Source organism: Conger conger, chromosome 10 (genome assembly GCF_963514075.1).
Source record: "Conger conger chromosome 10, fConCon1.1, whole genome shotgun sequence".
NCBI classification, from domain to species: Eukaryota; Metazoa; Chordata; class Actinopteri; order Anguilliformes; family Congridae; genus Conger; species Conger conger.
In genome coordinates, this window is record NC_083769.1 from 1240924 (window position 1) to 1313012 (window position 72089).

At 42.2% G+C, this 72089-nt stretch overlaps 3 protein-coding genes across 3 annotated transcripts in view; all 3 read left to right on the forward strand.

Moving 5' to 3' along the window:
- Positions 1 to 3094: 3094 nt before the first annotated feature.
- LOC133138441 (sodium- and chloride-dependent GABA transporter 2-like) lies at positions 3095 to 29838 on the forward strand. Its single transcript, XM_061257214.1, has 15 exons — positions 3095 to 3161; positions 4547 to 4786; positions 6795 to 6929; positions 7260 to 7400; positions 10227 to 10308; positions 14187 to 14319; positions 14417 to 14551; positions 17318 to 17421; positions 18335 to 18459; positions 19690 to 19802; positions 20676 to 20813; positions 22213 to 22315; positions 24610 to 24710; positions 27989 to 28159; positions 29406 to 29838. Exons 2-15 carry the CDS (start codon positions 4648 to 4650, stop codon positions 29601 to 29603), a joined length of 1818 nt encoding a protein of 605 aa, XP_061113198.1. The 5' UTR covers positions 3095 to 3161; positions 4547 to 4647; the 3' UTR covers positions 29604 to 29838.
- A 4591-nt stretch (positions 29839 to 34429) lies between these two features.
- ppil1 (peptidylprolyl isomerase (cyclophilin)-like 1) lies at positions 34430 to 48095 on the forward strand. Its single transcript, XM_061257215.1, has 4 exons — positions 34430 to 34943; positions 45794 to 45948; positions 46740 to 46808; positions 47766 to 48095. The coding sequence occupies exons 1-4, from the start codon at positions 34882 to 34884 to the stop codon at positions 47984 to 47986; spliced, it is 507 nt and encodes a 168-aa protein (XP_061113199.1). The 5' UTR covers positions 34430 to 34881; the 3' UTR covers positions 47987 to 48095.
- A 16341-nt stretch (positions 48096 to 64436) lies between these two features.
- sars1 (seryl-tRNA synthetase 1) overlaps positions 64437 to 72089 on the forward strand; it is a 13361-nt gene continuing 5708 nt past the window's right edge. The window contains exons 1-7 of the mRNA XM_061257730.1: positions 64437 to 64724; positions 67173 to 67243; positions 67694 to 67774; positions 68710 to 68868; positions 69613 to 69756; positions 71030 to 71185; positions 71823 to 72044. Of these exons, the coding sequence (XP_061113714.1) occupies positions 64589 to 64724; positions 67173 to 67243; positions 67694 to 67774; positions 68710 to 68868; positions 69613 to 69756; positions 71030 to 71185; positions 71823 to 72044 (969 nt within the window). The 5' untranslated portion in view covers positions 64437 to 64588. The remainder of the gene's footprint in view (positions 64725 to 67172; positions 67244 to 67693; positions 67775 to 68709; positions 68869 to 69612; positions 69757 to 71029; positions 71186 to 71822; positions 72045 to 72089) is intronic.

Sequence of the window (72089 nt, forward strand, 5' to 3'; positions counted from 1 at the left end):
TGACTGCTGTATTGGCGCGCTACACATGTGATGGGGTAGTGCTGTAATGCTAAACATATGCATGCAAAAAAACAGGCATTTTGTTTGTCAAGAAATGCTTATGGTTAAAAAATATATATTCAATTTATTTTAATTTTAGATTTTTTTTGCCCACCCCAAGTGGGGTCGCGACCCATAATTTAAGAACCACTCACTTAGTGCTTTTAGTTTGCGATTTTGTTTCTTCGCCGATTTTGACTGCCTGTTTGTTTTTTATCTTCTGCCTGTGACCACAACAATTCTCTACATTACCTGTTGTTACCGTTTGCCTGCATACCAAACCTTTACCTGGACTATTGATTACAAACTACTTTTTCTGTATCATTCCTCTTTGCTGGTTCTCGACCCCTGCCTGTCTGATCTATGATAAAGTTTTGGCCTGCTTGTAAAGTAGTGGTTAAGGTAAATGACTGGGACAGGCAAGGTTGGTGGTTCAAATCCCAGTGTAGCCACGATAAGATCCGCACAGCCATTGGGCCCTTGAGCAAGGCCCTTAACCCTGCATTACTCCATGGGAGGATTGTCTCCTGCGTAGTCTCATCAAGCGTCTACCAAATGCCATTAATGTAAAATGTAATAATGCCATGTTGGACTTTATTAAAAGGTTTAAAAACATTTAATCACCAACATATTTTGTCCGATCTTCAACAGACTGTACAGATCATCTTCAGACCAACCCTCAAAGAACTTCTCTGTTGCATTTTTGATTTTCAAAAACATTCATCCATTACAGCCAAACAACCGAAACAGGACGTGAGCTCATATTTCAGTTCCACCCAATCTTTGGTCAATTCACATAAATCAGTGCTTACAGCCACACTTTTAACATGATCCGGTCAAGTTGCCATTGCGACCCTGCCATGCTGGACTGCTTTATTTCATTTTGCACACCAGGTGCCTGCTTTTTTTTGCACACCAGGTGCCTCACTGTTTTCCAGAGCACATCCAGCTGCAAATGGTAAATTGCTTGCATTTACATATCACCTTTATCCAAAGCACTGTACAATTGATGCTTCTCATTCACACACACACTCACACACAATGGCGATTGGCTGCCATGTAAGGCACCAACCAGCTCATCAGGAGCAACTGGGGGTTAGGTGTCTTGCTAAGGGACACTTCCACACAACCCGGGCGAGATCAAACTGGCAAATCCTCTGACTGGCAGATGACTGCTTTTATCTCCAGAGCCAATGCCGCCCCAAATTATCCTTTTTTGATGTGCACCAACAACAAAAAAACACCGCTGTCACTGTCATTTTTTCCTCTGCTGTCCAATCACATGAAAGTGGGGTTTAATTTTGTTTAGGTTCCATTGTAAACAAAGATAGAGGACAAATTGTTTACCACAGCCTTAGAGTAGGCCTATATAATCTATAGAGACAGTGATGCCAATAGGAACCAATGGGGGAAAATTCTGCCACACAGGGCAGAATGTGTCCTTGGTCACAAAAAAGACACAGATTAAATTTTGTACCATGATGGATGCTGACTGTGTCTCAAACTGCAGACTTGTGAACTAGCTAGTATGGAAATCAAGCGTGGAAGTAAATAGTCATGTAATCAAGTGTTTCCCAAACTCAAGTACAAAAAGTGGTAAGTACCATTGAACTGTATAATAACTGGAAAGGAAACATGGTCATGTGGTTCCATTCAAGCCAATTAGGTCCCAGTTCCTCATAGCAAAAGTCCTTAGCAGTGGCATCTGGTGAGCTGAAAATTGGTGGGGCACAAAACGTATTTATTTAATTTATCTCAACCTGTTTTCTTTAATCTGTCTGAATTATTAAGCATGCCAAAGATAGGACTAATCAATTCGCTAGTAACACATTTCTTCTTCACATCATGTTAGTTACGGTGATCACATCAAAAATCTAAATAAAGTTTTTCGGTCAAAAATCTGTTTTAATCACGAAGTAGTCTACACTTATCAAAACAGATACACCACTCTGTTATATACTGTGTATACTTTCAGAATAACCAGAAATAACAAAACCTGAACTTTAAGTTTGTTTACTCATTGCAGATCTTTTCCAGTCTATTCTCCGAGTGTGGATACAGAGAAAAAAAGATTATATATGTCTGCAGATAATGTTGAATAAAGTTTTGAGTTTCAGCTCATCAGATGCCTGCACAATTCTGTAGCATAAGCACGCATCTTCACAAACGCATCAATTCATTGTTGCTTTTATTTTGATCAGACATCCCAAGTCTTCTGAAAGTCTGGGAGTCTTTTGGATTTAGGAGAGGAAATACGCTGGTAGAATCTCCTGAAACAATAAGCATTAACATTAGTACTGTGCAGTCGGAGCAATATCACGGCTGACATACAAAAGACTGAATTGAGCTTATAACATGACAGCTAATTAATGTTACTGAAAGCTGGCCAGCCACTTGATTAATGGTTAGCCACCATGGCTAATCTCTTGCAAATCCATTTCAGATACAACACAGAAATAGAAATGCCCATGCCCAGAAATAGCCCAAGCAGTTTTCAGAATAACAAATACAAAGTAGACATTCAAGGTATTGGGACAGAAGTGAACACAGGCACAGGCTGCTAGTGTCATCATAGCAATGGCTGAGCATGTTTGTTTTACAATTTTATCAAGGTGAAAATCCTGCATAGTATGCCTTTAACACAGATCTGCAATTGTACTTCCCTCTAGGGTCTTTCAGCGAACTTATCCCTGGTTATGGGTATGCACTTTGTTGTACGTCGCTCTGGATAAGAGCGTCTGCCAAATGCCAATAATGTAATGTAATGTAATGTTGTGTCATCCTTCAGATTCAGATTTATACATTAATTTAGGGAGTAACGTGTGATTTCAGTTACACTACAAAGCTCTGCTATACATAGACTTTTAAAAATAGACAAAAAGAAAACATTAAGAAGCAGGTGCACTTGCTGAAACCTCGGACGAGGAAGTGGAGAAGACTTCTATTGTAATGTAAAGAGACCAGCCGAACAGGCCTGACTGCAGTCTGAGTCGGGGCTTTCTGACCAAACAACCAATTCTGAGGCTCCCTGACAAAAGGCTCTCTCAGGTTTCTCTCTGTTAACAGGTATCACGCAAGGGAAGGAAGGGGAACAGTTCTCACCTGAAAGATCCGTCATTAAGGTAAACAGAAGGAGAAATCCTGTACCAGCTATGCTTCTGCTTCTTAGATATAAAGTATGTTGCCATAGTAGCAGTAATATTTATCTATGAAGATTAAGCACTTACCTCGTAACAGAACACCAGACCACATCATGAAATAAGGAAAGCAAAATTGATCAATAGCACCTTTCAGTCTAGAGTACAGTGCAAATGTCTTCAGCAGCCTATATATAATTATAATTTTTTTGTATATATATAAATTAGATCTTGGATGTTTTTAGTTTTTTTCTAAAAATGTAATGTTACACAGAATATTTTTGTATTTTCTAAATAAAGTAATGTATTAAGTAAGTAACACTTTTCAGACAAAAAACTTGACTTGGCTGTCTGGGAATACCTGGAGAGCCAGAAGCAATCAAGTTCTTCAATATGGGCAGTGTACATAAGGGAATTGATTCCATTTTAAGGGGTTGTCACAACAAATATTGATATTGATATTAGTTTTTAACTGTTCACTGCTCTTTATAGTACATCAATATTTAAAAACTGTTCACTGTGTTCTTTTTGAAAGCGTCTTCACAGTGATTTTTTCTACGTGTCCGAGACTTTTGCACACTACTGTATATACTGTATTAAAATATTCCCCTTTAACAAATTAAAAAGCAGGGAAACTATACATGATGATGATATATAGCATGGCTGCCCAACCCTGCATGGCTTGTATGTTTTCTCTCCAGCCCTAATAAAGTGCACCTTGTTCACCAGGTAGATCTCATTGAGCTGCTCATTAGTAGAATCCGTTTTGCTAAATAAGGGTGGAAACCAGGGGTGATATCACATACCACATTCACTGTGCCCTAGTCTTTCTTTTATGTGCCCCAGCAATGTGTGCATTTGTCTCCCAAGAGTAAGTGTGGTATATTTGGTGGTGATTATAAGTAGATACAAATATCATGGTTAAGTAAAGTTAGACAACTAAAGGTTCAGAAACCTGATTTGCTGGGGTCCTGTACACAAGAAGAGCTTTAAGTCTTCCTGGCCCGGGTTGAAATAAAAACCTACAGGAAGGTAGAGCTCCAAGACCAGGGTCAGGCAGCCCAGTACACTGTATTTAGCTGTACACTTAAGTGGTTGTATACAAACTCTGCTGAAAATTTTATTCAATGTTTCCTTCCTTTTCAATGCATGGAGAAAATCTGCTTTCTCAACATAAATATAGCAGAACATAATATTTATAGCAGAACAGTGTTAACTAACTGGGCACACCTGATTCTACTAATTAGCACATCAATAAGATCTCTAGTTGTTAAATGAGGTGCACATTGTTGAGGTTGCAGTAAAAACCCACATGACGGTAGATGTCCACAGAACAGCTCTCTTTACTTCGGTTGATGTTCCATTGACAGGATTTGTGTGGTGACATCAGAGCCAATAGGGAGGAGGGATTTGCCTTAACAGGTTCCATGAACCAGAGGTGCATTTGAAGGTGGTCCATCAGTCCGGTGTGATGGCGGGCCCTGCCACTGAAATCCAGGACAGGGGGCAGTGGGGAAGTAAAGTAGAATTCTTCTTTGCCATGGCTGGAAACATTATTGGCTTGGGAAATGTGTGGAGGTTCCCGTACCTGTGCTACAAAAATGGAGGAGGTGAGTGAAAAGCAGCAGAAATAAGGACTGTTGGCAGAGAGAGTGTGTACTGACAAGTATCTTTGTGAAAAGTGGGGGTGGGGGAGCTTGTTTGGCATGCTTTTCTAGATGTATCAATTACTTATGACATTGTGTGAGATGCTCTTAAAACTATTAGGCAGGGTCATTCTCATAGAAATCAAATAGGAACAAATTGTACCTACATTTTTTTGCTTTTGTCTTTTTATTTGTCCATTGTTTAATGTGTTTTTTTATATTTATAACAATTGTTTTTTTGTTAAAGGTTGTGGTAGTGCTAGCAGCTAATCTCCAGAATGGTACACAGTGCTCCTTTTGAATTTGTTTTGAATTGAACTTCTGTTCTAGCACACAGAACACTTTTCATAAATTTGCACCCCTAAATCAAAGTGGAAAAGACAGTTGTTGAAAATGCATGGGATCTCACAATGAAAATCAACTTTATTTGCAAAATCAGTCACTTTGAGTCAGTCACTTGAGTTTGTTAGTTAGATGCATTTCTCGACCATTGTCCCTGTTGAAAATGTCCATTGGTCTACAGAAGACTGACACTGTCTGTCTCTTGCACAGCTTTTATCCAGCAATCCTCCAGTCAGAAGCCTAATACGGTGGCATTGAGTATCATGACTCCCAGCATAAGGTTTCTGATGGGTTACCACCTCTATTTTCATTGAAGGGATTGCACGATTTTTGTTAGAAAAACTAAATTATTCAAACTACTAAAATATGTCATTCAACATAAAACAAAATGGGCCAACTGCAACCAACTAAGCAATAATTTAAATGGTAAATTATTACTTGTAATGGTGGACCTAAATGTGAAGTGTGCTTGTGTGTGCAGACTTCTCTTCTTTAACAAATATACACACAGTGAGCACTTTTTAGGTATTTACTAGACTTATTTTTTTGTTTCGTTTTTCTACTGCTGTAGCCTATCCACTTATAGTTATGATGCGTTGTGTGTTCAGATATGCTCTTCTGCATACCACTGTTGTAATGTGTGGTTATTTGCATTACTGTCACCTTTGAAGAGTCTGGCCATTCTCCTCTGGTGTCTCTCATTAACAAGGTATGTCTGTCTGCAGAATGGCGGACTAGTGTGTGTGAAAATCCCAGGAGATCAGCAGTTTCAGAGATACTCAAACCACCCTGTCTGCACCAACAAGTGTCAGGGGTCAGGACACAGGCACCAATCGCAGACTCAGTTACGTATTAAGGCTGGCTTTAATGAGAGCAGATCCAAAAACGTAATCCAAGCAGACAGGTACATGCAGGGCAGGCAGAGTTCAAAAACCAGGAAGTCCAAACAAGCAGAAGTACAAGTACAAAAACCAGGCAGAGATCAGAACCAGAAAATCTAAAAGCAGAGCAGAGCAGAACTAAACAGATAATAGCAGGGCACAGGTACAGGGAAGCTAGAACTGGGGAAGGGAACAGATGAACTAGCAACAAGAAACTAAGAAGGACAGTTTTACTCTTAACAAATTAATTAAATGATAAACAGGTGTAAGTGCTGGGGAACAGATAATGAGAAACAGCTGGGAGAGAACAGGAAGGAAGTCCATATATGGTGTGGGAGGCGGAGACACTAAATGAGGCACAGCTGAAATTAATGAATGAATGAAGTGAGAGAACTGACAGACAGACTACGGTGAGCACAGAGGGTAACAAGGAACGAAAACGTCAAAACTTAGACAAAAAAACAGATAATAGAAAAACACACAAAGTCAATGATCACATTTTTTCCCCATTCTGATGGTTGATGTGAACATTAACTGAAGCTCCTGACCCGTATCTGCATGATTGTATGCATTGCGCTGCTGCCACACAATTGGCTGATTAGATAATCTCATTAATAAGTAGGTGTAATTAAGTAAAAATGTTCAGCCAACAACAAGGATGTGTGATCGTAATTTTGCAGGACATATCCATTCCTGAAAATGTGCAGAATGTTATTTTAATTAATCCTTTGGGTTATTTTTCCCAATAGGAGTGTTCCTTGTTCCCTATGTCTTCTTCCTTTTCACCTGCGGGATTCCCCTCTTCCTCCTTGAAACCTCGCTGGGACAGTACACGAGTCAGGGGAGCATCACCTGCTGGAGGAAGATCTGCCCCATCTTTGGAGGTAGCACACCCAACATCACATCTCTCTATTACAGGATTACAGACACACTACTAGACCTTCATTTTTGTTTATTATTATAATTGTGTTTAGATTTACATTATTGGCTTCATGTCTGGTAAATATACAACAAACCTAATATTAATGTCCAATCATCATTGGAGTGCCTACATATTAAGATCTGCATGAAATATCTATCATACTTCCAGCCAGATGAATAAAAAATGGTGCTTTCTAAGATCTTTTTTAATTTATTTTTACATATTTCTCTCACAAATTAATTTGGCATCATCTCTCTTTTGTTCTCTCTCTTTTCTTTTCTCTCTCTCTCAGGACTGGGCTATGGGAGTCAGGTGCTTGTTTTGTATGGAGGAATTTATTACATCATCATTCTGGCCTGGGCCTTCTTTTACCTGTTCTCCTCGCTCAGCTCACAACTCCCCTGGGCCAGCTGTGGTAACACCTGGAATACAGGTACGAGAACATGCACCTAGTCTGACATCACACAGAGATGGTCAATCTCTGGAAGCAAACCAATGCAATTTCTCTCTTGAAGTTTCAACAGCTCTTAAATTGTTGAACCAGGAGCTTGGACAATATAATATACGGCATTTTACCTGGTGCACAGAGTGAGAATTCCAGAACCATTTGGGACCATTGATATTGCTAATAATGTAATCAGTAAAGAAAATAGCTACTTCATTTTTGCAAATTACATAAAGATAGTAAATGTTGTAATACATTTAATCAAGGGACCTAGTATAACATTACATTACAGTACATTACTGTACATTACAGTACATTACTGTACAACCTACATTGTACCCTTTCCTAAGGCAAACATACATCACTATTACTGAGCCACTTCCCATTCTAATTCTTGGAACCACAGAATGGGCTTGAAATGAAATTGGTCAATGTCAATGACAAGATGCTGTAAAGTATCTTTCCAAAGAAGCCACTGTGAGTTTTGTTCATTCTTGGATTGTAGTTGCACTGTTGTGTCTAATGTCCCAACCTGCTCTCATTGTTGATGTAGTAAATACACAGAATTTAACATTCATGCTCCTCCTCTCTTTTTTAAATTTTTTTTTCCATTTGTAATTCTTGTTTATTTACTCCTCTTATGGAAAATATAATTAAACCAATTATGTATGTTGGAAAGTTTAGATGAAATAAAGAAAAGCAAGCAAAATAAACTTAAAGCTAATGCTAATGTTTTTATATTAGACTAAACTTAATTTCTGCTGGCATCTCTTTGGTCGGAACATGCAGGCTGTTTCACAGTAGAGGTATGACAGCAGCTGGAGGTTTGACCTGCTCTTTATGTTGGGGTGCAGTGTCCAGCGTCTCCAGAAGCTCAGTCAAGTAGAGCATATTGTCACACTTTTCACTCTTTCTTACATTTCTTGTGCTCAATACATCTCAGTGGGTTAAATGTCATAACGAATGACAGAATGACATCATCAGACACATATTTTGTTTTATTTATTTATTTATTTTTATTCTGTCTTTATTATTATTGTTATTATTATTTATTTTCCGGATTTTTCCCTGTTTTCTCCCAATTTGGTAGCCAATTGTACCCCGTCTGATTCAATTAGAGCCAGTATTAGAAACACCACCCACACCCCATCCCTCAGTGGCTCGAAGGAGAATGACACGCCTTCTTCAAGCCGAGGTGCTTATTGTGCAGCGATCTACTAACCCTGCCAAGTCCCTCCCCATGGCGCAGCGAGCCAATTATGCTGCTCCACGTGAGCCGGGCAAACTCGGGAATCGAACCCCGGTCCCCGGTGTGCAACTGCAGCAAACTGCAACCACAAGTCTGCTGCATCTTGCCTGTTGCGCCACCGCGGCCCTATTCTGTCTTTATTTGAGAAAAGATTGACATTTCAATAGGATCACACACCAAGGGGGAAAAAATAGAAAAATAATCAAATTTATATACATGCATGCATACATACATATATATCCATGCATTCCTATCTATACATGTACATATGTACAAATAAGTATAAAATAAAATAAAAAATATTAATCTTTTCATAGGCCCATGTACAAATGTTGCTATACATTTCAAAAACTACCCTGGGCAGTCAAAAAAAAAGAAAAAAAAGGGTAGGGTGGAAATCAAATGTAAATTAAAGAAAAAATGGGAACACACAACACAGCAAAAATTCTTCGCTTTTTAAAAATCTCCCTCTCAACTTTTTTGTCTTTATTTACTTATTTCTGTATGTAACGTCTAGAACTTTGTACAGGTGTCATGTAGCCTAGGGGGTAATACCTTTGTACAGGTGTCGTGTAGCCTAGGGGGTAATACCTTTGTACAGGTGTCGTGTAGCCTAGGGGGTAATACCTTTGTACAGGTGTCGTGTAGCCTAGCGGGTAATACAGGAGGGGTGCGCTCTCCTGTTAGTTTTCTGTGTTGTCAGTGATTGGTTATGATTTATACAAAATCTTGTCTGATGGGTGTTACATTTTGACCAATTACTTAGGAATTTTTCTTGTTGGATTCTAATGGCATAAGTCAATTTTTCTAGTACAAATATTTCATACATATTTCGTTTTCATTGCATTTTCATATCTTATTTAAGTACATAGTTACAGATAGTTAAATAGAAAGTGTGCACTTGTGACAGCTTTGGCCCATTAGTAAGTGAGTCACATTAGATTTTTTTTCATTTCATTAAAATTCAAAACCAAATATAACTTTAACGAAGTACCAGCAGGACCGGATCTTGGAGATGCTTTGGCCCCCAATGGCTTGCTTGTACCCCCGTTATTGTCACTTCTGTGGTGAACTTCTGTGACCATCAATAATCCCCTTGAGGAACAACTGCAGATAATCCCCCTTTACCCCCCATCCCCTGTCAATAATCTCTACGACAAACGACAGTGGAACGCCAGGTCAGCTTAACATAGGACTGAAGCTATCATATCAAAGGACACTTTATTCTCTCAACTACTCAGAAAATATACAAAAATATACAAAATATTACATATAAATTGACATATAACATTTGCTCCTAAAAAAGCTTTATTACATAAAATGTGAAGTGCCAATTTTTTTTTACTTTTGAAGGCGAAAAATAAGAAAACTGTCCTAACTTCAGATTAGTGTGACTTTGACCTCATGTAAACAGGAAGTTGACCTCAGGATATTAAATCACACAAAATGGCCATGCCCACAATTTACCCCACTCTCCCCTACTCACATTCCAAAACCAAAAGTGTGAGGAATATCCATTCAACAAGTGATCCATCCACCCTGTCTCTCTGCTCTAAATCTTACAGACACCTGCACTGAGTTTGGCCAGAACAGCACCATTGACTACTTTGCTGAGGAAGCTACATCCCCTGTGATTGAATTTTGGGAGTAAGTGAAAAGTCTGATCTGTCTTGATCTGTGTTTTCTGTTATCTGTTTTATGTCTAAGTCTCCAGTGTTTTCATCTTGTATTACCCTCTGTGCTCTCTCTAGTCTGTCTGTCTCCCCATTCATTCCCTGTCATTTGTTTCACTTGTCTTCCACTTCCTGATTGTGGTACTCACCTGATTCTTGTTTCCACTCATTATCTCTATATACACTCAGTGAGCACTTTATTAGGAACACCTATACACCTACTTGTTCATGCGGTTATCTAATCAGCCAAATGTGTGGCAGCAGTGCAATACATATAATCATGCAGATATGGGTCATGAGCTTCAGTTAATGTTCACAACAACCAGCAGAATGGTGAATTTTTTTTATTTAAGTGACGTTCACCATTAAATAATTGTTGGTGGCAGACAGGTGTCGAGGACCCGACCCTAGGCCCGCCTGATGAGAGATTGACAGGAGGACAGGTTAGGCAGGAATGCATAGTTAACCCCTCGCACACGCCATTGAGGTGGTAGCAAGAATGCCCGTAAGAGGAAAAATATGCGGTTCAGAGCTAATGAGCAGCCCTAATTGTCAGCAGAGGAGTCTGAATTTGGAGGAGGTTCTAGAGAGCAAGGCTAAAGGTCTGACTGAGGCCATGCGTAACATGAATGTATAATAACATTCTTGGTTGAGAAGTGTGGGCTTGCTCCTACAGGGGAGGAGCATAATGCCTGGTTAAAGCAAAAAGATGAGGAAAACAATATAGATGATGGGGAAATGATAATCTGATAATTTATTGGATAGATTCAAAGGACTGACTATAGAGGAGTTGGGTGATGAATTACACTCGGCTATTAATTGGATGTCCTTTGTAGATTTCTTAAGGCGCCACAAGAAAGTGCACCTGAAGATTGTATTGAGATGGTGGAAACTTCCCATTGGAGGGGTATATGACGTCAAAGTTTGGAGAGAGTCCAAGGAGAGATAAATAAAAATGACAATGAAAAAATAATGACTGGGAGATAAATAACAGTGATGAATAGGCTCATTAAAAAAGTTGCATAAGAGCTAGTGTTTTCCCATTCGTACTTCTGTACAAGTTTCAGGATATATAAGGAGTGAGCTTTTAGATGTTAGAAAGCAGAAAAAAGAAGAAGAAAGAAGAGAGAAGAAAAAACCCTTTTAGGATTTCGCTGTTGAAGATATCTAAGGGCTGTTGAGGAGACAGCAACGCAGGACAGCTATAATCAAGCTGGAGTTGCGCGCTCCCTCTGCGCGCCACTCCAGGATCTGGATATGGAGAACGGAGTGATGTACGCGGTGCGGAGCGAAGAGGTGTTCATGCGCATCCCTCAAGCTGGTGAAAGAGTTTACGACATGCTTGGAGCCATGAACTGCACCTGGCGGGCAACAGACGGGATGCGGGGTCCCTCCACGCTACAGAACACCTTCTTGCTGGACCCACGCAAGAACCTGAAGCCTCCCCCCCCTAACCACAGTGTCAGTGAGGAGAGGCACATGCTGCGGCTGCACTGCAACCCCCCCGACGTTTTTGAAGAAATACCAGTGTACATCCCATACAACAGGCACTTGCGGTACGAAGTGCAGGTGAAGGCTGTCACCAAGGACATCTGCGGCATTGGAGCCAGTGACTGGAGCAAAGTCACGTCTTTCAAAAGTCTGGGTCCTGATCCTGTCCCAGATTCCCAAACCAATGCAGCTGTTCAAAGAGCTCATCAACAGCAAGGAGGAGGGATCAAATCCCCCGGAAAACGAGATGGCTATATTTAGGGCATGGGTGGTAATTATAACCTATATTACTTGTAAAAGTAGGAAAAGTAATACATTGAAGTTCAACGTTATAAGTTTCCTTTCATTTTTATGTCTTTTATTTTTCAGTAAGATACTATATACGATATAAATAAGTAGTAGACTTTAGGGGTGTTCATACCCATTGTATTAATGGAAGTTCAGTAGCTTTTATCTCTGTGAAGGGGGAGCCATAGGTTAAGGTAAAGGCCAAAGAGGATGGTGGATATTTGAGGGGTGTACCTTGAATTTAACATCTGGTGGAAAGGTGAATTAGAAAGAGCAAAAGGGGTTATATGAACCTTATGTGAATCAAGTATGTGATTAGCAAACTGAAAGATGATATTTAACCTGTCAGCTGTATAACTCTATTCTTTTGATTATAATAAAGTATATCTGACTATAATCATATGTGAGAAAGGGTCTTTTAGAGGAATCCAGTGAATACAGGAAATCATATACCAGATTTGCATCACACCCCTTCACTTCGAGACTGGGCTGGAAGTTCAGTAGAACTTACCAGGGCTCCAGGACGTTCGAAGTACTTAAAGGAAAAGAGAGTTCGTCCCCGAGACACCTCCTGGTGAGGTACTGCTCGTGGGAACGTGAGGTCTGAGCTCGGCAAGGGGTCCGTAGCTCACGACACAGGGTGGTTTGAGTATCTCAGAAACTGCCGATCTCCTGGGATAATCAAACACGACAGTCTCTTGAGTGTGCAGAGAATGGAGCAAAAAACAAAAAACATCCAGTGAGCAGCAGTTCTGCAGACAGAAACGACTTGTTAATGAGAGACGTCAGAGAAGAATGGCCAGACTGGACAAAGCTGACAGGAAGGTGACAGAAACGCAAATAACCACGCATTACAACAGTGGTATGCAGAAGAGCATCTAAAAAACCCTTTAATTTATATGATAAGATTGACGTGCACAAATACTTTCGTTTTCGGCAAGCGGAGATAGGCTACAGAAAAGAATTTACCTTCTTTCTGAGTGCAGTAATAAATTAGGCTATAATAAAAATACAATTCAATTTCAATTGTTGGAGAGCAATACATATCAAAGAAAAACCGTTAAGGCAGTCCAAATACATCCACTAAAAGCTGATAATGAGTCATCAGCTAGAATAGGTACAGATTACAGAAATATACCTTACTGGCCTTTTCAGATTGGCTACCAATGTAGCTAGATGGGAACACAATTAAGAAGTGGTATATTTCTGCTGTTGGGTCAGTGCAGAATGCGGACAGTTCACCTGGTTATACACTTGGCAAATAAACAGCACCAGTATTTCAAGGTCAGCCATGTTTTTTCTTTGAATCGGGGCTTGTGTGTTATTGTTTCAATTCCCATAGCATGTGTTGTTTTCAAGTTTAACAGCTGCCTTACGAGGTGTTTATTTTTGTCAATTTCAAAACTTTTTTTTTTGTTATTGTCATTGTGTATGTCTGTTATTTAAGTCTCAATTCCCCACTCGGAGGTAACATCCTTATTAGAGAGAGCCTTACGCACCCATGATAGTCCCAAGGCGGATTGTGTATTTAGGGTCCTTCTGCATAACCCTTTTCCCAGGGTACTTATGCTCCTCGTCGCCTTCTAATGCATGTTTGTTTCTATGTATTACACTAAGGTTATATACACAAGTTTCCCGCTGCTCCCAGTAAGAACTGTGCAAACCTCCGATAGCCTGAAGCTCTATATATGAGATCTTTGTGGCTATTTGTGTATTTATCTTGCTTCTTCTTCAGTCTTCTGCACAGTCTGTGGAGCTGAGAAGCGTACTGTTTTGTGTCATGATCTTTGCTATAAGTGTGTGGAGTTCACTGAGGTGAAATGCATGGTCATGGGAGACCGTGTATTCTAGTGTTAGGGTCAGTATTCCTGCTTTGTCAGTGGAATTAGAGACGGGATGTCTTGTGTGTCTTTCGTTATCACTTTGCCGTTCCCAGTTCCAGGTAGGCTATAGTTGGGAGCCTGCATCTACTAAATGCCCAGATGTGAAGGCAAATTGTTATTGTACATTATTTGTTCTAAATAACATTTGTTCCATATAACTGATTTGGCTACACTTGTATCATCGGTGCAGGAGAAGGGTGCTGGGCTTGTCTGCAGGGATAGAGGAGTTGGGAACTGTAAGATGGGAGCTCGCCCTGTGCCTCCTGCTGTCCTGGATCATCTGCTTCTTCTGTGTGTGGAAAGGCGTGAAGTCCACAGGAAAGGTGAAGTCTCCCAGCTTAAGGCTTCATACTGACTAATAATGAAGGCTAATTTATGCTATGTGGGTTAGTGCTGAACTCAGCAATATTGTCCTATCAGGTGGTGTACTTCACTGCTACTTTCCCCTACCTGATGTTGGTGGTGCTGCTGGTCCGGGGGCTCACTCTGCCTGGAGCCATAGATGGCATCATCTTTTACCTGTATCCAGACCCAACCCGGCTCACTGACCCTCAGGTAATTTACCTTCCCCATTTACCCTAGACCCAACATCGCTTACAACCCCTCAGGTGACTCAACCTTCCCCATTTACCCTAGACCCAACATGGCTTACAGCCCCTCTGGTGACTCAACCTTCCCCATTTACCCTAGACTTGCTCTTCTCAAAGCTTGGAGAAAGGACCAATCTTGAATGTGTTCCAAGAGCAGGGTCGTATGACAATCAGCCAGGTGCATCCATGCATCTGGTAGTGCATGTGCACTATACCGCTCCCAACCATAGGTAAATGGTAAATACATTTTTATAGCGCCTTTAACCAAAGCGCTGTATAATTGATGCTTCTCATTCACCCATTCAAACACACACTCACACATCAGCACCGATTGGCTTCCATGCAAGGTACCAACCAGCTCATCAGGAGCATTTGGGGGTTAAGTGTCTTGCTCAGGGTGGGAACAAACCAGCAACCCTCTGACTGCCAGATGGCTGCTTTTACCAGCTGAGCTAATGTCGCCCAAAGGTGGCAGTAGTGCCAATAAACGCAGTTCTCTGACTAGTCTTGGAGCCCCAGAAGGAGTGGTGACCCCTCCGTGCGGTAGCTACACAACCATGAGCAATACATGCTCGGTAGTTAAATGTGGTTATTTTTATTTTTGCACCCTCCCAACGGGAGCTGGACACAGGGAGATACGGAAATTCCACACCGCTGTTTTATTTGTCCGGCCACGGGGAGTGAGAGAGAGAGAGCTCCACCATAGAATGTCGCCAGGGTGCGTTCAGCTTGACTGACCCCCCCCTTCCTGGGAGAGGAAATCAGCACAAGTGTTTGCAGACCCCACCCAATGGATTTCCCCAAAGTGGAATGGCTATAGGGCCAGATACCACCAGGTAATCCTGACATTGGTGTCCTTCATCCGATGGAGCCACAGGAGTAGGGCTTGATCCAAATAGAGGACAAAGAGTTTTCCTAGGAGGTAGTAATGGAGTCAGCACAGATAATTTTATGGCAAGACATTCCTTCTTGATGGTACTGTACCGACTCTCCCTGGGGCTGAGCTTGTGGTCGCTCCTCCCCCCCTGCCTCCTGGGACAACACCAACCCCAGTCCTCTATCCGAGGCATTGGTCTACAGGAGAAAGAGAGGGCCGCCACACAATCATGCTTCAATCCTCAAAAGCGCCACCTAGCACTGCTCCGTTAGCACTGCTCCGTCCACTGGACCTGGTGTGCGGCTCCCTTTTGAGTGAGGTCAGTCAAGGGACCAGCAAGACTAGAAAATCTGGGATATACCGGTGATTTGTAGCCCCAGGAATGACCTCACTTTTTTTTATTCTTGGGTTGGGGCACAACAAAATTGCCACAGTTTTATCGACCAGATAAAACCTCTTGCCCCTGCCCCAAGAGGAACCCCAGATACTTCCCTCCATCCAACTGCACACTTCCCTGGGTTTGCAGTGAGCCCCGCCCTTCGCAGAGTCTTCAGGATGGCTCGCAAACTCTGCATACACCTCTTCCAGTTGTCACAGTGGATAATAATGTCATCCACAGAGGTAGCTGCAGATGCAGCATGCGGTCTTAAGACTGTTCATCACACACAGGACGGTATCCGGAGCCTCATGCAAACTGAATGGGAGAGTGACATGGAGATTATTTTTTGAAAATTATTTTTCCTTGGACCCTGGAGACAAAGGAATCTTCCAGTTTCCCTTGGTTAAATCCAGTGTTAAAATGAGCAGTGCACAAATGATCCAGCAGCTCATCCACCTGAGGCATAGGATAGGCATAAAATAGAAAAACTGCTCTTGTCAGCGCAAGAGAGCAGGGGAGGGCTCATAATGTCTGCCCCCGAATCCATGTCAGACATTTCTGAGTCACCCAGAACCAGGAAGCATCCACCAGATGACCCCCTGGATCGCTGTCATTACGGACCACCTCACCCCTGGCTGAGGAAGATGAACACACCTTGCTTGTCGGCCCCTTCTGCCAGCTTCACCCTCGCTTCTCTCCAAACCAGAGACTCGTCTGTCTCAAGTTTCGGCACCAAAATGTCACATGCCTTGACACACCCCTGAGAGGACAGGCGAGTGGGACACAGGGAGATGTATTTGTCTGCCCACAGGGAGCGAAAGAGAGAGCACACAACTTATGAATAAGTCATGGGAGACCGTGACTTATAAGACCGATAAGTCTTCTTCCTTCACCCTCACAGGATCCAGATAAAAATATTAAAGGCAAATTAAATCAAACCTTTTCAGCTCCATAGGTTTTCCTGTTTTTGGAACACAGCTCTGGACAGATTACCCTTACCTTAAAGATCGGTAAGTGGACAGTAAGCTGTTGCTGCAAAAGTTTTGTTTTGTAGAAACTTTATCACACATTCTGGAAAGCAGGCTGGAGTAATACCACGCCAACTTGGGTGCTTTATAGAGCACTAATCAGGGTGTGTGCAAGACACTCAGCTATACAACTCAAAGTAATTTAGTGTCTATAACCCCTTTAATGCTTATCCAGGGTACCCAGGGGCTTCCTTCCGCTGTGCATGTGGAATATGGTGGGTGGAGATTCTCCATACTAAAAATAACCCCAGATAATCCAGTGTCCCCACTTATGAATAATGTTCACAACCACAACATGTTCCTGGAGTGACAGAGGATATCCTCTCATTTCATGTCACTCCTGAACTTGTCAGAAAAGAATCCACTCATCAGAAGAAACCAAGATAAACAAAAAAAAAAGTATTTTATAGAACACAAACACAGACTTTCCTAACTTTTATTTCATAGGTGTGGTTGGATGCAGGAAGCCAGATAATCTACTCATATGGACTCTGCAATGGATGCCTTACAGCCTTAGGAAGTTACAATAAATATAACAACAACTGCTACAAGTAAGTTACAGTACACCTCCTACACTCTTACAACAAAATATGTCAGTCTCAACAAGTACGTTGGTATTATATGTAGACTATATCTTTTAGTTTTTTGCTAAAGATATGACCAATAAGGTGAAACAATTTTATTAATTTCATTTGCCAATGGGGGTACAAATATTTCGCTTGCCAAGCAAACAGCAAATTAAACAATGTAATAATTTCAACTTCAGAGAAAAAAAAAAAGATGCACTGGCATCAATACCAACAACCCCTAAGTTGATCAATTAGCAGTTAAACCAGGATCCATTTAAACCAAGATCCACTTAATTAACTAAAGCAGGATCTATTTAAACAATGAAGAACTAAATCAGGAGCAGTACGTGTAATTATTACCTTTATCAGGGTAACAGAATATAAATATAAATATGCATACATAAAAGTAACCCTAGTATACCAAAAGTAAAAAGTATTCATTGACTCAATATACAGTAGGTCCGGCATGTCCATCCTTTAAAGTACTGTTCCTTTTCTCATAAGATTACATTTCACTCACAAAGGTTCTTGGTCCCTAAGATTTTAGATGTGTGACAGTGGAACCATGTGCACCCACACATAATATATTTGTGCTAATATGCATTGATAGTAAGTTAGCTGGATGACTAAACTATGTGCACTTTCTAATCTTATATTAATTATTGCATAGGTTTATAGTGATATCCTTTGTGAGTGTCATGTTTAAACTCATTAAAAGCTCCAAAAATATCTCGAAAAAATCTTAAACAACAGATTTAAATAGGTGTGGGCCTGATTACCCACCCCTGCTTCATTAACACCAGCCCTTGACTGAAGCACAGGATTGGCCATGGAGGAGAAACCACAGTGTGCTGAATTATGAGTTTATGACAGAATTGGGTTTCCTGTGTTGCAGAGACTGTGTGTATCTTTGCTTGCTGAACAGTGGGACCAGCTTTGTGGCTGGCTTTGCCATCTTCTCAGTTCTGGGTTTCATGGCCCATGAACAAGGAGTGGACATCTCTATGGTGGCTGAATCAGGTAGGAACTGTTGAGGCAAAGATAATATGTAGACACTGGTAAAGATAAAGACACGGTCCTTGGTTTCACTTACCACTTTCAATCACATCATTCTAAACTGATTTGGAATGATTTGAAAAACTGGTCCATATTGGTAACTATGAACCCATGCCCTGAGCCAGCCAGTGGGGGATGGACTTCCCCTACTGGCACTTCCCAAGATTGATCCGAACATCCATCCATCCATCCATTATCTGAACCCGCTTATCCTAATCAGGGTCGCAGGGTCTGGAGCTTATCCCAGCATACATTGGGCGAAAGGCAGGAATACACCCTAGACAGGTCGCCAGTCCGTCGCAGGGCACACACACCATTCACTCACACACTCATACCTACGGGCAATTTAGACTCTCCAATCAGCCTAACCTGCATGTCTTTGGACTGTGGGAGGAAACCGGAGTACCCGGAGGAAACCCACGCAGACACGGGGAGAACATGCAAACTCCGCACAGAGAGGCCCCGGGCCGACGGGGATTCGAACCCAGGACCTCCTTGCTGTGAGGCAGCAGTGCTACCCACTGCACCATCCGTGCCGCCACTGATCCGAACATGCCCTTTTTAAATTTATTTTTTATTCATTAACAAAGGAATACAGTAAGAATTCAGTATACCGGCAATAGTATACAAACAGAACAGTGTTATTTACATTTATGAATAAAACATTTTACATCAATATCAAATGTATTATTTTAAAAAGTGTCTTCTTTTCTTGGATTATTGAAAAAACCAAACACAACATTTTCACAAAATAAATTTAATTCTTTAAAGATATTATCAATGACAAATCTGCAAAGGTCTTGCCAGAATTTCTTGGTCTCAGAAATTGGCATTGTTCTCATTGCTCCAGGGGTGATTGTCTCCTGCTTAGTCTAATCAACTGTAAGTCGCTTTGGGTAAAAGCATCAGTTAAATGACATGACATGTAGTGTTATGACATAACTATTCATTCAACTGTTACTGCTGTGTGTTACATTGAATTTCATCATGTATGTGACTTATGTAGCAGAGCAGTGTAAACATTTGATGGAGGACTATGTGTTAAATGTACTCAATATCTCAACCAACCATGTTTTAGCAATTTATCTGCCCCTTAAATGTCAGATAAATAAAGTTCTGTTGAATCAAATTGATTTGTGACAAATGTTTTATATGAATAATACATTTGATAATACAATAATACATTTGTCTCAGGGCCCGGCTTGGCCTTCATCGCGTACCCGCGGGCGGTGGCCATGATGCCTGTGCCCCAGCTGTGGGCCGTTTTCTTCTTCATTATGATCATCCTGCTGGGACTCGACAGTCAGGTACGTCTGAAGGAGAATGAGGAAATGTGCCTCAGTAACCTTCCCTGTGTTGGAATGGTGGAATGGTGTGATGGAAAACAAAAAAGTGTGTTTAGGGCAGGACTTTACCCCACAATGTGATAGCCCCAAACGATGGTATGCCCATACTGTGATACCCATGAACTATGATACCCCCTCACAGTGATGCTCCTAAACCATGGTACCCCCTCAATAATGCCTCTAATCTGTGATAACCCACAACTATGATAACTGACCACATTATAGGCAGGAGAGAGGAGAAGATAGAGAGAGGAGAAGATAGAGAGAGGAGAAGATAGCATAGATAGCATAAATCCAGAGAGCCTGCAGACCTGCAGTTACTACTCACTCCTCACTCCCCCACAGTTGCTCAGGTGAACTTTAAGCAAAATCTCCTGTAACCCATGTAAACCTTCTCCTCACTCCTCAACCTGTCCCCTCCCCTTAAATGGAGATGTCAAACTCATTAGTACATTTTCTTCTTAGATAACCCTCACCATTAAATCCCCTTACCCTCTCTATGCTTTCTCTCCCATCCCATCCATACACCCCACCTGCAGTCTATCTCTCCCAGCATTGTCCTACGCATTGTCCTGTCCACTGAATGTGTCCCTGTGTCTTCAAAAAAGCTTGTGTCACCCCGCCCTCAAGAAACCCACTCTTGACCCAGCCGTCATCAAATACTACCATGCCATCTCTCTTCTTCCCTTTCTTTCCAAACCTGTTGAACAAGGTGTCTAAATATTCCATTCAAAATAACCCTTTCCACCCTTCACCAGTCTGGATTCAGGGGTGATCACTCAATAGAGACTTTATATAATTATGTAAGTAACAGAATTCCATTTTCCTTCTCAGTTTGTGAGTCAGGAATCGCTGGTCACTTCCATTTCAGACATGTACCCCTCCATCTTTCAAGTTGGACACTGGCGTAAACTCCTGCTCCTATTAATCAGTGTGATCAGCTTCTTGATTGGCCTGGTGATGGTCACAGAGGTGAGTGTTGTTAATTAATGTGGTAAGCTTCTTAAAGGGGCAGTTCACCCAAAAACAATTATCCAATTATCGGGGCATCACACAACTTTTCCTCCCCAGGAAAGTTTACTCTAGCGTGCTGGAAAGGAGGCTCCGACCGATGGTCGAACCTCAGATTCAGGAGGAGCAATGTAGCTTCCATCCTGGTCGTGGAACAGTGGACCAGCTCTTTACCTTGGCGGGGTTGCTGGCGGGGTCAAGGGAGTTTGCGAATCCAGTCCACATGTGCTTTGTGGACTTGGAGAAGGCTTTCGACCGTGTCCCCCGGGGAACCCTGTGGGGGGTACTGCGGGAGTATGCGGTACTGGGGCCATTGTTACGAGCCATCCGGTCCCTGTACAACCAAGGTGACAGCTGTGTCCGCATCCTCGGCACAAAGTCAAGCAAGTTTCCAGTGGGTGGAAACTCCGCCAAGGTTGCCCCTTGTCACCGGTCTTGTTTGTGATATTCATGGACAGGATCTCAAGGCGCAGCCGAGGTGAGGAGAGTGTCCGGCTTGGTGACCTCAATATTGCGTCCCTGCTTTTTGCGGACGACGTGGTTCTGCTGGCTTAATCGGACTGTGACCTTCAGCACGCACTGGAGCGGTTTACAGCCGAGTGTGAAGCGGCCAGGATGTCAGGAGTCAGCACCTCCAAATCCAAGGCTGTGGTTCTCTGCCGGAAAACGGTGGATTGCTCCCTCCGAGTTAGGAACGAGCTATTGCCCCAAGTGAAGGAGTTCAAGTGTCTTGGGGTCTTGTTCACGAGTGAGGGTAGAAGGGAGCGTGAGATCGACAGGCGGATCGGTGCAGCGTCAGCAGTAATGTAGGCATTGCACCAGACCGTCGTGGTGACCGTCGATCTACATCCCAACCGTCACCTATGGTCATGAGCTTTGGGTAGTGACCGAAAGAACAAGATCACGCATACAAGTGGCTGAAATGAGCTTCCTCCGTAGGGTGGCTGGGCTCAGACTTAGAGATAGGGTGAGGAGCTGGGAGTAGAGCTGCTGCTCCTTCACGTCAAAAGGAGCCAATTGAGGTGGTTCGGGTATCTGCTCAGGATGCCTCCCGGGCGCCTCCCTTTGGAGGTTTTCCGGGCACGTCCAACTGGGCGGAAACCCCGAGGTAGACCCAGAACCCGCTGGAGAGATTATATATCTCTCCTGGCCTGGGAACACCTCGGGATCTCCCAGGAGGAGCTGGAATGCGTTGCTGGGGAGAGGGACGTCTGGAATACCCAGCTTAGCCTACTGCCACCGCGACCCGACTCCAGATAAGCGGGCGAAAATGGATGGATGGATGGAGTGTTGCATGGAAGAAAGTGCAGAATTATTTAAATTTGTAAACAAAAGCCCCCCCCCTCTCTTTTCTCCAAAGGGTGGTCTGTACATTTTCCTGTTGTTTGATTACTATGCCTGCAGTGGAATGGCACTCCTGGTCTTTGCCATCTTTGAGTCGGTCTGCATTGGCTGGATTTATGGTGAGAGAGCACTCAAGTCAACTGCCATCGAGGCAGCAGCATTGAACTGGCTTTGGGACATCAGGGGGGTTCAGACAGTCAGGGCTCCCTTGGTTGCAGCTGCAATAGCTCATTTTAATTACACAATTTTTTCATGCACATGTAGTACTGTGTGTGAAAAATAGTCAGTGGCTCTGCGGGGAACACACAGTCATGCTCACAGGTCTCAGTGCTGGGGCGGGAACACATAGTCATGCTAATGGTTTCAGTGCTAGGGGGCACAGAGTCATGCTAATGGATTTCAGTGCTAAGGGAGCACACAGTCATGCTAATGGATTTCAGTGCTAAGGGAGCACACAGTCATGCTAATGGATTTCAGTGCTAAGGGAGCACACATGCATGCTAACAGGTCTCAGTGCTAGGGGGGCACACAGGCATGCTAATGGCTCTCAGGGCTAGGGGGGCACACAGGTATGCTAATGGCTCTCAGGGCTAGGGGGCACACAGGCATGCTAATGGCTCTCAGGGCTAGGGGGGCACACAGGTATGCTAATGGCTCTCAGGGCTAGGGGGGCACACAGGCATGCTAATGGGTTTCAGGGCTAGGGGGGCACACAGGCATGCTAATGACTCTCAGGGCTAGGGGGGCACACAGGTATGCTAATGGCACTCAGGGCTAGGGGGGCACACAGGCATGCTAATGGCTCTCAGGGCTAGGGGGGCACACAGGCATGCTAATGGCTCTCAGGGCTAGAGGGGCACACAGGCATGCTAATGACTCTCAGGGCTAGGGGGGCACACAGGTATGCTAATGGCACTCAGGGCTAGGGGGGCACACAGGCATGCTAATGGCTCTCAGGGCTAGGGGGGCACACAGGCATGCTAATGGCTCTCAGGGCTAGAGGGGCACACAGGCATGCTAATGGCTCTCAGGGCTAGAGGGGCACACAGTATGCACGTGCAGCCTGGTTAGGCAGGGTAGGCGGTGCCTAGCCTGAGATGAACAAAAGAATATATATATATATATATATATATATATATATATATATATATATATATATAAAATATATATATATGTATAATTTAAGTGTTTCATTTTAACAATAATAATAATAGTAATAATATATATTTTTAATATTTTATTTTTGTAAGAGCAATAATGTTACTCAATTTTAAATATTCACATTAATTATTGTCATGATTAAATTAATGAATTCACTCTGATTTGGCTGCAAGCCTACATATGCTAATGTTAATACAGTGGGGAGAAGGCTCGAAAGCAAGCCGTTTGACAGATTTGTGCATGTGCAGTCTGGTCCTGTATAATTTTTACATTAATGTCAAAAGTGGACTGTTGCACAGCATTGATGTACTGAACGCTACATTATTTGCCTCCAGTAAACACACACACGTCAATTTGCGGCTGCCTTGGCATATGAATCCCCCCCTTACGTTTCCACGCTTTTACATCAGTCGCTGACGATCGCAAGCATGGATAACATTAGGAAATTCTCAAGTTTTTCGTTTGAAGAAAAAAATTAGAAATTACAGTGCAGTACATTCATGTTAATCACTGTTCAAGAATTCAATTCAAGAAGTTATATTCACTGTCATGTTTCTGGTTGTTTTAATGTTGACTGATATTACTGCATGTTTCAATGTTTATGTTCAGGAGTGTTGTTCACCTAGCTGATCACGTAGCTTCCTACTTTGATTGTTTACAATGGCATGGCAACAAGCACGGTTGTTAGCTAGCTTTCCCTACTAGTCTCCGTAGTCAAACAATGGCATAAAATAGAGATTCAATGGCGAGACCTCCCTCTGTGATGCTTGCAGCACTGTGAGAAAAGCCACAGTATGTTGCTATCAATGACTGTCTCTATCTTGCTACAGAAACATTACATTTAGCGAACGTTAGTGATAACGTTAAGTAGCCTGTTTTGTGTTCTAAAACATCCCAATTCTCGTGATTTTCGTAATAAATGCATGATAAGTGCATGATGATAAATGGAATATGTCTATAACTATGAATATAAATGCATGGCATATGCCCACCACTATGAATATAAATGCATGGCATATGCTAATCAGTCATGCTAATCACAGTCATGCTAATCACAGTCATAGTGAAGCGGTGGTGTAATGCTACGTAGTCACAGGGCACAGTTGTTTTGGAAGAACTATTTTTGATTCCAAATTGGGGTAGATTTTGTTAAAAATTATGGTAGAATAAAATAGACTTTTACAATGAAATGTAAAACGATGAAAATGCTGATGAAAAAGAATAATTAAGCTTAATCAGGTCTGTCTTGCAGGTGCTCGCCGGCTGTACGACAACATTGAGGACATGATAGGCTATCGGCCCTGGCCCCCGATACAGTACTGTTGGACCTATGTCACACCCACTGTCTACATCGTAAGTATTTGTAGAAGCCATTAACCCATGTTCACCATTATACATTAAACAGCATCTCTGCATTTAAAAATCAGTAACCTGCAGCTTGGCTCTATAGGCCATAGTATGCAATACGTCCATCGTAGTTACATTTTACCAAATAAAATATGCAACTTCTAGATATTGTAAAATTAGCTGGACAATTTGACCTTGCCATATTATGCATCAGCCGGCTGAAATTAAGTTGCAGACTGGCAGCTGTCAGAGTCAAAGCTAGTCAGACAGGTCTTTTCATCATAATTTTCCAAAATGTTGTTTCTGGTTTGAAGTGCAATCTAAACCTGATGCTTAATATTTTAAGCATTATATTGTTAGCAAGGTGTTTGTATGTATGATGCTGTACAATTCATGAGCATGCATTACATTGTGTCCAATCTGGCCAGCAGACAATTTTTCATCGGCAATTAAATAATAATTGACTTGCATTAAGCCATAGATAATAATAGAAAACATACATGGCTCAGTACACAGATGAAGCAGAGCCAAGTTGATTACATCAGCACCCATCATACACATTCTCATACATTCAGTTAAAAGCTGTAATATTGGTTTCCAGCAGAGGAACTACAAAGGACTTTAACCCTGTAACTAATAATGATGTCACTCATGATACATCAGCACACCACCTGTCCATGTGAGCCTCCTGTCCATGTGAGCTTCCTGTCCATGTGAGCTTCCTGTCCATGTTTCGTGTTTTCAAGACCCATTGTAACTCCAGTTCTTGCTTTCAGAACCACAGTTTGGGGATGATTATATTTGTGTCTTAATGCGGGAAGTCACCATTTCTGTGTGGTGTATCTAGCCAGATAGAAGTCTTTTTAGAGATACAGTGTGAGTAAAAATGTAAAAACATAAACGGCAGTCATCATACACGACTGATTTTAATTCAAGCCAATATGTCAATATACTTTTTTTTAAGATCACTTCATAAACACTTGTCAAAAAAGATTCCTCTGATGAATTAATTTCAATTTAATGATACCTTAGTTTATCCCTAATTTCACAGTTTTCATGTCACACCATGTACAGAAAGCAGAACAGACATACATTTAACATCCCCATATACAGTCAGGTCCATAAATATTGGGACATCGACACAATTCTCATCTTTTTGGCTCTATACACCACCACAATGGATTTGAAATGAAACAAACAAGATGTGCTTTAATTTGAGGGTATTTACATCCAAATCAGGTGAACGGTGTAGGAATTACAACAGTTTCTATATGTGCCTCCCACTTTTTAAGGGACCAAAAGTAATGGGACAAACTAACAATCATAAATCAAACTTCCACTTTTTAATACTTGGTTGCAAATCCTTTGCAGTCAATTACAGCCTGAAGTCTGGAACGCATAGACATCACCAGACGCTGGGTTTCATCCCTGGTGATGAAACTGCACTTGCACTTGTAAATCGCTTTGGATTAAAAGCGTCTGCCAAATGACTAAAATGTAAATGTAAAATGGTGATGCTCTGCCAGGCCTCTATGGCAAAAGTCTTCAGTTCCTGCTTGTTCTTGGGGCATTTTCCCTTCAGTTTTGTCTTTAGCAAGTGAAATGCATGTTCAATCGGATTCAGGTCAGGTGATTGACTTGGCCATTGCATAACATTCCACTTCTTTGCCTTAAAAAACTCTTTGGTTGCTTTTGCAGTATGCTTCGGGTCATTGTCCATCTGCACTGTGAAGCGCCGTCCAATGAGTTCTGAAGCATTTGGCTGAATATGAGCAGATAATATTGCCCGAAACACTTCAGAATTCATCCTGCTGACAAAAGCAGTCACATCATCAATAAATACAAGGGAACCAGTTCCATTGGCAGCCATGCATGCCCACGCCATGACACTACCACCATCATGCTTCACTGATGAGGTGGTATGTTTTGGATCATGAACAGTCTCTTCTCCATACTCATTCTCTTCCCATCATTCTGGTACAAGTTGATCTTTGTCTCATCTGTCCATAGGATGTTGTTCCAGAACTGTAAAGGCTTTTTTAGATGTTGTTTGGCATACTCTAATCTGGTCTTCCTGTTTTTGAGGCTCACCAATAGTTCACATCTTGTGGTGAACCCTCTGTATTCACTCTGGTGAAGTCTTCTCTTGATTGTTGACTTTGACACACATACACCTACCTCCTGGAGAGTGTTCTTGATCTGGCCAACTGCTGTGAAGGGGTTTTTCTTCACCAGGGAAAGAATTCTTCTGTCATCCACCAAGTTGTTTTCCATGGTCTTCCGGGTCTTTTGGTGTTGCTGAGCGTTCTTTCTTTTTAAGCATGTTTCAAACAGTTGATTTGGCCACAGCTAATGTTTTTGCTATCTCTCTGATGGGTTTGTTTTGATTTTTCAGCCTAATGATGGCTTGCTTCACTGATAGTGACAGCTCTTTGGATCTCATATTGACAGTTGACAGCAACAGATTCCAAATGCAAATAGCACACTTGAAATGAACTCTAGACCTTTTATCTGCTCCTTGTAAATGAGATAATGAGGGAATAACACACACCTGGCCATGGAACAGCTGAGCAGCCAGTTGTCCCATTACTTTTGGTCCCTTAAAAAGTGGGAGGCACAAATAGAAACTGTTGTAATTCCTACACCGTTCACCTGATTGGAATGTAAATACCCTCAAATTAAAGCTGAAAGTCTGCAGTTAAAGCACATCTTGTTTGTTTCATTTCAAATCCATTGTGGTGGTGTATAGAGCCAAAAAGATTAGAATTGTGTCGATGTCCCAATATTTATGGCCCTGACTGTAACATAGTGTACACGCCATCTGTGCATTTTTACCCAAACAACATGATCCTGAAGGTACAACATCAGAAATACTATGCTGTCATTAAAAACAGTAATTGGCTCGCTGCTCCAGAGGGAGGGACTTGGCAGGGTTAGTAGATCCCCGCACAAACAAGCACCTCGAGAGCCTCAGAATCACGGTCACGACTTGTGAGACGAGACGGCTTGAAGAAGGCGTGTCGCTCTCCTGCCGGCCGCCGAGGGACGGGGTGTGGGTGGTGTATCTAATACTAGCTCTAATTGAATCAGACGGGGTCCAATTGGCTACCAAATTTGGAGAAAAAGGGGCAAAAATCTGATAAAACAAAACAGAAATGGAAACTTGTTTCATATAACTGACCAACATAAATATTAGAAAGCAATGTACACATAAAATGTTCTCTGTACAGTCTCTTTAATTCCTCCTCGTCTGCCCTAACCCTAACCCAAACTCTCTTCCACAGGGTACCTTCATTGCCTCTATGGTGAAGTACACCCCCCTCATGTTTAACAGCACATATGAGTATCCCTGGTGGGCTTACGTGATTGGTGGGTCCCTGACTCTCTCCTCCACCCTCATGGTCCCTCTCTGGATGGGCTATTCCATCAGCGTCACCCCTGGAACATTATGGCAGGTATGTCTGACGCCTGACTACACTCCAAAACTGAGCATCATCAGGTGCCTCATAATACAGTACATGTCCCAATACAGGAGTTGCATACAATATACACTCACCGAGCACTTTAATAGGAACATTTTTACTTTATTACACCTACTTATTCATGCAATTATCTGATCAGACAATTGTGTGGCAGCAGTGCAATGCATACAATCATGTAGATATGGGTCAGGATCTTCAGTTAATGATCACATCAACCATCAGAATGGGGAAAAAATGTGATCCAAGTGACTTTGAGGAATGATTGTTGGTGGCAGACAGAGAGATTTGAGTATCTCAGAAACTGCTGATCTCCAGGGATTTACACACAGACTAGTCTCTAGAGTTTGTAAAGAAAAAACCCAAAAAAAGCAGCAGTTCTGCAGACAGAAACGCCTTGTTAATGAGAGACATCACAGGAGACTGTCCAGACTGGTCAAAGCTGACAGGAAGGTGACAGTAACACAAATAACCACACATTACAACAGTGCCATGCAGAAGAGCATCTCTGAACACACAATGCATCATAACTCTAAGTGGATAGGCTATAGCAGTAGAAGTAAAAAAACAAGTCTAATAAATAACTAATAAAGTGCTCATTGAATGTATATCCCAATACAGGGGTTGTGATACAATACATATCCCAATGCAGGTAAAATAAACATATGCCAACACAGCGGTCATGATACAATACATGTGGGGCAGCCTGTGGGGCATGACTGGGACCTGGGAGGTTGGTGGTCCAAGGCCTGGTGTAGCCACCACAAAATCTACACAGCAGTTGGGCCCTTAACCCCAAATTGTTCAAGGGGGGATTGTCCCCTACTTTGTCTAATCAGCAGTAAGTTGTGTTGAATAAAATGTCAGCTAAATAACAATGTATGTATACAAAATAACAATGTATGTATACATAATAACAGTATTATTTAATTATTCCCCAATATGAGCACTGTGCAGTAGTAAATATCGGAAAGCACAAATTCTGGAAAAGGTTTTCTGCAAAAGCATCTGATATGTCATTGAGCAACATATCATTCAATACAGCTGTTCGTTTTATTGGGAAAGTAACTTCAAGAAACATATATAATGTCAGTCAAGGACAACAAAAAAACATGAAAGGCTTTGAAGTCCAATGAGCTCTAACGCAGTACATTATGAACAAAGAAAACAGTCACTGTGAGCCTTACAGTGTTGGTCTCCTCTCACCTCTCAAACTCCACAGAAAGTTCAAGTGCTCTGCACCCCAGCCCCTGACCTGTCCATCTCCAGGACGGAAAAGGGGACTCTCTGTCCCCCAACATTCGAGACTTTCACAGAGATGTGCACCCTACGCCCCCACCGGACCCCCAATTGCCCCTCTACAATGGCAGCCCACTGCAGTACACCTTCTACTCCAACAAGCCATTTCCAATGGGTTTAAAAAATGAGAGCACACCCATCTGTGGACCCTGGTGTCAATCACTGCCAGCTTGGGTGTCTTCCCTCACTTCATTTGGGTCAGCCTGTCCACCCAACCTACAGACACCACCCAAAAAAACCCAAAGGAATGCACAAACACTGTGAATGCTGTGAAGACTCTGTGAATGGACATAAAATGCAGCAATTGACTGCCTTCTATTGTTGCCACATATGAACATACAGCGGGCCCTGGAATTATTGGCACCCTTGATAAATATGCACAAAAAAGTGCTATCAACTAAAACATATTACAGTTATTGAAATAAGCTTTATTTTCCAACATGTGTAAAGTAGTTTGCTTTATTAAAGATGGAATCAATCAAAGTCATACAGTTTTCAAATAAATAAAACAAATTCCCCAAAATGCAGGTTCCACAATTATTGGCACCCCTGGTTCAATACTTTGTGAAAACACCCCTAGCAAAGATGACAGCCTATAATTTGTGATAAGGTCTGGAGGGACTTTTAACCATTCCTCCATGCAGAACTTTTCAGAATCATTCATATCCTTGGGATACTCCCCTCTTCAGTTTTTCATGGGATTTAAGTTTAAGACTGAGATAGCCATTGCAGAACATGGTTGTTGTTTTTACTTAATCATTTCTGTGTGTATTTTGATGTATACTTGGAGTCATTGTCCTGCTCGCATTGTCCTCAGCTTCCTAGCAGAGGCAACCAGATTTTCTGGTACTTTATTGAATTCATTCTGCCATTGATCTGAAATAGTTCCCCTAGACCACTGGCAGCAAAACATCCCCAAAATATCAATGACCCACTGCCATAGGTATGAGTTGCTTCTCCTTTTATGCATTCCATTTTTCTGCCAAACACGTTGATGGTGACTTATCTGACCATATCTGACCATCCAGTCATAATTCCAATGATGTTTGACAAACTGAAGATGCTTGGTTTTGTTTATGGTGCTCAGTAAGGGCTGTCTTTGTTGCCACCCTTCCATAAAGTTTGCTCGTGTGGAGGTACAATTTTTTTTTTTTTTATGTTTAGAGTTGGTGACCCCAAGACTATCTCTGTAATTCTTTAACTGTGATCCTTTGGTTACTTATGGCCTCCCTCCCCATTTTACATACTGTAGGTTTAATATGCACATCCTCTTCCTGCCAAGTTTGTGACCATTCCATATGTTTTACGCCTTTTTATTATTGCCCTTACAGTGCTAAGTGGTATGTACAGAAAGAGTACACAAAAATAGACGGACTATATACACAGGTAACAAGACACAATGGGATTAAGGTGAGTGTGATTACACATTAGGAAACGCGTAACAGGTGCAAGGGGCGTGACTAGGGAACAGCTTCAGTGCAAATGTAGAAACACAAAACAGACAGGGAAATGTAACGGATGTACAGGATGTGACTCCAGCATGCCAAAGTTTCTCTAAGGGCACAATGACAATTCATTCAGGAAGTCAGAAAAGATCCCAGAAGAAAATTCTAAGATCTGCATGTGTCTCTCGTCTCAGCTAAGGTCAGTGTTAATAATTCTACAATATGAAAGATCCTGGGAATCTGTATAGCTGAAAAGTAAATAAATAAATAAATAAAAGTTTTGGAGTGGCCTAGTCAAAGTCCCGGAACCCAATAGAGATGCGGTGGCAGGACCTACTGGAAAACCTGCCAATTTGTCTGAATTTAAGCAGTTTTGCAAAGAAGATTTAGCTAACATTCCTCAATAGTGATGTGGAAGTCTGATACTGACACTGATATAGAAACTGTTTGTTTGCAGTTAACTGCAAACAGTTAAGTTTAAGGGGGCAACTACATTTTCACATGGGTAATATGGGTGTTTCATGACTCAATAAAGAAATATAGGTGCAATCAACGATTCCCAGGGTCCAAGCATCATCAGCAACAGTTTGAAAACACATAAACTCTATAATGGGGGACACTAAATATACACAAGTGAGTTTGTTCCACTGGCAGCCATACAGGCCCAAGCCATAACACCCCCTCAACCATGTTTCACAGATGATGTGGTGTGCTTTGGATCATTTCCTTTTTTCTCCACACTTTCCTCTATCCATCACTCTGGTACATGTTGATCTTTGTCTCATCTGACCACAAGACTTTGTTCCAGAACATTTGGGGTTCTTTTTAGCAAACTGTAATCTCTTACGGGCAGGAACAGTAACTCCACACTTGCGTATATATCCTTAGTGTAATACGTATAAACAAACAGGCACTAAGAAGAGAACGAAAAGCATAAGTACCTTGGCCAATGCAAACTAGGCTAAAGTAACCCAACTACATAATCCACCAACCCACAGGGCGTGCACAGGGGACTCTAGTACAGACAGTGGTGAATTACGTGCTGTATATCAGTGCTGTATATCAGTGTTGTATGTCCAATGACTATATCAGTGCTGTATGTCCAATGACATCCAATGACTGTATATCAGTGCTGTATATCCAATGACAGACAATGACTGTATATCAGTGCTGTATGTCCAATGATATCCAATGACTGTATATCAGTGCTGTTTGTCCAATGACATCCAATGACTGTATATCAGTGCTGTATATCCAATGACATCCAATGACTGTATATCAGTGCTGTATATCCAATGATAGACAAAGACAATGACAATCACGAAAACAAATGTGTTCAGAAAGTGACAAAATGAAACACCTCGCTATACTAAAGTAAACGTCAAGTGGCTGCCAAACTGGGAAACCGCACACTACAGGAAAAAGCCACACAATGACGGCAAGAATTTCCACCTATGGATAGAGGGACTTCCCCTTATGCTTAATCAAAACTGTAGGGAGTCTAAACCAGTCTTAACCAGAGGGTCTCAGTACTCCTGGGTCCACATTCACTAAGCTCCTTCCTTCCTAAAGGTAGCTTTTAAACAAGGCGGAAATAAACTATGTGGACAAACATGCAATGAGAGCAAGCATGAAGACAAGAGATGCAATAAACTCAAAACTCTCACACTTGGCCTAGACAGCAGGAAGCTCCCAGAGGAATCCTGTTGTCCCGCGGAAAGGTGCACAGACGGTGAAGGTGTCACAGACTGTCCTCACTACCCTAAGTTCACAGAGAATTGCTCCATGTTTAGCTCCCATTGACTCCGCCACAGCAGGTAATTAAGAATCATCAGTCACACCTCACATAATGCACAAATGAAAAATAAAATAACGTGCTATGGGGAATGCAACAAACAAGCCCCGATTCAAAGAGAAACGGATTAAATAGAGAAGCAACAGCTATCCTTCAGGAGCAATCACACCACAGGTGGCAGACAATTGGGAATCAGCTGTTCGCACAAGGGCATTGATTACTTACTCTGCATCCAATGCCAAAGTGAGATTAATTACCAAAACAGGCAGAAATGTGACAATGGTAGTGAATAGTGTCTGGAAAAACATTATGGTTCCCGCCAAGAACCATAACACTATGTATGGTAGACTTTGACACATCCACACCTGAATCCAGGAGAGTGTTTTTGATTGGTTGGGCTGTTGTCAAGGGGGTTTTCTTCACCATAAGAGTGTTCTCCGGTCATCCATCATCTTCCTCGGTCTACTGGGTCTTTTCACATAATTAAGTTGACTAGTTGGGTTTTTTTCTTGTTAATAATGAACCAAGCTGTTGACTTGGGCATGCCCAGGGTTTTTGCAATGTTCCTGATTGATTTTCATTTCTAAGCCTTATGAGGCCAGCTTAATTTGCATCAACACTGCTGCCTTCCTCACCTGAAAAAGTGGGAGAAATCATGCCCCTGGCGGGCATCCAGAATTCATCCGTAACTTGTGTTCTGGGTTGTTCAGGTGTTTAAATTTAACCTGTGAAAGTACATAAGTTCAGTGGAAAAGGCTGTTTAAATCCCATAGGTTTTCATGAATTCAATTATGTTTTACATGTTTTGGTTTACATACAGACTTGGTGTAATATTGACATTTACATATGTCCACTGATTCTTAATTTCACATATATTATCAAAAATAAAAATAGGCATCATAATTCACCTCAGTAATGTGGGCTGCATCCGAAATCGAATACTATCTTACTATTTAGGATGTCAAAATAGTATTAGTATGTCCAAAACCATAGCTGTATAAAATGTCTCACAACAGGTGCATCTCAAAAAATTAGAATTTCATTTTTTTCCGCAATATAATTCAAAAAGTGAAAAATTCATATATTCTAGATTCATTACACATGAAGTGAAATATTTCAAGCCTTTTTTTGTTTGTTTTAATCTTGATGATTACGGCTTACAGCTCATGAAAATCGAACATTCAGTATCTCAAAATATTAGAATATTACATAAGTAATTCACTTTATGTGTAATGAATCTAGAATATATGAAAGTTTCACTTTTTGAATTATATTGCGGAAAAAATGAAACCAAATCAAACCAAAGCAGTGAAGGAGTTTAACAATGTAAATGTATTACCTATGCTTATTGGAGTTATGCGGATATATTAACATTTTCAATATTTTTTTCTGTTTTCCTTACACAAAGTCACATCAAGAAGCTGCATAAAGTGGCGTCGTTTTATGACGAAGTAGTATGTGCGACAATCCATCTTACTTTTTACTCGTTTACCCGACTTATGTATTAATGATAGTATTGTAGCGTCCCTGTTTGGGACTTGTTATTGCAGCATAAGCGCTGCCAGCCAAGGGGAGTGACGTAGGTCGTGTGGGCTGGAGGAGAGAGAGCGCGTGCGTGGGTGAGGGGATGTGTTTCCGGGTCGGCGTAACCAGTTGTTGTTCTGGGTTATCTTTAGAGTGCGCATATTTGTGTGGCTTCTCGACAATAAAGTTCTTAAAGATAACCACAAGCTCACGTCTCTGCCTCCGTTTAAACCGGACCGTTACAGTATACATAAATAGTGTTTAGTGATTTCGGAAGCTCTTCTTTTGGAAAGCTCACACCGAAAGTCTCCAACATAACTCTCTTTCTTTAAAACGTCTGAATCCACTTTTTAGGCTCGTATCTAATAAGAAAATGTTGTTCATTTCGGATGTTTGTTTATATACGTAGTATATAATTCAATCTTTTATGTTCACATTGTTTTAACTATATTGGAGAAAGTCAGGAACTATTGAAACCAATAACCATGAATCTACACGGACCTGTGTGGCGTGGGAATTCCGCCCGCTCGTGGTAAAATCTTTGGAGGCGCACTTGAGTTTTATTTTCGCCTGTTAAACAACGTTAGCTGAGAATCTAACCGGTGCTGCAGCCAGATAAATAGATAACTAATAATATGAATACGTCTGGAATTCCGCCGGATTCATGGCAGCCATCCACCGTATCACTAGAGACAACGTAAGTGAACAATAACCCGACTTTTATAGTTAAAGATTGCTTAAAACATTACCACGACCAAGTGGTCGTTGACCATGCAATGTCGCTAAACGTACACAACGTATCCATGCGTTTTGTGTCAAAGCCAAAGCGAACATTACAGTCGATCTTATACAAGGTGACTTGGATAATGAACAAGGTAAAATAACTAGCTAGCTAAGGTTCTATCTTGCATGCAGTTGCAACTTTGCAAGCTAATATTGCTTGCGTTGGATATATTCTCTCGCTGCTGTTGCTAGCTGATGACTCGGGGTGTTTCTCAATGTCTGCACTTGTCAGTACTTGCGGTCTTGTGAACTAATTTCACGGCCCACGTCCTGTACCAAATTCCAACAATGCAAGGACGTACTTGGGCGACAGAATGCTGTGATATGTCATAGACATCGAGGCGGCCATATTGGACTTTTGAGATGGAGACTGGCGCGAGTATCAAACAAAGCTCTCGTTCTCAAAAGCTACTCATAGTGAAAATGTCAACTTCGTATGGAACTTCTTACCCCCGAGAAGGGTCGTATACTTCAAAGTACCCGGATTCACCGGTCTGGTCGTGTCTCCTCCTCTTTACATTACATTAATGGCATTTGGCAGACGCTCTTATCCAGAGCGACGTACAACAAAGTGCATACCCATAACCAGGGATAAGTGCGCTGAAAGACCCTAGAGGGAAGTACAATTTCAACTGCTGTACAACAAAGATAAGGACCAGGGCCTATTTGAATTTTTTTATTTTTTTAAACAAACAAATAAACAAACAAACAACAAAGCAAAAGAGACCAAACTTAACTATCCAAACACTGCTTACCTAGCCAACTAAAAATACCGATACACAAAGTAAATCACAGAAAGACAACAATTAAGGTTCACATGGAGGTAGGGAGGGACGGGGAGAGGTGCTGCTTGAAGATGTGCGTCTTCAGTTTGCGCTTGAAGGTGGGGAGAGATTCTACAGTTCTGGGGCCTCATTTATAAAACTGTGCTTAGGATTCATGTCAAAAGGTTGCGTAAGCATGAAACCTAGGACGTGCGTACGCAAAAAAATATTCTGATTTATAAAACAGTGCATACGCACGCCCCACGCCAGTTTTCCTTTATAAATCACAATCAACTCTAAATGTGGCGAAACTTTGCCAGCTTCATGTCCCGCCCACAGTTGCCTATAAATAGGCAGTGAAACACCCCTAATGAATATGCATTTCACGAAGACGACAATGGCAAACGCTGAAAAGAAGGCCAAGAAAAGGGATTTCAGCCATTTGATTGCCTCTGAAAAGCTACAGGTGTGGGAATTATCCTGATTGATTGTAAATGACGAACAGTTCTGCACAACGAATGTGATGATGACGATGATAATAATAATACACGTTATTTGTCTAGCACCATTGAAAACACAGTTACAAAATTAAGAGATAAAACGAACAAAAAATTATAACAATAAACACATTATAAAACATAATATATGAATATGATAACAATATATGAAACTATGCTCATATCTGCCCGACTGACGCATTGTAAACGGCATCAGTGCAGCTGTTTATTCGTTGTAAGAGAGGCTTTTATCCGTTTTTGCAAATTAACTCTTCGTATATGATACGTGAGAGGTAATATTTCATTACATTACATTACATTACATTACATTACATTACATTGCATGGCATTTAGCAGACGCTGTTATCCAGAGCGACATACAACAGAGTGCAAATTAAACACAAGAACAAGTGCGAAGAGGACCTGAGAGGACAGTATAGTTCCGAGTCCTAGTGTAAACATGCAGAAAATCAGAACCCTTTAAGAGTACAATCAACAACAATGAATTTCGATTTATTTTACACAGTGGCATCTGTTGTATATCATTTTCGACTTCTCTCGTCGCCAAATGTTGTGTTGCACTTAGGAAGGGAGAGAACCCATATAGCGAGATTCAACAACAGAACACTTTAATAAGTATAACAGGGACGAAGCACGTCCTTACAGCAGCCATACCCAGCCACAACTCCCGGCAAATCTTTATACCTTTTTACATCCTGTTTCACTTCCCGTTTTCCTGGTCTTACGTCACGAGCATTAAAGGCACAGTTTCTCATTTCTCCAGTTAATGTGCGTACGCATGGGTCAGAGTTTCCGTGGAGGACCGCACATTTTCCCGTCAAGTTCGTTTTTTATAAATGCCAAAGTTTGCTTCGAAAGTGGTGTACGCATTCTTTTGTGCCTAGGCAACGTTTATAAATGAGGCCCCTGACCTCAACGGAATATCACTTAGTCTAGTTGCGGAATTAATTTAACATTCCCCTTTAAATATGAAGTTAGTGTAACGTGTAAACCGCAACCAAAGTGTAATTGGTTAAATAACCATAATTTTTAACCCTATTTTAGACGGCATTCGTTGACGCCACTTGATGCCCGGTTGTAGCCTTTAATCCGAGGAATATAAAACGAACTATTTTTTGGATTGCACACAAACAGTAAGCGACTTCGGGTCTGATTTGGCCCAAAGTCAGACGGTTTATTACAGAAAATTAAAACACAACATGATTTAGCTAAATATTATCTGTGATATCCTAACTATTCAGCTGGTCCGCGGAATACCTGCTGACGGCATTAATCTTACGACTCTTACGGCTCAACTGCGCTGTACTTTCAGTTGAACACCAGCTCATGGCTCGTTCGTTCAATGGCTCATTTGGCTCGTTCGTTCAATGGCTCATTTGGCTCACTCGTTCAATCTCAGCGCTTGGGAGAGAGCCAAACGAACAAATCTTTCACTCAGATCAGTTCGTTCATTTGAAAGATTCGTTCGAAAAGATCTGGGCTATCTCTTAGCTAAGTATACCTTCTGTACGGCGTACTGTCGTGAGGTTGGTCTGGACCACTCTTAGCTAATGTCTTAGCGATGTTGCCACCACTGTATGCCAGTGGCCACCACTGTTACGACCGCAAGCCTGTGAAATCAGATGTTCTTAGTTACATCTCAATCTGTTAAGCACTATGTACACTAATAATTCTACAGTTTTAGTTGGCTAATAATATGACTAAAATACCACATTAATGGCACTGTTTTCATGCAAATAATAAAATTGTAAATTACGAAGGTTGCATTTTGCACTTTATTGAACATGTTGCCTAATTGCCTTTTAAATGATATTCATAAAGTGACGATTTCCCACTCTCTCTTTGTGCTAGAATGTGATGTTTAACCATAGTTCTTTCTTGGTTTTGTTGGACACCGTAGTCCTAAAACTGGAAAATAATGTTTCTTTATTCAGAGCCACGTCTAACATTTCGTTTGCTGTAAGGCCCGTGGGACCGCTTATTTCTCTGTTTTTTTCCCCCGCCATATCTTATGTAAAAAGAAAAATTCGTGTTTGTGCGTTTTGCTTATTGGTGCGCTTTTATTGAAAACGTCAGGTAATCAGAGAAAATAGTGAATAACACCAGTAATGTGATGGTGCTTCTGCCAGATCAACTGATTGCAAAGTCATTTAAGGCACTATGACAAATATATTAAAATAAATGAAACATGTCATGCCAAAGAAGGCGTATTGCTAGATGGCGTAGCCACAAACCTTACTATCACTAACCGTATATATAATTTGGCGAAAATTATATATACGGTTGGATAATTTAGTTTGTAAGTTTTTTATTCTATTAATACGTTCCCACCAGTCGTGATATTAATTAATAAATAACACTACTTTCTCTCATAACGCTGACAAACAGTCGCTGTATGGAGTGCATAATCGATCTTAGAGCGAGTCGATGGGCCTAGTAACGTCGCACGTAAGCAACTGCCTAAGTGATAGTTCGGGGAACACACGTAGAAAAGTAAACTACTTTAGTAAGGTATACCTTAGAGCAGGGGTGCCCACACTTTTTCGGCTTGCGAGCTACTTTTAAAATGACCAAGTCAAAATGATCTACCTACATTAAAAATGTTCCATATATTTATTTATATATATATGCTGAGTACACTTCATATATACTATATATACTATATATATATATATATATATATATATATATATATATATATATATATACAGTGTGTATAGTCCGGAAAGTATTCACAGCGCTTCACTTTTCCCACATTTTGTTATGTTACAGCCTTATTCCAAAATTGAATAAATTCATTTTTTCCTCAAAATTCTACACACAACACCCCATAATGACAACATGAAAGAAGTTTTTTTTGAAATTTTTTGAAATTTATTAAAAAATAAAAAACTAAGAAATCACATGTACATAAGTATTCACAGCCTTTGCTCAATACTTTGTTGATGCACCTTTGGCAGCAATTACAGCCTCAAGTCTTTTTGAATATGATGCCACAAGCTTGGCACACCTATCTTTGGGCAGTTTCGCCCATTCCTCTTTGCAGCACCTCTCAAGCTCCATCAGGTTGGATAGGGAGCGTCGGTGCACAGCCATTTTCAGATCTCTCCAGAGATGTTCAATCGGATTCAAGTCTGGGCTCTGGCTGGGCCACTCAAGGACATTCACAGAGTTGTCCTGAAGCCACTCCTTTGATATCTTGGCTGTGTGCTTAGGGTCGTTGTCCTGCTGAAAGATGAACCGTTGTCCCAGTCTGAGGTCAAGAGTGCTCTGGAGCAGGTTTTCATCCAGGATGTCTCTGTTCATTGCTGCATTCATCTTTCCCTCAATCCTGACTAGTCTCCCAGTTCCTGCCGCTGAAAAACATCCCCACAGCATGATGCTGCCACCACCATGCTTCACTGTAGGGATGGTATTGGCCAGGTGATGAGCGGTGCCTGGTTTCCTCCAAACATGACGCCTGGCATTCACGCCTGAGAGTCCTTCAGGTGCCTTTTGGCAAACTCCAGGCAGGCTGCCATGTGCCATTTACTAAGGAGTGGCTTCCATCTGGCCACTCTACCATACAGGCCTGAATGGTGGATTGCTGCAGAGATGGTTGTCCTTCTGGAAGGTTCTCCTCTCTCCACAGAGGAATGCTGGAGCTCTGACAGAGTGACCATCGGGTTCTTGGCCACCTCCCTGACTAAGGCCCTTCTCCCCCGATTGCTCAGTTTAGACGGGCGGCCAGCTCTAGGAAGAGCCCTGGTGGTTCCGAACTTCTTCCATTTACAGATGATGGAGGCCACTGTGCTCATTGGGGCCTTCAAGGCAGCAGACATTTTTCTGTACCCTTCCCCAGATTTGTGCCTCGAGACAATCCTGTCTCGGAGGTCTACAGACAATTCCTTTGACTTCATGCTTGGTTTGTGCTCCGACATGCACTGTCAATTGTGGGACCTTATATAGACAGGTGTGTGCCTTTCCAAATCATGTCCAATCAACTGAATTTACCACATGTGGACTCCAATTTAAGCTGTAGAAACATCTCAAGGTTGATCAGTGGAAACAGGATGCACCTGAGCTCAATTTTGAGCTTCATGGCAAAGGCTGTGAATACTTATGTACATGTGATTTCTTAGTTTTTTATTTTTTATAAATTTGCAAAAATTAAAAAAAAAAAACCTCTCATGTTGTCATTATGGGGTGTTGTGTGTAGAATTTTGAGGAAAAAAATGAATTTATTCCATTTTGGAAAAAGGCTGTAACATAACAAAATGTGGGAAAAGTGAAGTGCTGTGAATACTTTCTGGATGCACTGTATATATATACATACATACACACATAACTGCATGAACACGTATGGCACAATACAACTGTGGTCATTACTTTAACATTTTTGGTCATAACTTTACTCTGATAGGCGGCACAGATGGTGCAGTGGGTAGCACTGCCGCCTCACAGCAAGGAGGTCCTGGGTTCGAATCCCCGTCGGCCGGGGCCTCTCTGTGCGGAGTTTGCATGTTCTCCCCGTGTCTGCGTGGGTTTCCTCCGGGTACTCCGGTTTCCTCCCACAGTCCAAAGACATGCACGTTAGGCTGATTGGAGAGTCTAAATTGCCCGTAGGTATGAGTGTGTGAGTGAATGGTGTGTGTGCCCTGAGATAGACTGGCAACCTGTCCAGGGTGTATTCCTGCCTTTCGCCCAATGTATGCTGGGATAGGCTCCAGCCCCCCAGCGACCCTGATCAGGATAAGCGGGTTAAGATAATGGATGGATGGACTTTACTCTGATGACTTGCACTGCATGGAATCAGCCAGGGTTGCGTAGTCCAGACAGTAGCTGCTGGTAGCCATCCTCAAGCAGACTTCCAAATGATCTTCAGTCATGCTGGTACGGTATTTGGACTTAATAATCTTCATGTGGGAAAAGGCTGACTCACATAAATAAGTGGAGCCAAATAATGCAGTCAAGGAGGTAGCACATTTCCTCATGTTTGGGTACTTTTCCTCTGTGAGTAAGTTCCAGAACTGTCCATGAGCCCTAGACTTCAGCTGAATGTCAGCTTGTAGTGTCAAAATCTCATCCTCCAACCTCAACATCTTCTCGAAATGGGTAGCACATAAATGTAGCGACTGGCTCGAGTAAAGCAAAGTCTTGAAAGCGTTTGTCAAACTCTGACAGACAATTGTCAATCTGCTCTGTGTAGCGCGCAAGTTGCGCACACGCCTTCTGTTGCGTCTCCAGCTCTGACGCGAAGTTTTGGAAGTTCCCCAAATCATGGCGCTGCAGCTTTGAGGATAGATGTTGCATTTTTCGTTCGAAAGCATTAACTGAGCTGATCATATTGACGACGGTTTTGTCTTTTCCTTGCAGCTCTGAATTAAGCTCATTCAACATGTTGGTCAGATCGGTTAAAAATGCCAAGTCTAGCAGCCACTGATCGTCATTTAGTTAGTTGTATTCTGCGTGTTTAGCGACAAGGAGAAACTCCTTTATGTCCGGACAGAGCTCTCGGAATCTCTGCAGGAATTTCCCCCTACTAAGCTCTCTCACGTCGGTGTGTAGCAACAACTCAGTGTGGTGCTCGCAGTCAGCCTTCTCCAGATGCGCACGGAACAGCCTTTGAAGAGATCTAGCTCGAATAGAACAGGCAATCTTCATCGCCACATCCATTATCTCTTTCATGGTTAGCATTTTTGCGCATAATACTTGTTGGTGCATTATGCAGTGGTAATTGAGGAAGTCGGGGAAAGCATCGTCCTCCCTGCACTTGGCAATAAATCCATTCGAGCGGCCATTGACACCAATTTGTACACTGGGAGCTGGGTTTTCTCAAAGTTTTTGAAAGACTGAAAAATGTCCTCTCCCCGTGTGTTGTGTTCTTTCATGGGCAGTATTGTTAACAGCTCTTCTTTTGCAGTCATATCAGTAAAACAGTAACAATTGGGCTGTATCACTTCTGTCTGTAGACTCGTCCAATTGCAGTGAGAAACTGTGTCAAGTCCTCGGCCATGACTTCACAGCGCTGTGTCACTGTACTTCTTGATAGCTGGAGAGCTTTGATTGAAGATAATATTTCCGGTTTGTTTTTAAAGTTCCGAAACAACAAGTCAGCCGCTTCAACGAATGCCTCTTTTATCATCTCTCATCTTGGAAAGACTTCTTGTGCTTAATGATGGAGTGACTCGCCCGGAACGATGCTTCGGTGGCTGCCTTAGCTTTTGAGCTCAGCTGTGAGAAAAATGACTGCTGTCCGGACAACTGTGATTTTAGTTCCTTCACCTTTCTCTTTCTCAGCTCGCTTTTCGGAGGGAAGTCAGTGTCGTAGTTTTTATGAACAGCCCGAAAGTGCCGCTCCACATTTCCCTTCTTTGGAATAGCGATGGTAGATTGGCAGATCAGACAAACACACTTTGAATATGACATTGTGGAAAAAAAAGTCCTCCTCCCATTCCGGATGGAAGTGGTAAGTTTCTGGTTTCTTACTTGGTCCTGCTCCCCCACTCATTTTAATACCCTTTCTTTCGTTGAGATAAATTGGAGCTAACTAGGTTATTACACGAGCGTTTTTGCAGTAGCTCGTGCGGTTGACCGCTCGTGCGCACAATTAAATCTCAGACTGGCTGCCCTGTACGCCACTCAAGGGGCACGTGCCATAGTGAGGATGGATGATAGGCTATCAAATTTTTTTAATGCCATGCGATCTACCCACACTACCTTTGCGATCGACGTATTGGGCAACCCCTGCCTTAGAGAGTCTTCGTAAAGCGCTAAGAGACACCGTTATAGGGAAACGCACACCTGTTCGTTCGCAAACTGCCCGTCATTGGTGGAAGCGGTGTATTTTATTTAGTCATGTAAGCAGTTAATTGTCAGAGCTGGGGAAGACTAAAGCCTGGAAGTATAGCATAGCTGTTGTAAACTCTTTCTAAAGTCACACGCACTATATAACATTTGACACTTTCCTTTCCACAGTGAAGCCTGCAAGGCAGCAGTTTCTGCTCTGACCTGGAGAAAGGTCGTTATAATTAATCTAGCCGGGTCTTATGGTCTATACAAGTTTCCCCACCAGAAAGGCCCTCATGCACGCCTTATGTGGGATGATAAAATTGGGGAAATGGGAATTCTATATGCAACACGAATTGTCCTATTCCTGACTCTGTGAACCTTAAGAAATGTCATACAACAAAGTCATAAGTGAAGCACAGCTACAGATTTAAAACGCAGACATTCTTTGATAACTATAATAGGCTACTGCAGCATTCAATTCCCAGTGTTTGCTTTCTTAACACTGAAATAGCCAAAGGTTGCTATAATGAGCTTGTCAATTGCTTGTCTAGAACGTAACCAACCTGACAGGAAGTAATGCACAGCCACACGTAATCTTTCTTTCAATTGTCCAACTGTGTAAAGCATGTGAAAGGGAATGAGTTGGGTAGCTTAACATGGAACCAGTAAAATGTGATCTTAGGCTATTCCAGCAGCAAGTCAGCTAGCTACTTTGATACAAATGGGATATTGGGTGTTGTGTGTTTTGTCAAAGTGGTGAAAGATATTATATAAGTTGTTATACACTGAGCTTACCATTTCAGCTTCAGAATCATAAAAGGATTGTTCATTTTTGTAAACATTCACAACTCTGTTTTGGTAAACGGTTTAAGTGTTTCACCATTCTAACTAGGGGTGTGAACGGTTAACCGACACTGATTTATAACCGGTTACAAAAAATTGATAACCGATAACCAATACTTTTTTTATTAAGGTGAAATTGTAAGCTCAGTTTAAAATAAATGCACGTTCTTCACCAAACTTATTGCGGTTCTAAACTAGCAATCGACTAGCTTCAGTAGTTCGAGCAAGCAATCAAGGGGTTTAAAATGCAAACACCATAAGGAATTGAATGCTACAGTATTAGATTTATCAAATAATTTCTGTAGCTGTTGTTTGACTTATGGCTTATTGTAATGTGTCATTTCTTAAGGTTCTGTGTTTATTTGTTGACATACAAATTCAAACTACCAGCAAACTGAATGTAGCTGTCCACTATGCTGCATCTACATAAAAATAAACAAAGCAATACATGATTGCACAAATGTTGCACAAAATATTACAATACGCTGCTTACATTCAATCCACAAGGTACAGTTGTACAAGCAAGCAATCTGCGGCCATTTCAGAGGGTTAAGAATGCCAACACCACATGAAATTAAATGCTACAGTAATATAGTTGTCAAATAATTTCAGTATGTTTTAAATCTGCAGCTGTTAGTGCACTTATGGCTTATTTCATGGCGTTTCTTCATCCGTGTTTATTCATTAACACGCAAATTGACACTACTGGCAAACCGAACTTGTCAGCGGTTCGATCCCGGGTGTCGCTCTGGATAAGAGTGTCTGCCAAATGCCATAATATAATGTAATAATGTAATATAAAAATAAAGCAAAACATTATCATTAGGCTATTTGTCCATCGGATATTGAAAGCGAAAATTCCCTGCTTTCAGCGGAAAATGGACACGTTAATCTCACCACCACGATTGTCCCACGCCATATAAAATGCATTGACATATAAAATGCAAGTTTACCGTTACATAAGAATATATCAAATTGTACAGCGACCTGCATTGGCATGAAAGTAAAATCATTAGACCAGCCGCCTATGGTAAAACAGACCTTGTGTTATAATATATATAATATATAATATATACAAATATTGTGTGACCACGGAATTTTGAGTGCACAACCCCGTCTGTAACAAAGTTGTTAACAGCAGCATATTCACAGATTTCATGCCAATCAAGTCTATCAGACAGAAGCCACAGAAGAGGGATGAAAACATGAAGAATTATCATTTTAACCAATGCATTTTAAAAAATGACACATGATCCACCAGTATTGCTTGGATGTAAACTACAGGGATTTAACTAGATTTCTGCAACTGTAAGGTTACACCGCACAATGTCCATGTAAATATTTAATTTGGCAATTAGGCCAAACTATTATCTAACTTACAATGTTGACATTTAACTATTGAGATGGCCAAAAATAAAGTTTGAAAATGCAATTAAATTTCTCAGTAATCCAGTAAAAAAAGAAAAGAAAAAAGATACGACCCCTAGTGGTCATAAGCAGTATCGGTTAACCAGTTAACCGTTTAAAAAATGGGATGGGAACTGGTTACTAAAACCGATCATTCATCACATCCCTAGTTCTAACCTTATCCACTACTATGCTAGCTAGCTACCTAGTTATCTCATCTGCCTTAGCAAAATATTGCAAATGTTCAGATGTACGCCTTTCAGGGTTCTATATTCCGAATAAAACCATAGATAACGCTAGGCTACAGAACTTATTATGTGTCAAATGACAAAGTTACCTACAGTATAGCACCTTTGAAGTATTTATGGAGATATGAGTGAGGATTAGCTAATGTTGAAGGCAGAAAATTGACTTTATGCTGCAGGTAATGTTATTGCATTAATAGTTGTTTGCACTTGCAGAATGGGGAGGGTTGTTGTGGAGTTGTATTGGAAGCATGCTCCCAAAACCTGTAAGAACTTTGCTGAGCTGGGGAGAAGGGGTTATTACAACAACACCAAGTTCCACCGTATCATCAAGGAATTCATGGTCCAGGGAGGAGACCCCACTGGAACAGGTGACCATGAGCAAGTGATAACCAGCATTAGTGCACTCTACACCACCTCACCTGCGCTCTACACCTGCGCTCTAAACCACCTCACCTGCGCTCTACACCTGCGCTCTAAACCACCTCACCTGCACTCTACACCACCTCACCTGCGCTCTACACCACCTCACCTGCACTCTACACCTGCACTCTACACCACCTCACCTGCGCTCTACACCACCTCACCTGCACTCTACACCACCTCACCTGCACTCTACACCACCTCACCTGCACTCTACACCTGCGCTCTACACCTGCGCTCTAAACCACCTCACCTGTGCTCTACACCACCTCACCTGCACTCTACACCTGCACTCTACACCACCTCACCTGCGCTCTACACCTGCACTCTACACCACCTCACCTGCGCTCTACACCACCTCACCTGCATTCCTCACCACCTCACCTGCTCTCTACACCTGCGCTCTACACCTGCGCTCTACACCACCTCACCTGCACTCTACACCACCTCACCTGCACTCTACACCTGCGCTCTACACCTGCGCTCTAAACCACCTCACCTGTGCTCTACACCACCTCACCTGCACTCTACACCTGCACTCTACACCACCTCACCTGCGTTCTACACCTGCACTCTACACCACCTCACCTGCGCTCTACACCACCTCACCTGCATTCCTCACCACCTCACCTGCTCTCTACACCTGCGCTCTACACCACTTGACACACTAATTCTAGCCAATAGTGTTCATGTACAAGCCTATAAGGTGGATGTCTATTTAGTTTGATGCTGTTTTTAGGTCGTGGTGGTGCTTCCATTTATGGAAAACAGTTTGAAGATGAGATTCATCCTGAATTGAAATTAACAGGTGAGTTGTTTTTGTGAATATTGTTTGGAATATTTTGTAAATATTGCTATTATTCTTTAGTAGGGTTTGGGTATCAATTGGATTTTATCAGTTTTGGTTCCAGTTGTGGTTCTACTTATCAGTTCTGGTCCTCAGCTTTTAAGCTTTTACCCTACAAGCAAAGGGTATTGTTTCATTAAAATAACTAAAATCAAGATCTTTTAGGCTAATGTTAAAGGAATTTACATTTTAAGTGAATGCATAAAATAACAATAAACTATAAATAAACAGACTTATTAATGAAATGTTTTTTTTTAAATCCCCGAAATCCATAGATAATCATTAAGACCTTAATTAATCAAATATCATTTCAGTTAATTTCATATTGACATTCTCCTCCTCTTTCTCACTGTTGTCTTTTCTCCTCTTCTTTCTCACTGTTGTCTTTTCTCCTCTTCTTTCTCACTGTTGTCTTTTCTCCTCCTCTTTCTCACTGTTGTCTTTTCTCCTCCTCTTTCTCACTGTTGTCTTTTCTCCTCCTCTTTCTCACTGTTGTCTTTTCTCCTGCTCTGCATTTTGCCTGGTTGCCATATTCCCTTACAAAATGGACCCTATGGAAATGTGGCTTATGATGCTGTTGTTGTGCTCGTAGCTAAACCAATCGACATGGTTTGACACATTATTACTCTGTTAGAGGCAGATGTTCTGCGCAGATGTGTGTTTGAAAAACAGCTGTTATATTCTAACTTCAAATCGTATTAGAATATGTACATTACTTGCCATGTTTAAACGTTGAAAAGAACATTAGAATAATAATTAATCAAGGCCATTTATTCAAAACTTGCCTTAGGACCCGATAAGCAGAAGCAAAACTCTCATTTCTCATGGGCTCCTGGTTCCCAACCCTAAGTGACCTCATAGCAGTCTTCTCATGTCAGGGCAGCTATGGTGAATGATGAATGATGTTCACTGTTTTAGGAGCAGGGATCCTTGCCATGGCAAATGCAGGCCCGAACACCAATGGGAGCCAGTTCTTCTTGACACTTGGACCCACACAGTGGCTTGACGGGAAACACACAATTTTTGGCAGGGTTTGCCAGGGAATAGCAGTGCTCAATCGCATCGGCATGGTGGAGACCAACACTCAAGACCGACCAGAAGAGGACATCAAAATTATAAGAACGTACTTGCCCAACTGACCAACTTCAATTTTGACCAGCCTTTTCACCAATTTTGTATTTTTTCCTGTAATTACATTTGTAGTACAAATAAACATATGTTTGTTTTCCAATAAAATCTTTGCACATATTTGTGGATTTTATTCTTTTTAAAAACCAAGGCTGATGAAGAGCCATTCGGCTGGTTATTCAGTTCAGGTTGTTTGAGAGAGTATGTTGAGAGCATACAACCTCACCTGAATATAGTGTGCGTTGCGTCCTTACTCAATCTTGGTTCTTTTGACTTTTTTTTGTTGAAGACAAAAGATGTGATGTTTTCATGAACTGAAAAATAAATATGAAAAATATTTTAGAATTGTGTTTACTGCATCACAGAGTCACTGGCCCAAGCTCAGAGGAGGCCGGGCCACACGGGCAGAATGGGGGCCTGTGAAAGAAGGAAAAGGGCTGCATATAATAAACACCAATAATGATTGTTTAAATATATGGCTGTTTTCATTAACTGATCTGGAAACTATAGGTGTAAAATTATCTGGCATGGTGCTGGATTTCCGGCATTTGGACATTTTTCCACAAAATAATATTCCCAAATCAATGGAAACTAAAATAAAAGAGAAAACACAACAACCGCTCCCGGGCCAAGTCGAGATAATAAATAACTTTGCTACTTTCTCCCTAAAATGATAGCACATAAAGGAGGAATTTAATTCCCTGTAATATATCAGTATGATAACATCCCTTATATTGTAACACTTTTCTTTTTTAAAGATTCTTTTGGGGGCTTTTTCAGCGTTATTGGATAGAACAGTGTAGAGAGACAATGGGAGAGTTTTTTTACTTTATTGCAGCAAGTATACATACTTCAAGAAAAAGTTCACAATATGTATACAACTTGGAACACAATTCCACAATCATAAATTGGATTCACAAACACGCCAGGGGAATAAATGTTAACAATAATGACAAAAATGAAAACAATTAGATGAATATTTTGTAAAGCTTGAAGTAATCATGTTTTAACAGCTTTTTTGTTCGTACATTCAGATATTGACAAAGAGTATTGTTTGATATATGCAGCTCTGGAAAGTCTGGATTTTTATGTAAGAATTTAGATCTATGAATATTAAATTTGGTCAAGCAAATGAATCAAATAACATTGCATGCAGGGATTATTCAGTGATTTCAAACAACACATATTTCCAAAGTAAAGAGGAGTGAGGATAAATATGATCAGAAATAAGCCGTGACAATTTACTCCACAATTGTCCAAAATAGATGTACCAGCGTTTCACTGAGCTCTCCACAAAAGGTGCAACTAACATCAATATCTTTCTTAAGTCTCTGCAAATAATAATTAGTTGTATAAAACCTATGAAGCATTTTAGAGGATATTTCTTTGACTTTGTTAGTGACAAAAAACTTATGAGGCAATAGCCAAACTTTTTTCCAGCAAATATCTCCAACAAATGCTGACCAATATGATAGGGCAGAAGGTGTACTTATGATGTATTATTGAAAAAGTCAACGGATTACTTAATTTTTTTCCTTAGTATTTCCTGGAAAAACAAGTTTTCCCATCAGTAGTTTCAGTGATATCTAACAGTATGGGGTGATTGGCATGTCCCTTAAAACCTATAAAAGGCGAAATAATACCCGAGGGGACAACATCGAGAAATCCTTACAGGGATTCCATAGTATAGAGTTGACCCTGTTGGTTGAATAACTGACTTAAAAATAAAATATTATTATTAAACCACTGTTGGAAAAAAATAGACTTATGTTTATACAAAATGTATCTATTGTTCCAGATAAAAAAACCTATGAGGAGTGAAGTTATGCTTGTCCACTAAATTCCAGACCATAGCATTTGTCTATAGAATGAAGAAAATTTGAGGGGAATTTTGTACACAACAAGAAAAACCTAAGACCAGCAACCAAAGAGAAGACATAGTGGGGAATAAAATTCCATAAGGAGGTCGGACACTTGAAGTGGTGCCTGACCCAGTTAATTTTGAAGGTATGATTTAGTGTGGTGAAATCCAAGAAATTAAGGCCTCCTTTACTATATTCATTTATAACACAGTATTAGAGTAATTGAGTCTTGAGTCATACTCCAAGTTAAGGCATTGGCTGATGTGCTCTCATTAAATACTTGAAATAGAAAGGGCGCCATCTGCTGGGGAAATAATTTATGAAACTCAGATCACAGACCGTCTGTTCCAGGAGACTTGTTATGTTTCAGAAGCCCTACACACACTCACTGACCTCTAATAAGGATAAGATCACAGAGAACCCTTTCTGAGTCATAGAGTTGAGGGGTGTTCTGTAAAGAGTCTAGGAATATTAGAGTATCATTTTCAGAGTATTCAGAAGCATATAATTTATTATAAAAGCTGGTGCAAAAATTTGGGTCATCAGAAATAGTGTCATTAATTTTTAACTCATTAACAGTATTACTTTCTGCATGATATTTTTCGGGACCTAATGAAAGCTCCTTCTGCCGTCCTTTTATACATCTTATCTAATCTCTCTTGCAAATTAAACAATTCTATTTTGTTCTCTTCTGTTAAGGTATCTGGTGACATTTGAGAGAACAAAGAAATACCATATGTACCAAATGCAATAATGTTTTGTTCCTCCAATTTTCAAATTTTAGCTAGATTACTTCCAAACTTCCTTAGATATTTTGCAGATTCACATTTAAATAATTCCCAATTTAGACTAAAGGAATCTACCAATTCTGCTTTGTGAAAGTAGTGTGTTATTAACTGCAAGATTTTTGTTTTACAGTGGGAGCAATAATTATTTGATCCCTTGCTGATGTTGTAGGTTTGCTCTCTTACAAATAATGGAACTGTGTAGAATTTTAATCATAGGTACATTTTAACATTGAGAGACAGAATATCACAAAATAATCCACAATAACAACATCATATAAATTTTATAAATGTATTATAAAGTCTGTATTTCTGCCATTATCAAATGCAGGTGGCCATCTATCAACCAGAGGGTTCAAAGTTACATTAAAAATCCCTTCAAACTATGATTTGGGAATTTGGAAACTTAGTTAACCAATGCTTAAGTCTATTCTCTATACAGTAACCATAATCAAAACAATCTTGTTATGATTGACAACTTGACAGATAAAGTGCCCCTTAGGATCTGTGTCTGTATGTAAATGAAACCTGTGCTTCATAGTTAAAACACCAGCTGATCGTTCTGTGCAGTGAGAAAACCCTAAATTGTTACCCCACTGGTTTCTCTAAAAATTCACATCATTTGAAATTGAATGAGATTCCTGACAAAATTTTTTTAAAGAAATCTGTGTTAAGCTGTTTTGTAAATGAAAATAAAGTTTTACGTTTTGAAATATTTCTGAACCCCCTGGCGTTTAGGGAAACTATAGACAATGAAATGCTTTGAAACAAAAAAAAAAACTTAAGAGATACTGCGGAACAAGTATTTAGATGACATCACACTGAGCATTAGCTGCACTGTAGAAGGTCAACAAAGTCAATTGGTGTAAACTTTAAGCGAAAGTTATACAGAATAAAGAAGTCCAACCTATTGTAACGTTAATCCTTTGGGTCGTTGGGACAGCAAAAAAAAGACTTTATGGGATAGATTGTATATTCCACAAAAGCATTCTTCATGCAACAAAAAATAAATATAAAAATGAGATTTTCTTAGAGTTTATATTCAACAACTTTTCAATGGGACTTCAGGGACTTAACATCCACAAAACCGATGACACCACACCCTGTGGATATCCATGCTGGTTTCCACACAATGTTCGTCTACACTGACATTATCAACTACCAGAGAGTTAGAGATAGTTTTGTACCCTTGCTATGCTGTGTACATATATCCAGGAAAAACAACAACATCATCAAAATCACTTATGAGAAGCTACACTACATACCGGTGACCAAGAAGCACATTGACAACATTACAATTGAGGTGAAAACGGATCAGAACCAAAATATAAAATTCCGTTACGGGAAAGTTATTACAAAGCTGCACTTCAGACCTGTGAAGCACCATTATCACAAGTAAAAGATGACTAAGCCTGGTCTATACGCAGACCCACACAGATACGTAGAATATTATTCAACACGCGCGGGTAATGGGTTGCCAGGCTTTAGTGTAATGTTTTTTTTGCCATTTTTCGAGGTTTATTCAGAATGGCTTTACCGCTACTAAAGAAAGGTGTAAAACCCCACGCTAACCCAACGACGGAATTTAGCGAGGGCTGAAGGTATCAGCGTGCTCGTCCTTCTGGCGTTGCTGAAAGAATACTAATAGGGTTAAAAATTAGTGGCCCCTATGCAGACAGTCTAGATCAGCCAATAAACAAACCACGATACAAAGGCAGTAGTACCACTCTGCCTTCCGCTCTTTACTGGTCCGGGCTGACCCAGAATCTCGACAATAGGGCCAATAGATTCACCTTCGTTTATCTGACTCCATTTTAGAATAATAATTTAGATTAGTTATCCACATTAGTGGATGTCGTATTTATAATTTTGACTTGATCGCTATAGGAATCCTGTACTGAGATTTACTCTCCAAACAGTCCTCTGCTGGTACCACCGCATGTCACATCGCGCGTAATGTGCACGTCTCACAAACTGACTAGCTATCTGTAGTCATCAGAGGTCGCAGGAATAGTTACTCTTGGGTATATCTGTTTACAGCCTAGGGACCCAAGCAGACCAACCTAGCTACGGCTGTGCTCGACATGAATGAACGACCATGCGGAGGCGAGGGATTTACCAACATAGGTCTACGGGTGCTATACGCCGTGATACATTAAGTGGAAATAATCATCCTCCCTAGACCAGTTCAAGGGGGTAAACCACGCATTCCCTGTATAACTTTGAGTGTCAGTAAGCGAAACCAAACAGATCAAGTTTTAACAATTTATTTTACCAGGCAGGTTACATACACGTAATTGCATACTAGTTCCAAATCAAAAAGCATTACAATGGAAACCAAATTACGGAGTCTTAAAAGTCATACCTGGTAATAAAAGCTACATACGGGAGTCTGGCTACAGACACCCTGTACGTAGAAATTACATGCACGGAGTGCACGGGAGGCTGATTGCATTCTCCCAGATTGCTTAGTTTACTGTCCTTAAATCCAAAATCTGGCCTTTGATGTTAACCCTAAAAATGGGTCACCCATCTGCAATTTGGAGCCACACCTCCCCAGGAAACGCAGGGGGGTTGAGGCACATGGCTTTCACTGGGGCAGAGCTCCACACAGTTTCACCTGGTTGATTATGATATCCAGGGTTTGCTGTTGCAGAAATAAAACCATTGCACCAGTCGCACTGAAACAATCAGAATAATACCAAACATGAATATTATCTAAACTGACTTTGTCATGAAACATCCAATGCTGTACACATCATTTAGTGACTCAGTAAAGAGGGAGAGAGCAATAAAGGGGGGTTCGAAGGGAATAATGGGCCCAACAGGCCGTGCCCTCTGAAACCTTCCCGTGCCGTAAAGGATGTTGCCCCGTCGTAACGAGTTTTACGGCTGGAAGCCTGAGTCTTCCCCCACAGGCTCCTGCCCGTATGGGTGTGGAGATAGTGGGGGTTAATGGTGCATGCTCCTGGCTTAAATTACTTTACAGCCACATTTTGCCACAATACCAGAGGAAGCCAGCAAGCTGACCAGCCCTGAGTGATAATGCCTGATTTCCAGCCTTACAAAGGTTTCAACGTAACCAGACCACATTTGGCCACAGCAGCTAAGAACATAGCGAAGGATGTGGTCACCAATGTGATAAGTCATTTGAGCCCAGACGGGCAGGGTGGCTCAGGGCTCATGGTCATGACACAACATAGCCAGAAAAGACCTCCAGGCGGGCGTGTCTCTAACGGGACGAAGTCTAAAAAATGTTGGAGTGTGTCAAGCACTAGACGTGCAGTTGTTAAAAACACAAGGAGGGTGAAAAAGCATACAAAGAAGGCTGCAAAGAAAAACCGATACATTTTTAAAAAAATGGCCTACATACATAACATGTTAGAGGAATGCATGAAGTCGGAACTGGATCTTTTTGCTGTTCCATATACACAAACAAGCATTGAGAAGAGCATCTATGTGGAGGTGCCACCCCTAGCCGCCATTACAGATACAGGCACTGTAGAGTTCTTTATAGTGGGTAATGGTGAAGATTACGTTGACTTGAACAATACTTTTATATCTACGCGATAAGATCACCTGCACAGATGGGAGTGACACTGCTCAAGCTGACAATGTGGGGATTATTGCCACCATTTTTTCCCAAGTAGATGTTTCACTGGGGGAAAGACTGGTGAGCCAGTCTAGCAATACTTACCCCTACCGAGCCGTTATAGAATGTCTGTTGAATTATGGGGATGAGACCTTGTCTAACCAGTTCACAGCCGTTCTCTTTTACAAAGATACCAGCAGACATATGGATGAAACAAGCAGGAAACAACACAGGTTTGATAGACAGAACCCTATATACAGCAGACAGCAACACATTTGAAATGCTTGGACACATGCACGCTGATATATTTTTCCGGAGAGGTTGATGATAAATGGCGTCGATATGAAAATTAAAAAGGTTCAGGGGAAGGTTGAATTCTGTCTAATGACAGCGGACACATGGCAATACAAGATTAAACTGGTGTCGGCATCACTATTTGCAAAAAAGGTTACCGTATCTCCTGCGGTGAAACTTGGACATGCGCAGGCTCTGCTGACATCTAATGTTAAATACCCTACAGACCGAGTGAGCATGAAGATGTTCACCTTAGCGGCAGGTATTCCAGGTTGTAATCAGGAGAATATGTTTTTGGGACTACCCAAAACAGTCGTGATAGGTTTGGTTGATAACGATTCTTTTACGGGTGTTTACAACAAGAATCCAGCATTATTAATTTTGCCTCCCAGGCAAATAATTTTGACAACAGTGCTGTTCGAGAGTACTACAGCATGGTTCTAGCTACCGGTAGACATTTGAAGGGTATCGTATATTAGACTCGCGAAAGTTGTCCTAGTCATTAAGTGCATCATTTTAACCAGGTGTGCTGGTATCGCTGCGGACCGTCCACTAGACGCGGTAAAGTTGAATTTGTAACTGCTATTTTGAACAGCAGAGGTTAGGGCTTGAGCTAGCTTGTTTCTATTGCTGTGTTAATCACTTATACTGTCATTTTGTGATGTTATGTTTCACCCCATCCCAGTCTGCTCTCTCCCTCGAAGACCCCCCCGCGACGTGCCAGTCTGCTACTCGGAAGGCTGACTTCATCCCCGCATATGCCTCCCTCCAGTCCCTCGTTGCCCTAACTGAGACCTGGATCACACCTGACAACACCGCCACTCCCACTGCCCTCTCATCCTCCTTCTCCTTCTCGCACACTCCCCGGCCTTCCAGCCGTGGGGGTGGTACTGGTCTTTTAATTTCCCCCTCATGGAAATTCTCTGTTCTCCCCCTTTCTGACCTGTCCATATCCACTTTTGAATTCCATTCTATTGCAGTATCCTACCCTACTAACGTTTTTATTGAAGTTATCTATCGTCCTCCAGGGCCCCTGGGAAGCTTCCTTGATGAGCTAGACACCCTTCTCAGCTCCTTCCCTGAGGATGGCACCCCACTGATTCTCCTTGGAGACTTCAACATCCACCTTGAAGCCTCCCAGGCTGCTGCCTTCCTACTGCTACTCCACTCCTTTGGCCTCTCCCTGCAACACTCTCCTCCAACCCACAAGGCAGGAAATGTCCTAGACAGGGGTCGGCAACCCTGGTCCTGGAGAGCCGCAGGGTGTGCTGGCTTTCGTTGTTACTTGGCATTAATTGATCAGTGAAAGCCGTTGATTACACAGTTAACTCACCTCACCTGGTTTCTTGGGTCTGAATTGGTTGCTTATTTTAAGGTGGAGATGAAAGCCAGCACACCATGCGGCTCTCCAGGACCAGGTTTGCCGACCCCTGTCCTAGACCTTTCCAGAAGTTCGTTCCACCACCGTGGAGCCAGAACAGACAGTAGTCGTGAGCGTGAGGTGGATGTTCGGAGAGGGGGAGGTGCCAAGCGGCCTGTGGAGGCTAAAGAGGTGCGTCTTCAGTTTGCGCTTGAAGGTGGGGAGAGATTCTACAGTTCTGACCTCAACGGGGAGTTCGTTCCACCACCGTGGAGCCAGAACAGACAGTAGTCGTGAGCGTGAGGTGGAGGTTCGGAGAGGGGGAGGTGCCAAGCGGCCTGTGGAGGCTGAAGGAAGAGGTCTGGCAGGGGTGTAGGGTATGATGATTTTTTGTAGGTAAGCTGGGGAAGACCCCTTAATTGCTTAATTGTTTTGAATTTGATGCGAGCCATGACAGGCAGCCAGTGGAGGGAAGTAAGCAGGGGGGTGACGTCTGAGTATTTGGGAAGGTTGAAGACCAGGCGAGCTGCTGCATTCTGGATAAGTTGGAGGGGTCTGATGGCGGACGCTGGGAGGCCAGCCAAGAGGGAATTGCAGTAGTCCAGGTGGGACAGAACCATCGCTTGGACCAGGAACTGGGTCGAGTAGGGGGTGAGAAAGGGGCGGATTCTCCGTATGTTGTATAGGAAGAACCTGCATGACCGGGTCACCGTCGCAATGTTCTCGGAAAGTCTGCTGTCCATCATCACGCCAAGGTTCCTTGCACTGGGTGATGGCGTGAGTGTGGTATCCCTGAGGGAAATGGAGAGATCCAGATGGGGAGAGGTATTAGGAGGGATGAATATCATTTCAGTCTTGCCTGGGTTGAGCTTTGGATATAGTTGTCCATCCAGCTCTGGATGTCACTCAGGCAAGCAGAGATACGGGCAGAAACCTGTGTATCAGATGGTGGGAACGAGATGAAGAGTTGGGAATTATCCGCATAGCAGTGGTAGGATAGCCCATGTGCAGTGATCACAGGGCCAAGGGAACGAGTGTAAAGAGAAAAAAGAAGCGGGCCTAGGACTGAGCCCTGGGGAACTCCTGTGGCAAGGGGCTGAGGTGTCGATACCATACCAGCCCAGGCAACCTGGAAGGAGTGACCAAAGAGGTAGGACTCAATCCAGTCCAGGGCTGTGCCACATATGCCCAGCAGTGACAGCAGAAGAGAATGTCGCCAGGAGAGACTGGTAAATTGTGAGGTCTGAAGGGTCTCTGGATTTTCCCCATTTCCTCTCTGCTGCGCGGGAGGCTGGTCCTGGAGGTACGGAGGGTGTCAGATATCCAAGGACTGGGAGGGGATGTGCGAGGTGGCTTTGAGACAGGGGGACAGAGAGAGTCAAAGGTGGAGGAGAGAGATGAAAGGAGGGTGGCAGATGCAGAGTCAGTGGGGAGTTTGGAGAAGGATTCGAGAGGGGGGAGTGAGGCGGTGACAGTGCTGGCAAAGGAAGAGGGTGAGAGGGAGTGGAGGTTACGGCGGGCTGAGGAGGTGTGAGTGCGAGGAGGGGGAGGAGGATGGGGAGGAAGAGGGAGGGAGAATGAGATAAAGTGGTGATCAGATGTATGCAGAGGGGTAACCGTGAAATCGGAGCATGAGCAGTTCCTCGCAAAGACAAGGTCTAGGACATTGGGTTGGAGGAGAGTGTTGCAGGGAGAGGCCGAAGGAGTGGATTAGCGGTAGGAATCCAGCAGCCTGGGAGGCTTCAAGGTGGATGTTGAAGCCTCCAAGGAGAATCAGTGGGGTGCCATCCTTAGGGAAGGAGCTGAGAAGGGTGTCTAGCTCATCAAGGAAGTTTCCCAGGGGCCCTGGAGGATGGTAGATAACTGCAATGAAAAGGTTAGTAGGGTAGGATACTGCAACAGAATGGAATTCAAAAGTGGATATGGACAGGTCAGAGAGGGGGAGAACAGAGAATTTCCATGAGCGGGAAATTAAAAGACCAGTACCACCGCCACGGCCGGAAGGCCGGGGAGTGTGCGAGAAGGAGAAGGAGGATGAGAGAGCAGCGGGAGTGGCGGTGTTGTCAGGTGTGATCCAGGTCTCCGTGAGGGCAAGGAATTGTAGGGACTGGAGGGAGGCACATGCGGGGATGAAGTCAGCCTTCCGAGTGGCAGACTGGCAGTTCCATAGTCCCCCTGTGACAGCAAAGTCCTCACAGGGGGTCAGCGGGGGGTAGCTGAGGTTCGAGGGGTTCCGACGCCGTGGAGGCCCACGTCGCAGGGGGGGTCTTCGAGGGAGAGAGCAGACGGGATGGGGTGAAACATAACATCACAAACTGGGACGGAGCGACGCTCTGACATCGCCTACAATTGCTCACAAGCAATATCAAATCAAAGCTAATCTACTGATAAATTCCACAGCTATTTAAGCTATTTAAGACAAACGTTCAATCACTCTACAGGTATGCAACTAGTAGAAGTGATTAACAGCACAAAAGGATTTAGACGTTGTTTGACCATTGATTTCTGAACCACCCTCAATGGGTAATGATTAGTTTCTTTTTCACCTTGACAACAGCTACGAATCTTTGTACAGCAATCGTGTACAGCTTTGCCTTCTCATGAGAACCCAGATCAGTGCTAAGATGTTGCACATGGTCTGATCCAATTCATTTTTAACTGTTTAGCGGATTGGTTCTGGGGTGAGATTCTTTCATTTATCCAGCTGATTTCGAGGTACTAGAAACAACTTTTGAGCATTCTCCATGTTTTAACCACTACTTGATGTTATCAAACTTGTTAGAAAGGGTATAGCTACAATCAGTAGAGGTAAAAGGAATCCGCCCTTTTGATTAATGACTTTCTTCTTTTTTTTAATAGAATTTATTTTGTTCGCAAGTAGTTTAAGCCCAGTCCACTGTTTCCTTAATTATTCCACTGAATATCTGTTAAGAGGTATCTTGCAATGTAAAACATTGAGAGCCATTTCACAAATTGTGTTTATGAGTTCCAGAGAAGCTGCCTGTAAAATGGTTTGTCATTGTTGTGCATTGCCTTCAAATAACCCTTTTAAAAGAGACCACTGTCGTTGAATATGTGACATTATTTTTTCTTTAGAACATAAATCACTGGCCACTCTTGAGGGTACAAACCGCTTCTGAGGCGAAAGTCTTCTGGTGTTTCAGCTCTTAAGTCCACCAAAAGATAGGCGTAAGGGTTCCGGGTAGCGTCTTCAAAAGATGTTGAATGCCTGGGGTACATTTGCCGAGCTAACATGTTAACTTGCATTTTATCTCAAGGATTTTTGAACAAAATAATATAGTTAGCATTAAGATTTATTGTACGGCTCTTCTTGCCCTGAAAAAAATAAAATAAATCATGCTCAGTTACAGTTGACAAAACATGAGATGCATTTTCCAACAGCATTTTCACAAAAACACTTTTTCCACAGTTTGATGGGCCCATCACGATGTTGGAGCCGCATGTCAAAGCCTTCATCCCCAAACACCAATTTAGAACCCATATGGCAAGGTCTTGAAATCAGGGAGCAGGACCCTTGTGTTGCACACCACTCTGGGGTGCGTTTCCTGATAAAGGTGTCTCTTAGCGCTTTACAAAGACACTCTAAGGTATACCTTACTAAAGTAGTTTACTTTTCTACGTGTGTTCCCCGAACTATCACTTAGGTGGTTGCTTAACGTTGCTTAACGTTACTAGGCCCATCGACTCGCTCTAAGATCGATTATGCACTCCATGCAGCGACTGTTTGACTACGTTATGAGAGAAAGTAGTGTTATTTATGAATAAAACACTGCAGGAATACTTACAAATATTGCATTTATCACGACTGGTGGGAACGTATTAATAGAACAAACGAAATTATCCAACCGTATATGTAATTTTCGCCAAATGATATATACAGTTAGTGATACGGCTTATGGCTACGCCATCTAGCAATACGCATTCTTTGGCATGTCATGTTTTATTTACATTATTTTAATATCTTTGTGTAGTGTCTTAAATGACTTTGCAATCAGGGTTGATTTAGCAGAAGCACCATCACATTACCGGTGTAATTCACTATTTTCTCTAATTAGCTGACGTTTTCAATAAAAGCACACCAACAAGCGAAACGCACCAATAGGTGCCATACATATGGTGAAAAAAAGAAGAAGAAATAAGCGGCTTCACAGCAAACAAAATGGAGATATTGTTAGACGTGGTGCTGAATAAAGAAACATTATTTTCCAGTTTTAGGACTACGGTGTTCAACAAGACCAAGAAAAAACTATGGTTGAAGATCGCTCCAACACACAGAGAGAGTGGGAAATAGTCAGTTTATGAATATGATTTAAAAGGCAATTAGTCAACATGTTCAATAAAGTGCAAAATGCTAACTTTTTATTATTTGCATGAAAACAGTGCCATTAATGTGATATTTTAGTAATAGCCAACTACAACTGTAGAATTATTAGTGTACATATTGCTTAACATATTGAGATGTAACTAAGAGCAACAGCTGATTTCACAGGCTTGCGGTCATAACAGTGGTGGCCACTAGCGGAGTGAGCTGACAACATCGCTAAGGTATATCTAAGAGTGGTCCAGACCAACCTTACGGAAGTACGACGTACAGAAGGTATATTTAGCTAAGAATGTTTTGAGAAACACACTGAAACGTTAAGGTAGAGCTTAAGGTACAACTCACGAACGACGTAGCGTTAAGAAGGCTTCGGGAAACTCACCCCTGAAATTTTTAGAAACTGTCTGATTGCGCAGATAGAAACCTCTCTTATTTATAGTAATTTGCTGTGTCGTTGCTGTAATTTCCCGGGCCATACCATTTCGGCTCTGTACATAATGCTGCACTGTCATGATCTGTGTTTTGTGAATTAATTTCATTGTTTATTATCCTTTATTTTTGTAATTTATTATTTTTCATATTCAAGTTTGTCTTGACTGTCATAGTATTCCTGTGTTTGTCTGCTTTACCATGTGCTTGTGTTTTCTGTGTCCTCACCTGCCTCTGTTAGCCACGCCCCCTTTGGTTCATTTGCATTCTCATTGTTCTGATTGATTCCTCCCTGTTCCTCATTGTCTCCTGCCCATTAGTAGCTTCCCTCTGTTATTTAAGTTCTTCCCTTTTGTTCAGCCCTTGCCAGATCGTGCCTGAAATGTTTGGTGAGAGATTCTACCCGTTTTTGTTCTGTTCCCATGTGAGTTTGATAGATCTTTGATTTTCTGTTTATGGTTGCCTTCTTAGTTAGTGTTTTGATAAATATTTTTGGATCTGCTCCTGTCATTTTTCTGAGTTTGGATTTTTGATTTTTGATTTTTGAATTCTGGAGTGACTTTTTGAGTTTGGATTTTTGATCTTCATTTGTATTCTGAGTGACTGCCTTGTCTGATCCTGGTGGAATAAATTATTCTCTTGGCCTACTACATCCGGTCTGCATCTGGGTCCTTGTCTGCGAGCCTTGACATGCACCAAATCTGTGAGGGATGAAACATTGACAACTTGCGTGTTCGTATGGTGCAGGGTTGTACCTGTAGCCTTCATTCAAGTTTTACCTAGCAGTGTTTCATAACCATACGTTTTGGGCCCTGCCGAGACAAACTCAACAATGTGGTCCCCCGGATCAAGCTCACTGGTCAGCTCACCCAAAAAGTCTCCAAGAGGAGGGACCCAGTCACCGGAAATAGCAGAAACTCTGCCGGATCACAGATCAAAGTTGTGTTTGGAAGGCTCGTTGCACAAATTTGCCCCACAACGAATTTAGACACAGCTTTGATATGTCTTTTGGCTTTGTTGACCAAAATATTGTTTGGATCCAGACGGACACTCTCCTTTTCCCAGTAACTCTGTATGTACGCATCCTTGTCGGTATCACTAGAAACCCAAGAGGTGTAGCCTGATGCTTCTTGTTTCCCCTTTAAATGCATTTTAATAGTCACTAAAGAGAGTATCGGATCATTCTGGAAAATGGCAAACTTCGAAAATTGACAATTTTGTAGCCTTTATCAAGGGCCTGAATCAATTTGGGGCTACACCAAACCCCTGTGAGCGAATGCAACTCGTCAGTGTTCACACACCTTGATGCTCTGATTCCGCACATGTTCTGCAAAGCGGGAACATTAATTTCCCTGACACCCTTTACGGTAACACTGGTGAGTAAAGCTGTCTAGGAGGATGCACCCGGGCTTTGACCAAACCTAAATAGTTTTTGATCAGGTCAACGTCACGGAAGATGATGATGGGGTGACCAGTAGGGGAAACTTTGGTCTTGTTACCAGTGGGTATAAACTTGTGAAATCAAAATAATGCATTTGCTCACCTTCTTCACTTTTGTAATGCAGGTGTAGCGCATCAGTTCGCCCTCCAAAAAGAGCATCACACGGTTCTAGACGTTTGGGATAATCCCAGTCTCGCAGGAATGTCTGTACCTCAGGGCTCTCCTGTTTGAGTTTTACTCATTCGTGCTCCCACATCACCACAACACGCAGACTGTAGGTTTTACGCAGAGTATCGACTTTCTCTAGGAATGTGCGATACATATCGCCAAAAAACACTTATCAAAGGGTTAACGGTGTTTGAATCAAAGCCTTCTGGACAACCGTGGTAAAAACAACCAGCCATTTCATATGCCGTACAGACCCCATTGGACTCTGAATATCCATCTAGATAGTCCGAGCCCATCTTAACCTCCCCCCGGTTCAGAGCATGCTGTATGAAAACATTGTCACGGTGGCTCAGATATTCTAACCACTGGTGAATACCTGGTGTGGAGAATGACTTTTGTTGCTGGATATAGTTGTTGGGGATGTTACAGAAACTTGTGCAGAACTGCTTCATACATACCAAGGTTATAGTTATGCACTGGAAAGGGTCTAGACCCGTGCTCCCTAGAACCTCAGAACCTTAAACAGGCTTCTCGCAAAATTACAACATTGTTCTGACAGTATTCAGCCATTTCTCTTCTAAAGTTGAAGACCCCTCCAGACACAGTGGCATACCAATGCATAAATTCCTCCCTCTCCTTTTCCATCATTGTGTCAGCACCATAGCACAAGGGCGGCGGGTACGGGCCAATGTCATTCTGGTTCTCCATTTTATTCCGGAAATGGGGAAAGTAGCCTTTTTTAGATTCGGCAAATCCTAGAGCTGCCGGCATGGCACTCAGCTTCATGGTCAGAAAACAGAGGGAATCAATATACCGCTGTTCAGAAGCATCATCGGTAATACACATGAGCTTGCTGCCACTGGGTAATTATGTGTGCTGTTGCTTTGTTTAATTAAATATTGCATCAGTAGGTAGCTGTTGTAACCCTTTGAATTATATGCAATGAATGTGTAACCCTTGTACTTTGAAGTCCAATACCATTTGAAAAAAAGACTCATTTTTCACCATCTGCAACCCAACGCTTCCCATTAAAATCAATACAGCACATGTAGTTAGCGATGTGTTCACCATTGTCCTGCCGACACTCAAAATCATAAAACACATAGCGCTGGCTCGGATTCTCAGGTTTCATCTCCTGTATGAAACACACGTGCTTACTCTCAGGAACCAACACAGCCTTGCATGTGTGACATTGCTGTTCGTCTGAGCCGACCTTGGCCTGGATGTTGGGGGATGGATGTCTCTACCTCCGCTGGTAATAATGATCACAGCCGCTACCTCCGCTGGTACTAATGGTATGATCACAGCCGCTGGTAATAATGGTATGATCACAGCCACTGGTAATAACGATCACAGCCGCTACCTCCGGTTGAACAATTGCAGAGGTCAGACAGCTGTGTCAGAGTGTAATAATAAAACTCCATCATGACAGAGCTTGACTGCAGAGTGTAATCATGTCACTCCAAGATGGCATACAGCTCTACTCCTGCAGAGCATGATAATGTCCCTCCATGATGGCATACAGCTCTACTCCTGCAGAGCCTGATAATGCCCCTCCATGATGGCAGAGCTCTACTCCTGCAGAGCCTGATAATGCCCCTCCATGATGGCAGAGCCTGATAATGCCCCTTCATGAGGGCAGAGCCTGATAATGCCCCTCCATGAGGGCAGAGCCTGATAATGCCCCTCCATGAGGGCAGAGCCTGATAATGCCCCTCCATGATGGCAGAGCCTGACATTGCCCCTCCATGAGGGCAGAGCCTGATAATGCCCCTCCATGAGGGCAGAGCCTGATAATGCCCCTCCATGATGGCAGAGCCTGATATTGCCCCTCCATGATTCAGCCCTATAATAATCATCCTCTGGATCCATTCTATTCCGCCTCACTTATTAGAATGCTTTGCTTTCAGAGGAGAACAAAATGTATCAGCTATATCAGCAAATTATGTCATTAATCAATGTCCAGCAACAATTCCAAAGGTGAATATGTTATCTGAATTTAATTTAAGTCAAAGTCAGTTTGAGGAATTCATTCCATCCAAGATAGGCAAATATGGTGTTAACACTTTTGGTCGACAAAATGATTCGATATATTCACGAAAGGCTTTAAATAAATATGTCTTTCCTAGCTTTTATTTTGAAATTTCTCATCTTAGTGATTACCAGAAGTCATTGTCGGCCATTGAGCCTTGTTCGCTGCTTGCTTCTCACCGCTGTCAAGCTTGTTCAAATCTCTCCAGTTTGCCCCTTTCGGCCAGAAAGTAGGGAGTGTTGAACGTTTTCCTCTGCAGGACGTTTAATTAATTTACCAGTTCTGCTGCGTGTCAGGATTAGAAGAAAATGGTTCTCGATTTGGATCTGTTTCGCACGGATAAAGGTGGTGATCCTGAAAAAGTGAAGGAGATACAAGCGAAGCGATTTAAAGATGTGTCGCTTGTGGACAAACTGGTACACGCAGATGCAGAATGGAGAAAATGTGAGTGTATTCTCGGCTTGTTGGTTACTCTTGTAATATATGCATGAATTGTATATAAACTTCACTGTCGTCAGTACTGAGGCTGTGATTAAACGGATTGATATTTGTTCCTCACTCTTGTATGAAGTGACACCGGCTGCACGTTGGAATGGTTTGGTGGTGTTGTCTTTGCGAGATTAAATATCGATGAATAACCATATGGCGAACGGAGGGAAGTAAACTAGCTAGTTGACCACGGCTCATGTGTGGTACGTGGCTGTCGTGTTCCTTTCTGGAAAAAAAGAGAATGATAATAATAGTTACTAGTATTTGTCATACCTTTTAAATTTAAAAAGTAGACATGTTATGACATTAGTTAACGATTAGCTGATGTTAGCCGTTATTTAGCAGGAAGTACTGGAGCACACGCGGCCGCCTGATGCAATCCTGTAGCAAAGGAGCGAGCTATGACGTAATAAGAAGCGAGCTGGCGAACGCACCTGCAGGCGAGCGAACACCGCAGTACATGCAGGGTGCTACTGAATTCCTCGGCTCATAGACCCCATGTACAAACCTTAATTTATTAATATTATTTCTTATTAGTTACCGAGTCAGTTTATTATTGCATATGTACCAGATACACATTACATTTGTACCAATATGCTCTTTCTCGATTAAATCCATATTAGATCCACTTATGTTTATCCAAAGCAACGTATAAAAAAGTAAATATCAGGGTCATTGGAATAAACTTCGGAACAGGTCGGATAAGGTGCAATTTACAAAGAATCAGTTGTACAGAACATTGACATGAAAATTAAGTCTAGGACACATGGCAAATAGGCCAAGTCAGCAAGGAATTAGGTCCATAACTACAGTACATTACATTACATTAATGGCATTTTGGCAGACGCTCTTATCCAGAGCCACGTACAGTTGATTAGACTAAGCAGGAGACAATCCTCCCCTGGAGCAATGCAGGGTTAAGGGCCTTGCTTAAGGACCCAACGGCTGTGCGGATCTCATTGTAGCTACACCGGGAATCGAACCGCCGACCTTGCGGGTCCCAGTCATTTACCTTAACCACTACGCTACAGGCCGCGGCTTAAAGATTGAGAGAGGTGGCAATAGAACAGGGTACTCCTGCAGAGGAGTCAAGGTAGAGTGTGAAGACATGAGTCTTCAGACTGCGGCGGAACATGGGCGGTGACACAGTTCTTATGGGGATGAGGAGGCGGGGCCTGGGTCAGAGAAACTCAGCTGTCGGTAAGTCAGAGGCATTCATGCGGCTGGCAGGATGAGCAAGTCCCCCTGTAATTAGAATAGGAGTGACACAGGGAGTGACACAGGGAGTGACACAGGGAGTGACACAGGGAGACTAGAAGGGGAGTGACACAGGGAGTGACACAGGGAGACTAGAATGGGAGTGACACAGGGAGAGACACAGGGAGACTAGAAGGGGAGTGACACAGGGAGTGACACAGGGAGACTAGAAGGGGAGTGACACAGGGAGTGACACAGGGAGATTAGAAGGGGAGTGACACAGGGAGTGACACAGGGAGACTAGAAGGGGAGTGACACATCAAGTGACACAGGGAGACTAGAATGGGAATGACACAGGGAATGACACAGGGAGTGACACAGGGAGTGACACAGGGAGACTAGAAGGGGAGTGACACAGGGAGACTAGAAGGGGAGTGACACCGGGAGACTAGAAGGGGAATGACACAGGGAGACTAGAAGGGGAGCGACACAGGGAGACTAGAATGGGAGTGACACAGGGAGACTAGAAGGGGAGCGACACAGGGAGACTAGAATGGGAGTGACACAGGGAGACTAGAAGGGGAGTGACACAGGGAGACTAGAATGGGAGTGACACAGGGAGTGACACAGGGAGACTAGAAGCGGAGTGACACAGGGAGACTAGAATGGGAGTGACACAGTGAGACTAGAATGGGAGTGACACAGGGAGACTAGAATGGGAGTGACACAGGGAGTGACACAGGGAGACTAGAAGGGGAGTGACACAGGGAGAGACACAGGGAGACTAGAAGGGGAGTGACACAGGGAGTGACACAGGGAGATACCAGAATTAGGGATGTGACGCCATTGTGTTATCTGAAATGCACAATCTACATCCAAATCAAATTTCATCAAAACACATTAGTTGTCATCTGAAATGATTCTGAATGTGAGTTTTGACATTGAAAAATAGTTTAGAATGTTTTCAAGATGGCTGCCAAATAGCATTGGTAATGGGACTAATAAATCCATTTTTTAGCATATTCCTGTTGTTAGTCTACATTTGATCAGATTTCTGAATGGTCACAATCGACTGTTTAGGAATTTAATCGGGAAGTAAGAAAGTTTTCTTCATGCTCAGTTTGACATTACTGTTGAATTGCATGAGCCTTGTGAATTAGTTGAGTGACACTGTTTGATTTGTTCTTTTTGGTCGACGGGTTGCAGGTCGTTTTGTAGCTGACAACTTGAATAAAGCTAAGAACCTGTGCAGCAAGACCATTGGAGAAAAGATGAAGGTAAGTGGGTGGGCTAGCAATGAGAAAGTTGTCACTTGCTGTTGGTAGAACCGGTGCTTGTAAAGTTGATCCGTTCAGTGAAAGGAAATATAAGTGCATAGATACATAACACTGTACAGCAACAAAACCAGGGAGTGTTTTCATCACAGGTATCAGCAGCACTGCTGCAATGAGGAGTACTAAACAATAACTATTACTAAACAATAACTATGATTCAAAATGGGTGTTTTTTTTTGTGAAATTTCATTGCTTGTTGGTTTTGTAACGTGAAAACAAAAACTATGTATTGTTTGTTCTGGGCCAGAGAACAATTTTAATGTTCTCAGCGTAAATTACATTGTTTGTAACCTTTGGGTAAGTATTAAAATTGTTACTGTTTTGTTCAACATGTCTTATCTTGTTTCTGTTTTATTTATTTTATGTTTTTTCATCTGCTTTTCCGGGCTGCAGAAGAAGGAGCCGGTGGGGGATGATGACTCGGTCCCAGAAGACGCACAGAACCTGGAGGAGCTGACGGCAGAGACTCTCTCGGTACGGCCGCTGTGTGTGTATGAGGAGGCCTTGTCCTCCATCAACTCACTCTAACTCGCATCTGCTCCATGTGAGCTGGGGTAAAGTTAATCACACATCTGCTCCATGTGAGCTGGGGTAAAGTTCATCACACATCTGCTCCATGTGAGCTGGGGTAAAGTTAATCACACATCTGCTCCATGTGAGCTGGGGTAAAGTTAATCACACATCTGCTCCATGTGAGCTGGGGTAAAGTTCATCACACATCTGCTCCATGTGAGCTGGGGTAAAGTTATTTTGGTACATAAGTTAAAGGAGCACTGTCACGCTTTTTTGACTTTTTGACAGGCTTATTTGGAGTAATTGCTTAAATTATGTGTGCTTTTTTTAAAATCACCATCAGTGTAGCCGTTTCCTAGATATGGGGCAGAACAATGTTACCCCAAAGGTAACGGGCACTCAAACTCAGAGACTGGTTCAGTGGATGATAAATTTGATAAGTTTTCCCCCGTCTCTAGGAAACAGCTACACTGACGGTGATTTAAAAAATGTCTGCACCCATAATTTAACCATTTAATCCAAATAAACTCAAGTCAAAAAGGTGTGACAGTGCTCCTTTAATAAAGATGAGTGTGATTGCTTTCCAATCTGCCTTGTGTGTAAATATTTTAAAGGTTATATTAAAAGATTCATGAGCTTTGATTCCGACGTCTTTCAGGTTCTATGAAAAGATTAATTTACTCCGCTGTGCAGTGTGTTTTAAAGTCAGATTATGTTGATATGCTGGTGTTTTGTCTGCAGGCCCTCAGTGACTCAGATTAAAATGTTGATATGCTGGTGTTTTGTCTGCAGGCTCACAGTGACTCAGATTAAAATGTTGATATGCTGGTGTTTTGTCTGCAGGCTCTCACAGTGACTCAGATTAAAATGTTGATATGCTGGTGTTTTGTCTGCAGGCTCTCACAGTGACTCAGATTAAGCAGGTTCGGCTGATGGTGGACGAGGCCGTGCAGAAAGGGGACAGTCAGAGGCTGAAACTGGAGGAACAGAGGTTTGAGTACCTGCGCGAGATCGGCAACCTGCTGCACCCCAGTGTACCGATCAGCAACGACGAGGTGGGCTGCTGTAGTGCATCTATATTACAGACACATTCATGGGTGCCCATATGGAATAAAGCCCATGCTTATGCTGACAGGGCAACATGCAGTTTGCTCTAGTGCCACCTCAGGATGGGAGGCTCTCAGTAGGCCGCGGAATCTGACACTTGCAATGCAATGTTGAGCTGCACAAAAGCATTATTTTCATCATACAAGTAGATTACGGCTGCAGCTGACATCATGCACTGCTGAGGAATATGATTGGACCATCTTCATTGGGGAAAATGCATTAAAAATAACCTATATCCATTTTTGCTTGTAAAACCTCCATGCCATACTATTTAGCTTCACATTGTGTAATTATATTAAATAATATTTGCTTGGGTGCATGTTAAAGCCTGAGAGTAATTTAAATGGCTTCATACATTTTCATACTTCTGCTTCTGTACAGATGGGAGGCGGATTTCTTGTCGATGTACATTACATTACAGTTATTTAGCTGACCCTTTTTATCCAAAGCTTGCTGAAGCCAATCCCAGCTGGAGCAATGCAGGGTTAGGGCCTTGCTCATGGGCCCAATGGCCACTTGAAGCGCCAACCTTCTGGGTCCCAGTTGAGCACCTTGGCCACAAGGCTTTCGGCTGCCCCTCTAGGGGTGAATAAAGGATTGTATTTTCTGGTTCTGTGGTGCTTGTTTTCAGTATCTTCTGTAAAGTGTCTCTTTGAATATAAGTGAACACTGTTTGTGTTGTGGCCTGGCAGGACGAGGGTAACTTGGTGGAACGTACGTGGGGCGACTGCGCAGTGCAGAAGAAGTACTCCCACGTGGACCTGGTGGTGATGGTGGATGGTTACGAGGGGGAGAAGGGAGCCATAGTGGCAGGGAGCCGGGGGTACTTCCTTAAGGTACGGAAGATTCAAGATTCAAGTAAATTTACCCCAATTCATTGCTACCCTAACTGCAGCCCAAATGTTATTTGAACAGTTTTTTTTACGACCATTTTAAAAAGTTGACCAGGTTTATGTAATCGATAACCCCCGTTCCAAATCATGAAATGTCAAGCTTAGCCCTAGATATGGTATGAATCATTTGGTAAGCCCTATTATCTGAGACATTATTTTCACTTACTAAAAATAATATTCACTTGAGTATATCTCCAAAACCGAAAGTGTCCTGCTCGGGTATGTCATCTTACTTTTCAAGAATAGGAGTAACCACATCAGAGTACCATATTAATGGAACATGCCATTGAATTTATAAAAATTTATAAATATAAAAATATCAACTAGAATTTCTGTATTTACATCAGATTCACATCATCCTCAATTTGGTCCATTGCATGGAAATAGAAAACTGTAAGTGCACTTAACTTTTACGTCCTGAACATTCATCTTCGAATGAAGTGTGGCTTGAAGTAGTAGTTTTTTAGCAGAGAAACAGGCGTTTCAAGTATTAGAACTACATTGCAGCGTTCTATTGGTGCTCCATGTTGTGCTGATGACGGAACGGCCAAAATTTTGAGAAATGTAGTTGTGGTTTTCAAACATATTTCAAACAATTCCAAATATTTGAGTCACAAGTTTCCCACTTTCAGAAATAAGACCCATTCGATGGAGATTAAAGTGTTTTATCACTCCAATTGGGTTCATGGAGTGAAGGCAGGGTCACACTGCTCCCTGGGCAAATACACCCTGATTTGATTTGCCATTCTGAACTGTGGTTCCCCCTTTTATTGGGTGGGGTGTGGGCAGAACCGAAGGTAGAATGTTACAGATGTAAACATGCAATGCATTTGAAACATTTTTAGTGAACTGGTTTCCCTCACTCCACAAAGGTGTGGTCTCTCAACAGGGAGTCTGCATAGTTTATTTGTTCCTGTTGCCATTTTGTCATTTGTTGTGATGGTCATTGAAACATTGGCACATTGCTCAGTGATTTGGTCAGCAACTAAATGTCAGCACTTTTGTATTGCCAATTTAGTGTTCAGCCTTGTTGTATTCTAAGGTCACACATTGGCATCAGTGCACAGTCTACAGTTTTAGTTTGACTGCTTAAGGGCATTAGTGAACAGACATCAACATATATCAGTTATAGCCAATAACATGTGAAGTGTGAGCTGTTATTAAAGCCAGTGGGTTTTGATTATAAATGACCTCTGAACTTTGACCTTGTGGGCAGGGGCCACTGGTTTTCCTGGAGCAGGCACTGATCCAGTACGCCCTGCAGACACTCTACGGGAAGAACTACACCCCCCTGTACACACCCTTCTTCATGAGGAAGGAGGTCATGCAAGAGGTTGCTCAGCTCAGCCAGTTTGACGAAGAACTCTACAAGGTGCGGGACTCGCCCTCAGGAAGCCCTTCCTCTCCAGCACCCAAACCCGGCCATCCTACTTCACCTTTTTCACACATACAGTGGATGATGATGATGATGATGATGATGATGATGATCACCATGGGTTGCAACAGTCCCAAGTGCAGTCTAATTTTTAAAAGAGTCTTAAGTGCAGAGTCCAAATTCAAAACAATATTTCACCCAGGGTGGAATATTGACGAGTGAAAGTGTGAGAAGCGATTTGATGTTTGAAGTACTGGTCCTGGTTATTGAAACTCACTGTTAACCACTGTGTGTTAATCCAGGTTATGGGGATTCATCCCCTGTGTGTGTTAGTCCAGGTTATTGGGACTCATCCCCTCTGTGTGTTAGTCCAGGTTATTGGGACTCATCCCCTCTGTGTGTTAGTCTGGGTTATTGGGATTCATCCCCTGTGTGTGTTAATCCAATCCAGGTTATTGGGACTCATCCTCGCTGTTTTAATCCGGGCTATTGAGACACTTATCCCCTGTGTGTTAGTCCAGGTTATTGGGACTCATCCCCTGTGTGTGTTAGTCCAGGTTACTGGGACTCATCCCCTGTGTGTGTTAGTCCAGGTTACTGGGACTCATCCCCTGTGTGTGTTAATGTGATCCAGGTTATTGGGAAGGGCAGTGAGCGCTCAGATGATGCTTCGCTGGATGAAAAGTACCTGATTGCCACCTCAGAGCAGCCAATCGCTGCCTTCCTGCGAGAGGAGTGGCTGAAGCCGGAGGACCTCCCCATACGCTTTGCTGGAATCTCCACCTGCTTCCGACAGGAAGTGGGCTCACATGGCCGGGACACCCGCGGGATCTTCCGTGTGCACCAGTTTGAGAAGGTCTCGCTGTCTCTCCATCTCTCTCTTTCCACCTCTCTCTCAGTC

Bases quoted from the DNA above. Each gene is read 5' to 3' on its own strand.
- LOC133138441 (XM_061257214.1), top strand. From the start codon at position 4,648: ATGGCGGGCCCTGCCACTGAAATCCAGGACAGGGGGCAGTGGGGAAGT. The intron at 17,422-18,334 runs GTAAGTTACAGT...CCTGTGTTGCAG, and splicing joins TATAACAACAACTGCTACAA to AGACTGTGTGTATCTTTGCT. The intron at 19,803-20,675 runs GTACGTCTGAAG...TTTCCTTCTCAG, and splicing joins TGCTGGGACTCGACAGTCAG to TTTGTGAGTCAGGAATCGCT.
- ppil1 (XM_061257215.1), top strand. From the start codon at position 34,882: ATGAATACGTCTGGAATTCCGCCGGATTCATGGCAGCCATCCACCGTA. The intron at 45,949-46,739 runs GTGACCATGAGC...TGCTGTTTTTAG, and splicing joins AGGAGACCCCACTGGAACAG to GTCGTGGTGGTGCTTCCATT. The intron at 46,809-47,765 runs GTGAGTTGTTTT...TCACTGTTTTAG, and splicing joins TCCTGAATTGAAATTAACAG to GAGCAGGGATCCTTGCCATG.